Source organism: Schistocerca americana, chromosome 4, assembly GCF_021461395.2.
Source record: "Schistocerca americana isolate TAMUIC-IGC-003095 chromosome 4, iqSchAmer2.1, whole genome shotgun sequence".
In the NCBI taxonomy this organism is placed as follows: domain Eukaryota; kingdom Metazoa; phylum Arthropoda; class Insecta; order Orthoptera; family Acrididae; genus Schistocerca; species Schistocerca americana.
In genome coordinates, this window is record NC_060122.1 from 614,077,824 (window position 1) to 614,149,912 (window position 72,089).

The 72,089-nt window shown below is 41.1% G+C and overlaps 1 protein-coding gene across 1 annotated transcript; it reads left to right on the top strand.

Moving 5' to 3' along the window:
- The first annotated feature begins 4,581 nt into the window (after nt 1-4,581).
- LOC124613157 (venom allergen 5-like) lies at nt 4,582-48,708 on the top strand. The gene is made up of 6 exons (XM_047141785.1): nt 4,582-4,656; nt 17,886-17,997; nt 21,536-21,700; nt 26,336-26,417; nt 34,056-34,194; nt 48,306-48,708. The coding sequence occupies exons 1-6, from the start codon at nt 4,640-4,642 to the stop codon at nt 48,529-48,531; spliced, it is 741 nt and encodes a 246-aa protein (XP_046997741.1). The 5' UTR covers nt 4,582-4,639; the 3' UTR covers nt 48,532-48,708.
- Nucleotides 48,709-72,089: the final 23,381 nt, after the last annotated feature.

Below are 72,089 nucleotides of genomic sequence, written 5' to 3' on the forward strand. Positions count from 1 at the left end.
GTACAAGCAATGATCACACGCACGGCACAGCGGACACACCAGGAACCGCGGTGTTGGCCGTCGAATGGCGCTAGCTGCACAGCATTTGTGCACCGCCGCCGTCAGTGTCAGCCAGTTTGCCGTGGCATACGGAGCTCCATCGCAGTCTTTAACACCGGTAGCATGCCGTGACAGCGTGGACGTGAACCGTATGTGCAGTTGACGGACTTCGAGCGAGGGCGTATAGTGGGCATGCGGGAGGCCGGGTGGACGTACCGCCGAATTGCTCAACACGTGGGGCGTGAGGTCTCCACAGTACATCGATGTTGTCGCCAGTGGTCGGCGGAAGGTGCACGTGCCCGTCGACCTGGGACCGGACCGCAGCGACGCACGGATGCACGCCAAGACCGTAGGATCCTACGCAGTGCCGTAGGGGACCCCACCGCCACTTCCCAGCAAATTAGGGACACTGTTGCTCCTGGGGTATCGGCGAGGACCATTCGCAACCGTCTCCATGAAGCTGGGCTACGGTCCCGCACACCGTTAGGCCGTCTTCCGCTCACGCCCCAACATCGTGCAGCCCGCCTCCAGTGGTGTCGCGACAGGCGTGAATGGAGGGACGAATGGAGACGTGTCGTCTTCAGCGATGAGAGTCGCTTCTGCCTTGGTGCCAATGATGGTCGTATGCGTGTTTGGCGCCGTGCAGGTGAGCGCCACAATCAGGACTGCATACGACCGAGGCACACAGGGCCAACACCCGGCATCATGGTGTGGGGAGCGATCTCCTACACTGCCCGTACACCACTGGTGATCGTCGAGGGGACACTGAATAGTGCACGGTACATCCAAACCGTCATCGAACCCATCGTTCTACCATTCCTAGACCGGCAAGGGAACTTGCTGTTCCAACAGGACAATGCACGTGCGCATGTATCCCGTGCCACCCAACGTGCTCTAGAAGGTGTAAGTCAACTACCCTGGCCAGCAAGATCTCCGGATCTGTCCCTCATTGAGCATGTTTGGGACTGGATGAAGCGTCGTCTCACGCAGTCTGCACGTCCAGCACGAACGCTGGTCCAACTGAGGCGCCAGGTGGAAATGGCATGGCAAGCCGTTCCACAGGACTACATCCAGCATCTCTACGATCGTCTCCATGGGAGAATAGCAGCCTGCATTGCTGCGAAAGGTGGATATACACTGTACTAGTGCCGACATTGTGCATGCTCTGTTGCCTGTGTCTATGTGCCTGTGGTTCTGTCAGTGTGATCATGTGATGTATCTGACCCCAGGAATGTGTCAATAAAGTTTCCCCTTCCAGGAGTGTATTAAGGGGTAATATTATGAAACGACATATACTGGGAAAAAGAAGTGTAATTAGTAGCAAAGAATGCGAATCGTAGATTTGGTTTCATTTAAAGGATTCTAGGAGAGTGTCCCGCATCCGTAAAAGAAACAGCATACAACACGTTAATGTGACTAATTCTTGGCCGATCGAGGTGGCTGAGACAATGGCAAGACGCTAGACACGGATCCGGGAGGGCGTTCGTTCAAATCCTCGTCCAGTCAGCTAGAGTTACGTTTTCTGTGGTTTTCCTATATCGCTTAAGGCACATTGGGGAATGGATCCATCGAAAAGGACGCGGCCGAATTACACCCACATACTTCCCCAGTCAGAGCTTCTGTTCCGTCTCTAAAGACCTAGTCTTCGAAGGGACATTAAACGCTAACCTTCCTTCTTTCTAAAATGTTGCTATAGTGCTCCGAGTCCCAGATTTCGGACGAATTCAGAGATGCGCTGTGCAATCTTAATATATCAGAATAGCCTCTCGTGGTATCCACCACTATTAAATCTCCGCATCCAACAGCGGAGCGCTCCATTACGCGCGGCCACGAAATGCATTGTTGGCCACACCTCCCCGTGCGCAGGCCGCATTCGCGCGCGCGCTTCAAAACACAGCGATTGGTCACTCATTACACTGAGCGACTGGGCGCCCAGAATATACAGCGAACCCAACTGCCCGCTCCATTAACCATGGAACCTTATTTAACGCCGCTCCTGACGTCTGCAAGCTAGTTCTCATCGTGCTATGTTTCTGCTCCACAACTCGGAAGTGCCACGCTGCGGTGGACGTGCTGTTCGACTGTGATTTGGCTGCGCTCTGGGCTTAGAATAGGCTTAGTACATCAACGAAATTATAATTTCCGCCGAATCCTGTATTTCACTTGCACTTCCTGGAAACTGGTATAACCACCATCAATTTATACAATTTGCCATGAAGTGTTCATCTACAACTTGCCGTTTGGTAACAGAATTATTAGTATTGGTGCTGTGTCAACAGATCGAAGAACGGTTGTAGATCAGATTAGATTAGATTTACTTTCATTCCAAGTGATCCGTAGTGAGGAGGTCCTCCAGGAAGTAGAACATGTCAGAAAAACAACAATACATGACAAATATTTACAACTAAAACAAATAAGTTAATGTACCATTCCACAGATCCCAAGTGGAATGATCGTCATTTTTAATTAACACTACATGAAAGAGTCATGTTACAAATACTAATGCACTGAATTTAAGATAAAAAAGTTTATTTATTTATTTATAAGGTAATAAACGTGTAATACAACTACTATAACACTTATTTGCAATGAACACATTACTGCACAGAAATGGTGCAGAAGTTAGATTGTACTTACACACACACACACACACACACACACACACACATATATATATATATATATATATATATATATATATATATATATATATATATATATATATGTGTGTGTGTGTGTGTGTGTGTGTAAGTACAATTTAACTTCATTTTTAATGAACACAAATGAAAGAGTCATTTTACAAATACTAATGCACTGAATTTAAGATAAAAAAGTTTATTTATTTATAAGGTAATAAATGTGTAATACAACTACTATAATACTTATTTACAATGAACACATTACTGCACTGTACAGCATTATATATATAAATCAGTTGGTTTTACTGAGAAATTCATCAATGGAGTAGAAGGAGTTGGCCACCAATAAATCCTTTAGGCTTCTCTTAAACTGAATTTCATTGGTTGTTAAGCTTTTTATGGCTGCTGGCAAGTTATTGAAAATGTGTGTTCCTGAATAATGCACACCTTTTTGTACAAGACTAAGTGACTTTAAATCCTTGTGAAGATTATTCTTATTTCTAGTATTGATTCCATGAATTGAGCTGTTGGTTTGAAAAAGTGATCTATTTTTAATGACAAATTTCATTAAGGAATAAATATATTGGGTAGCAATAGTTAGTATCCCTAGTTCCCTAAACAGGCTTCTGCAGGATTTTCTTGAGTTCACACCACATATAACTCTTATTGCACGTTTTTGTGCCCAGAAAACTTTAGCTTGGCTTGATGAATTACCCCAAAAAATAATCCCATATGACATTATGGAATGAAAGTAAGCATAGTATGCCAGCTTTTTCATTTTTATATTAAGTAGTAAATTTATTGTGTTATTCCGGGTTATAACACTCCAACGAAAATGTAAGGGAGATGTTCAGGCTATTAAAATGGCCATTAAAATTTTGTTCCTGGGAAGATGGACAGCCTATAAACACTTTATAAAAGAAAACATGATTCGCTGTACGCTGTAAATAATGAATTTTTAATTACAGCGCACAATGGACAATGTTTTATTTTATAAAAGTGGAATCTTTGGAAGAAAGTACGTCGTTGTCATTGCGAAACCCCGTTGGGTTTGATTAGAGACCTGGCATTCGAGGAATGCCGCACAATATTTCTGATATCTCCATAGCACATTTCTCATAGAGACATTGAGAATGAAACAAGATACCGAAGAATATAGACAGTCATTTTCCTTGGCTTCGTATGGGAAAGGAATAGAATAGGACGTCGGAATATTGGTACAAAGTACCCTCAAGCGCAGCTTGTGCAGCAGTATGCGAAGCACTTAACGTGAATATAGAGGCTTCGGTACCTTGAATTGCTTACAAAGTGACTCAAGCCGAGTGCTGCAACATTGGTTTATATATTGTAATTTTGTTAAAAACACTTTTGTACCAACATATTTGGCGTTACTTTCAGTTGCTATTGCGTCCCGAGGGATCACCATTTATTACGATTTTTCTTTTGTACATTTGTGAAAATTACTGTAGAAACTCACACGTGGTCTTCAGTGTCCAGCTGTTATACCATCGTCTCAAAACTTAGTACCGCTGTAGCGCTGGCGTGCTGACTGTATTAAACGAATAACTCCATCGAAAACGCCTTGTACTGTGTTATATAATCTGTTTCCTTGTGTTTCACTTCTGTTCTGCACTTTCCAGACGGAAACAAGTTGTATACAGAGTGGCTGACGTCGTGTCGTCGTTTCCGGGTCAATAATTACCTCGGTCATATCGCGTTGAACGCTAGGTATAAAACCGGCAATTGAAGACATGCGTATCTTTGTTTTGCTATATCAGCGCCTTGTCACTAAGTGTCCTAAGCGGAAGTTAGGTATCGACCTTGAAATGCTGCGAGGACAAATGATTTCTTATCACCATGAAGATATGGATATATATATTCGTGCAGCTCCTATACCGAACACAAGGCGGTCACACGTTGTTCAGAAACATATTGTCGAGGATCCGGCGGTCGTCATCAAAATGGGATCCACCATCAGGTGGGTAAGCGCCTACTGTATTCAGAGCATGCAAGCCAACATTTGAACTTTGAAACTTGTAAGGTCTTATGGGACCAAACTGCTAAGGTCATCGGTCCCCAAGCTTACCCACCATTTAATCTAAGTTAAACTAACTTATGCTAAGGACAACAGACACACACACATGCACGAGGGAGGACTCGAACCTCCGATGGGGGGAAGCCACGCGAGCCGTGACAAGACGCCTGAGACCGCACGGCTATCCCGCGGGGCACGCCAACATTATTTTCTGCTTTCTTCAAAGATGGCAATTACGCTGCTTATTAAAGCGATCACCGAGCTGAGTGGCTCAATGATTGAGGCACATGAAGGTACTGGGTTCATACGCCCAACGACCATCCTGGTTCAGGTTTCCGCTGAGTTGTTGGCACTGTGACTGATTTACATTGCTAAAATGTAAAGGGAGAATAGCCGCCTTCAGTGAAAAATAGTTGTTTTTATTACAGAGCATTATGCATTTAGAGCTCTGAAGACCTATCTTCGCGTACTTAACGTATTCTTCATTATTTGTACGAGGCATTTCCTCCTGGTCCAAGATATAAATTCTGTTCAGGTTATGGAGGCATAATTATAACAAAAATGCATGGTTCGCAGGAGAGCTTCTGTAAAGTTTGGAAGGTAGGAAACGAGATACTGGCAGAAGTAAAGCTGTGAGGACCGGGCGTGAGTCGTGCTTCGGTAGCTCAGATGATAGAGCACTTGCCCGCGAAAGGCAAAGGTCCCGAGTTCGAGTCTCGGTCCGGCACACAGTTTTAATCTGCCAGGAAGTTTCATATCAGCGCACACTCCGCTGCAGAGTGAAAATCTCATTCTGGAAACATCCCCCAGGCTGTGGCTAAGCCATGTCTCCGCAATATCCTTTCTTTCAGGAGTGCTAGTTCTGCATGGTTCGCAGGAGAGCTTCTGTAAAGTTTGGAAGGTAGGAGACGAGATACTGGCAGAAGTAAAGCTGTGAGGACCGGGCGTGAGTCGTGCTTCGGTAGCTCAGATGGTAGAGCACTTGCCCGCGAAAGGCAAAGGTCCCGAGTTCGAGTCTCGGTCGGGCACACAGTTTTAATCTGCCAGGAAGTTTCAAAAATGAACGTCTCTACAAATTCGTAACGTCCGGAGGATGGATAAAATACATCGTAAAACGCCGATTTTGTACACAACGCTTTTTTTCACGAGTTAACATTTTGAATACCTTCTTATCTTACAGAAGTGTAAACGCTTCAAACCATACAGAAAAACACTGCATTCTATCGGTTCGAACAAAGAATCATCACCAACCTGAACGGAACGGGGTCGAAAGCCTTCTGGAAATCAAAAAGTATGGAATCAATTTGACATCCCCTGTCGATAGCATATAAAATAAATAAAATAAAATAAAATAAAATGTTAATTATTTTATCTATATGATAGTGATTGGTTGTAATTAATATTTGCTTATCTGGAACGTGGACGTTTAATTATTTGGTATCAGACGCTTGACAATGGCTTTTTCGTAAATGCAATGTTAATCGTAGTTGACCGTGAAATGTGATTCAAATAATCGGACTTCGTATTTAAATCGTTTCCAAAGACTGCTGCGGTAGGTGCGGACTCAAATCTAAATTCTCAATATTAGAGTAATTTTGCCAGCCATGTCAATACGTCGTACAGAGGTGACTGTCTACTAAACATAAAAAGTTTACACAGTTAGTTAAATCAGATATATTCAACCAATAAGCCTACAGTTAAATAATTCTACTTACTTTCATAAATATAAATTCTTTACAGAATCGAGTGCCTAGTAAGATTGCAACTCGCAGTGTTCTTATATAACATCAAATATGGCGGTGTGCCAGTCAATGAAATATACGTGCTTCCCGCACCACTTATCCAAGACCTCTCTCCTCTTAATGAAACATAAAAGTATCGTAATTGTGTTTTTTGTTTTATCAGCGACATAGCGCTGCAGTTCTGTGCCATAGGCTTTATTTATTTGTCAGAGATTAATTATTTAATTAAGATTTCGCGTTTCCGAGGAAACTCACGCACGGCATGCAAATGTGCCTTTATAAGCACTGATTACTTCATGAGTATAAAGAGCTAGTTGTGTTTGACAAGAACGACATTTTGTGAATCAGTGCTGACTATCTGTCAATAAATCGTTTTCTTTGAGGTAATTAATTATATTCGATAAGCATATGTTCCAAAACCCTACTCTAAATCGACGTTAGTGTTCTGGGCCTGTAATTCAGCGGATTATACTATTTCCCTTTTTGGGTATTGGTGTGACTTGAGCAATTTTCCAGTTTTTAGGTACGGATCTTTCTGTGAATTGCTAAATATGGAGCTATTGTATCAGCATACTCTGAAAGGAACCTGACTGGTATGCAATCTGAACCCGAGGCCTTGCATTTATTAAGTGATTTAACCTGCTTTGCAACGCAGAGGATATCTACTTTTGTGTTTCACATCTTGGCAGTTGTTCTTGATTTGAATCCAGGAATATTTACTTCGTCTTCTTTGGTGAAAGAATTTCGGAAAACCGAGTTTAATTACTCTGTTTTAGTGGCACTGTTATCAGTGACTTCACTGTTGTTATCGCACAGTGAAGGTATTGATTGAGTCTTGCCACTGGTATGCTTAATGTACGAGGGTGAGTCAAATGAAAACCTTAAATTTGTAATAACAAATCGAAATTTCGCGCTGTTATCCTGTAAGTTGGTAAGCGTGCTACAAACAGCGTGCAGGATGGCCTGTAGGTGGCAGCATAGTGCAGATGCACACATACCGTCGCAGTATCAGTATAAAGATGGCCGCCCCTCTTGCGACTTGCACCAGGGAAGAACAGCGTTCTGTTATTCGGTTTTTGCGTATTGAAAGTGTGAAACCTATCGAAATTCATCGACGGTGATGCATGTTTGTCACGGCAGCAAGTCTACGAATGGAGTAGGAAGTTCGCAAATGATGTGACTTCAGTGGAAGATGCTCCTCGTCCAGGTCAGGCAGAACTAGTTGTGACTCCACAGAACATTGCAGCAGTTGAAGCTAGATTGAAGGAAAACCGCCGAGTGACACTGAATGACATTACAGCATGTTTACAGATTAGTCATGGGTCAGCACACTAAATTGTGCATAATGTGCTCCAGTTTCACAAAGTGTGTGCAAGGTGGGTGCCACGGCAGCTGACTCCTGAAATGAGAGAACGACGTGTTGATGCTCGTGAAGAACTTCTTCGGCGCTTTGAACGAGAATGTGATGGTTTCCTTGCAAGAATCGTTACTGGGGACGAAGCCTAGGTTCACTTCCACCAACCGGAAACGAAGAGAGCGAGCAAGGAATGGCGCCATTCCTCATCACCAAAACCAAAGAAGTTTCGAACAGAACCATCAGCAGAGAAAGTTATGCTGACTCTCTTTTGGGACGAAAGGAGCGTCCTTTTGGAGCATTACATGCCTAGAGGGACCACTGACACCAGTGCATCACACACGTATCTCCTAAAAAATCATCTGCGGCCTGCAATCAAATCAAAGCAACGTGGATTGCTGATGTTTGGACCACTCATAGACACAATGGGAGGAAAGAAGTTCCGTTCTGATGAAGAGGTACGCCACGTGGTGCATGAGTGGTTGCACGGACTACCAAAAGAATTTTTTTCTAAAGGAATTTATACACTTTGTAAGCGCTGGAGGACTTGCATTGAGTGTGGCGGCGATTATGTTGAAAAGTGATACAGCTTTGTACCACTTCTGCACAAAAAATAATATTTCAAAATATTTAAGGTTTTCATTTGACTCACCCTCGTATGACCAGAATCTCTTTGGGTTTTCTGCTAGATTCCGAGACAGAGTTTCGTTGTGGAAATTATTATAAGCATCTTGCATTGAAGTATGCGCTATCTTTCCAACTTCTGCAAAACTTTGTCAGTCTTGGGGATTTTGCGTTCTTTTAAATCTGTCATGCTTTTTTCCTTGCTGACCCGTTTTGTGTACCATGGGAATCAGCACCATCACTTATTAATTTATATGGTATATATCTCTCAATTGCCGTCGATAATATGTCTTTGAAATCATTCCAATTCTTTTCTATGCTTACATGGTCAGATCGGAAGGAGTAAAGACTGTCTCTTAAAAAGGTGTTAAAGGAATTTTTATCAGCTTTTTTAAACAGATATACTTTGCATTTGTTTATGATGGTTGTAGGTAATATGGTATTCAGCCTAGCAGCAACTGCCTTGTGGTCGCTAATACCTGTATTCGTCACGATACTCCCTATTTGTCCAGGGCTATTTGTTGCTAAGTGGTCAAGCATACTTTAGCAACCATTCACGCTTTGAATGGGCTTATGAATTAATTGCTCAAAATAATTTTCTGAGAAAGCATTCAGCACAATTTTGGATGACGGTTTTTGCCTGCAGCCAGCTTTAAACGTATAATTTTTCCAGCATATCGAGGGTAGATTGAAGTCGACGTCGACTTTTAACACAGGCCAATGATGGAAAAACTTTTTTGCTGAAAATACCTTATTCTTATGTTTTTAAGGTGAAAAATCCAAATATGATACTTAAAAAACTGTATCACCCACCATTTCTTCACATTTTACAGTTAAATTTATTAAATTAAGCGATTTTTTTAAGAATTTAACAGCTTATATATAGTTAAAATAATTTAAAAAGGAGGTGTAATGAATGTAGATGACGTTGGTAGCACTGCTGAAAAGCATATGGTGGCAATAAAATGTCAATTCTACCGTATTTTTGTGTTATTAAACAGATGGTGTTTTGTTTACTGTCAACCTAACCTCACTTTCCCATTTCCTGTACATGTGCTCAGTAGAATGTCTAATTGTGGTTGTAAAAACTCTGCTGACAGTTTTAGTTATATTTTTGGTGAATTTTCGATTACAAAACACCAAAGAAACATTACAGACTTTGTGAAAAAGGTTTATCTATCATACTTTGGATCTAAACTGGTGATCAAGATAAATCTTGCGCACTGCATAAGGTATGTTATGTGTCTGTTGATGATCTGAGAAAATGGTCCAAAAAGGAGAAAAAAGCCTTAAGATTTGCTGTTCCTATGGTATGGAGGGAGCCAAGAAATCATTCCAATGATGGCTACTTTTGCAGTGTTGATATTACTGGTCATAATTCGAAAAACAAGAAGGTAATCTAGAAGGTAATAAGCTACCCTAACCTTCTGGCCTCCATCCAACCAGAAGGGCATGGTGTAAATTTGCCAGTTCCTGTACCACCAGAAGATTTAATTTGTATTCCAACAGAAGTATTTTATGATTACAATGTGATTTACATGAACCAGATGATGATGAATTCCATTTTAATACAGAAAGTCTAGAGCCCAAATTGTTTACTCAGACCATGCTTAACGATTTGGTTAGGAATCTGTCCTTAACGAAAGAAAAAGCTGAATTGTTTGGCTCTAGATTGAAACAAAAGAACTTATTGGCAGTTGGAACCAGCATATACACGTATAGAAAGAGACAGCAGCAATTTTCCAAGTTTTTTCAACAAGAAGGTGATTTAGTGTACTGCTCAGACATTCCCAGTCTAATGAATGAGTTTGGTATTGAATACAAAAAGGAACACTGGAGGCTGTTTATTGATTCATCCAAAACTAGTTCAAAGGCTGTTTTATTATACAATGGTAACATGCATGCATCTGTATCTGTTGGACATTCTGTACACATGAAAGAAAGCTATGAAAACCTGGAAGTAGTGCTGCTCATGGTTGGATGATATGTGGCGATCTAAAAGTAATGTGCATGCTCCTTGGTGACCAAGGTGGCTTTAGCAAATTTCCATGTTTCTTTTGTGAATGGGACAGTAGGGCTAGGGATCAACACTTGTGCAGAAAGAACTGGTCTGTGAGGGAGTCTTTAAAACCTGGTGAGAAGAACATTCTACCCAAAAACCCTGTAGATCCAAAAAACGTACTCCTACCACCTATACATATAAAGTGAGGTCTAATGAAACAGTTTGTAAAGCCTTTGCCTAAAGATGGACCATGTTTAAGTATCTCTGCCAAAAGTTTCCACACCTTTCCAAAGCTAACTGAAAGAAGGCGACTTTGTCGAACACGACATTAGAAAATTGATGTTTGATGTTAACTTTGAATCCACAATGATATTAAATGAGAAAGAAGCATGGGTATCATTCAAGGAGATGAAAAAGGCCCAAAATGCTAAAGAAGTTTAAAACTTTTGGATGTTTATTGAGCCAGAAAGTTCACTTTTTGAACAGTCACCGTGATTACTTCCTGGACAATGTGGGAGATATTAGTGAGGAGCAAGGAGAGCGTTTTCACCAGGACATTTAAGTAATGGAAAAACGCTGCCAAGGCCGCTGGAACACCAACATGGTGGGGGACAATGTTGTCCACTTCACTGAGAAGTTCAACAAGCGACTCATCATAGAAAAAGCTACAAAAGAAGCTTCAAAGAAAAAAGAGAAAGAAAATACAAAGCAATTCCACCTGACAAGTGAAACTTCTATTACACCTATCATTGTTTTAAGTAGCTTACTGTAAATACAAACCATGCTTATGTTGTGTTTCATTAATTTCCCCATTTACCGTATAGCATTGGATTTTTATACTATATAATAAAAAGTATATTGATCTAAAACTATGGGTGATACAAAAACTAGGGCTAGAATTGGATTCAGCTCATAAAAATCTATAAAAATCAACTATCAAAGTAAAAAAAGTTTTTCAAAAAAATTTTTTCGTTGGCCTGTGTAATTGTATGAGTGGGGTACTTATTTGAAATGAGACTCAAGTTTCCTTTGAACTGTTCAGCAACTACATCTTCCGAGTTGGGGCTCACTAAAACGATCCAATTAATAGTTTAGTCCGCTTGTCAAGTATAACACCTACCCATACTATTTCGCAGCATATATGTACTTCAATTTCACTACAAGGTAACCTACTTCTGACAGCAATAAGTACTCCACCACTGAACACTGTAGGTAATTAAGTTAGGCGTTTTTTTAATAATGAAAATGTAACTTATTTCCATAACGAGTAACTCAAAAATAAATTATTGTTGTTTTTTATAGTCCCTGTATACATTCACTAATGTTTGAAATAACGTTAGTATTGTAAAACAAATTTCAACAATACGAAAATACCCTACCAGCGGTGTGCCAAAATTCATTTTTTTATTAATTTAATTTTTAAAATTGGGGTGCGCATTACATTCGATGGCGCTTTAGATTAGCGTAAAGACGGTAGTTAGGCCTACACAGTCTATCCAGACATTCGGCACCGTCGCTATTGGGTAGCTGAAATGATGAGAATTAGAGGATGTGACACGCGGATTTGATTATCAGTCAGTTTTGAATAGTTCCAAAAAAAAGTAATCGATTATAAAATATGTCATACAAAGCTCATCATGTCGAACATAGCGCATAATGGCGACATCAGTACCAGAGTTTCCATTATGACAGAGCATGAATGACAGTCCAAAGTCGTACGACATACGCTTTCTACCACCTGAATGTTTCTTAGCCACACTATGACCAATTTGGCCCACTCTCGTGTTACCTTCAGTACAGAAAAAAGCTTTTGTGGCTCAGGACAGGAATCACAGGCTTCCTACCCTCTATTGATGGACAAAAATTAAGAAGTTAATTTAAATGCACCCGGCCACCCAAAGGTGGTTGCATGAATCATTTCATAACTGCCATAGGCAAACGCCGAGCATACAAAACCCAACTCATGCTCTTCACACTTGATATTCACACACACACACACACACACACCCACACACACACACAGATATATGTGATGATGATCCATTCTTTCAGTGTGGATATACACCAAGCCCGATTTCGTGCGGGAATCTGAAATGGTGATTGATGGGTTCATGTGTAGGTGACGCTACATTAGTTGTAACGGGGTGAGAGTTTGGACTGGATGGGAAATGTGCTAGGATGGTTGAAGTGGCGAAGACAACCACTTGTGTTAAATGGGAGATCCAGGTTCGAGTCCTGGTAGGTACAAATTTTCACCTGTTACCATTGATTCATTGGTTAATGTCACTGAAAACCTTTGATTAGGATATGTAACCAGTTTTGTGTCTGGATCGAAGTTTTCTTGACAGGTAGGACGCAGCACCTTATCCTGGATGGAGAGTCCTGTGCGAGCATTGAGGTTATGCCTGCTGTTGTTCATGTTATATATTAATAATTTAGCTGACAGTATTAGTGGAAATCTCAGACTTTTCACACGTGATGCAGTGAGTTATGAAGAAATTATATTCGGTAGAAATAGCACTAAAACCGTATCCAGTTAAATCACATCAGAATTGTGAAAGGCTGGCAATTAGTTCCTAACGGAGAAAAACGCAAAGTTACACATTTACAAAGCGTAAGTGGTGTGATATCTTTTGATTACTAGATTAATGAGTCACAACCAGAGTTAATTATGCCGCTGAAATATTAGGTTGGTGCTTAAGATTGTATCGGTTTTGTTTTGCATGTTGGTGTCTGAGTTCACATAATTGTAATCATTTCGTCATTTGGAGATAGTGAGTGGAGCTGTGAACGCTAGAAAATCGAATGCCAAGAGAATATATCAGAACATTTCCGACATATTCTGTTTGAATTCAATAGAGGAGTGACAGCAGCGGATGCAGCTAGAAGCATTTGTGCCATGTACAGGGATAATGCCATTGGACAGAGCACAATAAGAAAATGATTTTCTCATTTTAAGGAGGATCGTTTTGACATTAGTGATGCCCACATTCAGGAAGACTCTATGGGTTTGCTGAAGAGTGTTTAAACGCATAAACCTCACAATGATTCATGTTAGTGTAACGAGAATTGGCAAGCATGACGAATTGTGATCATTCCATCATTGTGTGAAATTTGAATGCAATGCGAAAGGTTAAAAAATCTGTTGTATGGGTATCACATGCTCTAAACCGGAATCACAAAAATCAGCATGTGCATCTATGCTTACTCATCATCAATTGGCTTGTGAACACCGGCGACCATTCCTATCCCGTATCGTTACTAGTGATGAGAAACAGTGGATTCATGCTAGCACATGGAAAAGAAAGGAACGGTTGAGCCCAAACTACGCAGCAACTCCGCGTACAACATCCTGTGCACATCCAGAAAGTATAGTGCTACGCATCTTGTGGAACAGCAACTGTGTGTTGTACTACAAAGTGCTTTTCTGAGATATAACCATCACTGCTGACATTTATTGTCAACAGCTGAGACATCTTACAGACACAATCCAAGGACAACCACCGGAAGGACTGCGTGAAGTAATGCTACTCCACAATAATGCCTGCCCACATTCTGCTAGACTGACAAAAATCGTATTGCAGGAGTTGCGTTGGGAAGTCATTCCACATTCACCTTATTCACCTGATGTTACACCCTCAGTTTTTAGACTTTTCTGCTCTCTATGAAACAACCTTCACAAAACTTCCTTTCCAGATGAAAATGTGCTCCGAACATGGTTCAGCGAGTTCTGCACCTTAAAATCACATGATTTTTATAATTGCATAATAGAAGAGTTACGCTAGATTTGTCAGGTTATTGTAAGAAGTGAAGCAGAATATATTATTAATGACTAAAGTCTGTGTTACACGTATGTGTTGTGTTTATTAAACTTATTGAAAAACACTACGAACTTATGCACCAAGCTAATATTTGGGAGTAACAGTGTGGAGATTTGCAGTGGAATGAACACATAGGCTCAGCTGTAAGTAAAGAAAATTGAAGGCTATGATTCGTTTGTAGTGTATCAGGTAACTACAGTTTGTTTGCACAAGAGATTTTATATTAAACCTTTGTACTGCCCTTACCTGTATACTGCTGTAGTGTTAGGGACTCATATTGGGTTGGATTAACCAGGGCATGTAGTGTACACAGTGAAGCAATGTGGGAATGGTCACAGGCTTGTTTGTCTGATGAGAGAGTGTGACAGGAATAGCGAAACATTTTAACTGGTAGATACTTGAATAAAGAGGACATAGATTTCATGATAACCTGTATGGAAACTTCAAGAAGCTTCTTTCAGGCAGAAACTGGAACTATCCTTCAAACCCTTACAGTATCCATGGTATGGGGCTTGTGCAATAAAATCAGGTGAATAACGGATCGCAGATTGGCGTACAAGCTGTCACACATCCTACATTCCATATGTGAATGGAATGGGTAGGAACCTTAATATGCATTGCAATAATAAGTGTCCTCTGCCACAAACTTCAGACTGTGTAGAGACAGCTTGGATTTAGAAGCTGCCGCTGCTGCTGCATTAGCGAGAGTGTTCCATGATCTCAGAGTGGATCTTTCACTCTGCAGCAGAGTGAATACTGATTTGAGACACCCTGGCATATTAAAACTGTGTGCCAGACCAGAAAATGAACCCATATGCCTTTTATGTGCTATACGTTTACTGGCAGGTATCCAGGTACAACTCATCACACAGCAGAGTGAGTTTCTGACAGAAGTAAAGCTGTGACATTGGTTTGTGAGTCATGCCTGGATAGCTCAGTGAGCACAATGTTTTAATATCCCCCATGTTTTCAAAGCCGAAGAATGCCCTACTTGTTCCAAAAATTTCTAGAGACATGGGGGTTGGGTTATTTTGAGGGAAGAGACCAAACTGCGATGTCATCGGTCTTCTGGAGACATGTTTCCTGTTGTTGGTAATGAGATTTTGTTGCTGGAGATGATTTTATGGCAATATTCTTTGCTGTTTCCATACATTCTGAATTCACCTTGATGTGAAATAATTTGCTACAGTAGCCTGAACGAACCCAGCACCAACGTTGTTTCTGCACTACGATGGGTGTTTGAGAAGTCCATGCAAAAATAAAACCTACTTAAATGTTTGGGGTAAACCTTTTTTATTTTTCGATATAGTCTCCTTTTAGACTTATGCAATTTGTCCAACGTTGTTGTAATTTGTTGATCCCTTCTGAATAATATCATTTGTCCAAGTCTGCAAAATAGCTGTTAGTTGCTGCAGTCACCTCCTCATTTGAATCAAATCTTTGTCCCACCAGCCATTTCTTCAAATTGGGGAAGAAATAATAGTCCGAGGGAGCCAAGTCTGGAGAATAGGGGGGGAATCCTGTTTCCATTAATTTTGCGACCACAACTGCTGAGGTGTGTGCTAGTGCTTTGTCATGATGGAAAAGGATTTTTTTGCGGTCCAATCGCAGGCGTTTTTCTTGCAGCTCGGTTTTCAAACGGTCCAATAACGACGAATAACATACACCTGTAATAGTTTTACCCTTTTCCAGATAGTCGATGAGGATTATCCCTTGCGAATCCCAAAAGACACTCGCCATAGCCTTTCCGGCCGAAGGAATGATCTTCGCCTTTTCTAGTGCAGATTCTCTCTTGGTACCGTCTTGTTTAGATTATTGTTTGGTCTCAGGAATATAATAATGTATCCATGTTTCATCCACAACGAAGAAACGACGGTTGAAGTCCTGCAGATTCTTCCTGAACAGCTGCGAATAATCCTTGCAACACCTCACGCGATTCCGTTTTTGGTCAAGCGGTAGCAATCTTGGAGCCCATTGCGGATAGCTTTCTCATGTACGAATGTTTATCCAAAATATTATATACCCATTCATTCGAGATGCCCACAGCACTAGCAATCTCACGCACCTTAACTCTTCTGTCATCCATCACCACATTGTGGATTTTATAAATGGTTTCTGGAGTCGTAACCTCCACAGGGCGTCCAGAATATTCAGCATCACTTGTGCCCATATGGATACTCCAAAAATTTTGAAACCACTTATAAACTGTTGTAATCGAAGGTGCAGAGTCACCGAATGTTTATCAAGCTTCTCTTTAGTCTCCTGAGGCGTTCTGCTTTTCATAAAGTAACGTTTAATTACCACACAAAATTCTTTATCGACCAATTTTTGACAATCACTCGACTTCCTTGATTCACACGAATGCCAAACACAAAGAAATAGACCAATACGACTGACACTTGGTGCGCGTTCTTTCCAAAGATGCAACTAACTAAACACGACCGTGATACGCTCCAGTGGTGCCATCTCTCGGACTTTGCACAGACTTTTCAAACGCCCCTTGTACACTGCCATTTATTAAACTGCTTGATGTTACACTGAATGTCAATAAAAGAAAAGGAAAATGTACAATAGAATAGTCAGCAGCAACAGACAAGTTTGTGCTGTTAAAACAGCACCTGAAATCTGTTTCACAGACTGAGTAGTTACGTAGAATGTACACAAATAATCTGACGAGAGTCCAGTCACTTCATAATGTCATCACTGCAGTTAATATAAGATGATCTGACCAGTAAACATTCAGAGATTGCAGGTTGATGCAGAAATTGAACCAGTGCTTCTGGTGCTAATTACCTAACAAATTCTAAGTTGCCTGTGGAGATGTCCAAGAGACAGAGAATGACTAAAGAAGATGGCAGCCTGCATATGCTTTTTCTACCAAAGGTACCACCTTTACACCATCCCATCTACAGTCTGCAGAATGCAGTGGCAAGATCAGTAGTGGGATGACGCCTTGATCCTTCTCCTCAAATACAAAGTAGCAAGTGTTGCTCTTTGATGGGATTTGATGTCCTTATCACTCCTTAGCTGGACATTGTGATTACTAAATCAGGTGTTAAATGTTACATATTTCAGTCTATCGCAACAAACAAATATAGCTATCTGGCATGCCCTGTCAGTGAACGACCTGCCAGAAATGTGCCAATCACCCTGTAACCCTGGACACCATTATGCCATGTTAATTATTACATCTTCTGCCACACTTACAACACCTACTGACTGTTCTCAAACCAGCATATGTGGACAGAGAACAAGTTGTAAGTTTCTCACTGCTGGTCTGTCTGTGGTAGTATGTTCTGCACTACTGTCACAACACACTTAACTTCCATACCACTTGCTTTAGATTTCCAAAATTATGATCATTTTTTGTGACTTTGGTCTATTTTATGGAAACTATTGGATACGAGACTGTCACTTAGTGCAAAACAAATAGAAAGGCATGTAGTTTGGATGTAGCAAATAAATCAAAATTATATTGCCTCTTCTTATAAATGAAAGTTTGGCAATAATTTTTTGTTATTTAGGGTAGAATGAGGTACTAAGAAAGCCAAGAGATAAACACATTGTGAAAATTTTAAACAGTAAAGTAGACACCCTACATCTATTATATGACATTTCAATGTTGCCAGGTTGAACGCTGTCACCCTAGCAATAGTGGTCATTGCCACCTTGTTAACCAAAACCACAGGGCAGTCTAGTTACTGCAGTCTTTGCAGTGACCACACACTTTGCATTTACCAGGTAAGCTCTTGTTTAATTACATTAAATACACTGTATTTTCACAGTATACTTCACAGAATAATTCTCTGTGCAAAGCCATTTTGTAAGACAGATAAAGTTGTATGCAACAGTTCATTCACTCAATCAATTGTATCAAAAGGAAAATTCTCTTGTGAAAAGTATAAAACTATGAGATGGAATTGCAGGCCAGGATTTACCTTTAGTAGAAATGTCAGTACTGCTGATAGATTCATATAAAAGTACATACACTATCCTAGTTTTCATAACTAATATTTTCACCCACAGGGAGGAGAGGATAGCTTGGGGAAGGGTAAAAAAGAAAGGCATCTCACTCATATTCCAGAATGAGAAGGACACACCTGTACATCAAGAGAATATTTTGATAAAATAAAAAAGTATACCCTTGTCATCTCAGCAAGTGGATCCCTCTCATCCTGATGTCTGAGGTACTTGACCCTCCTTTTTAATCTTCCCCAGTCTACTTCTCTCTCGTTTCTGAGGGTCAGAAACTCATGGTTTTGTTTGATTCACAGCTAGATTAGGAATTTGCTCTGCTTGGTACTAGGTGTGTTTTGGCCTCATCATCATTGAAATGCAAGTCACCAAAGTGGCATCAAATAAAAAGATTTGCACAAGGCAGCCGAACTCCCCAGGAGGTGATTCCCAACCAAATATGCCATATGCACATTTTATTTTTCTTTCCTGAGGATGGAACTATTAATTAGGAAAGTTTATGTACTTTTATATGTGTCTACCATCAGTACTGATGTTTGTCCTGATTGTAGCTACTGGACACTAATTCTGCCTCATAAATTCATTCAGTCATTCACACATCATGTTCTTTAGATCCCACTGTGAATGACAGCCTTTATCTGAAACTTGTACATTATTTCTCTTTGAAGGTGTTGCACTGTAAGAGTGTTTGTACAATAAAAACGAAATGCTATGTGCTAAAAACAAGCTAAAATGTAGTTATGGTAAAAAATAATAAAAAGCTCTTTGACATATTTTGTGCTGAGAAGTATATTTGGTTGTCTTAGCTTGGAAGTCAATGTGCAAAACTTTTTTCATATCTTAACTCCCTTTAGCTTCATGGAACTATCTTTTGGGAAGAGCAACTAAAGCAAAGAAAGTGTTTACTCAGCAAAAGTCTTGTATTAATGTTACATGAAGAAGATAGTCGCTCATTCTGCTGAGGCCTCTTCAACATCTACTGGTCCTCACTCTCACTTCCCGATGCAATTGCATCTTAAAGTTATCTGTTGTAGTAAGACCAAATCAATTTCAGTTGAATTTTGACTAACAGAGCCACAATTAAGATTTGTGCTGTTATTTTGCGGGACTTTGCATTTTGCTGCAAGGATTTCTAGCAACTTTTGTGAATACCTATAACAGAAATCGGTATAAAATAAAAATGAAATTTTTTTATTATTGCTTGTGGTTTCAACAAATTATTGGACTGTCTATGTTCAACTACTGAAGAAATTTGCAGCACTTTTGTTGTTTTTACCACCATCTTAGCCCATGTAAGCAAAAATGATATACTCATATATAGGAGTTCATTGATAGTTAATTATTACAAAAGTTCACATAATTAGTTTATTTTATTCATTAAATTATTTATTTATAGTTCTGCAGATATGTATTACTAAAGCATTTTTAAGTCTGTCATGAAATATGCCATGAGCCATTGATTGATAATGAAGGTAGCATTAGGACAATCATATAAAGTCAGGATATTTTTTTAATATTCTACAGAAAACACAATCATAGCCGGTAGGTTACTAGTTTTTAGTGACCTGATGAATTTCGTTATCTACTTTGTTGATATATTTTTGAAATTAATGTCTGTTGGTGGTCTACCTAGTTTCTGCAGAAGTAAATTATAACCCATCTGTTTTTGGCTCTTTATTGGTGGTGTAATGTTTGCTGCCATTGTGAGAAAGTAATCATTGAATTTATGGCCAATTATTTGCAAGTCTCACCATTTCTACCAAAGCTGTTTTATGGGGGCTCAGCTTTATTTGGATCACTATATTCATTTGTTTCTTGTCTAATAATGTTCCAAATTGTTTTTGGCTTATTTTGGTTGTTCGATTTTCTTAGCATAGTGCATGTGATTCACTTTTTAAAAATATACTTGATGATTTTACAATACTGGTGATAACAAAGTTCCATCTCTTGACCTCAGTTTCTCCTCTGAATTAGGTAGAGTTCTCTCTTATTAGTAGAAGATAGTTTAGTCCCAGGAGCTATCCATCCCTTATTTGCTTCCGTTTGATTTGAGCCTTGCTTCTTCTAAGAGAGAATAAGACTCAAAGTTCTTCAGGAATGTATTTAAGAAAGTGTTAAATTTTTCATCTACATTGTCTGCTTTACACATTTTTCCATAGCTTTCCACCAATAATTTTTTTCTAAATACTGTAGCTGAATCATTGTTTATGATTCTTCTCTTATCTGTACCCATCTGGCCAATATTCAGGGTCTTTATAATTAAACTTTGTGCTTGAGCCAGTATAGATGGAAAACTGTTTACCATATGGGTGCCCAGTTTTATATGAATGGTGTTCAGACTGAGCACTGCAGGATTTGCATTGTGTCATGACTTACTGTAAAGTCCCAGTACTGGTACAGTGGTGTAGGAGGAATTTGGACCCCAAGGACCAAGGACATGCAGCACGAATGGCACACGTTGCAGTGGTCTGATTCACCAACATGCGATACACGCTCTGTGAGAGGGAGTTTCTTTGGACTCAACTGTTTTGATGCATGATGGAACTCCACCACACACTGCATCATGAGGTCACTTGGTGCTCCACGACACATTTGGAGAAAACCAAATCAATGACCAATCTTTCCAAACTGCGTGGCTACCAAGTTCACTGGATTTGAACCCATTTGATTTCTGGCTATGGGTTTCCTGAAGGACATGTTTCATCAACACAACACTAACACATGTGGGAGGTAGCCAACATCGCACCTGTGACGTTTTGGGCAATAGTGGAGCAGTCTCTAGACCAGTTCCTGGCTGTTATGGATGCAGTTGGTTGTCACACTGAACAACATTTGTAACCTGGAAAACATAGTGTGCAATTAACAAATTTTACCCTCTCCTGTGGAAATTGAAATGTGTTTCTTCCAGAGGTTAATTTGTTATTTAATTATAAGCACCCTCATCTTATTGTTAACAGTTGACCACCATAGTCAGAAAAACCTTTGGTTTGGTTAGGTTTTACATCTGAATGGCCAACTGTTATTGCATTTAAAAGTCAACAATTACTGACTGTTGCTAATGGCTGCTTCTCTTTGTGAGAGTTTATCTTGGGTCATTGCTCGTTGGGTTCTCCTTCATAAAAGGAACTGAAAAATTTAATCACTGTATGAAATAATGAGTATATCTATACCTTTTCCAGTTCCACATTGCATGAAATACTGTTGCTTTTAAATCGAAATAATTCATCTATTTGCAGCAAAGATCCAATTTAACATCTTTATTAAGCAGAATAATTTTCATCAATTATTTACATGCCGTTTCCAGGGAATAGGCAGTGCCTGCTCTCAGGTGATGGCCAGGGGGGTGGATGATGCAGCCCAGCAAACCATACTGAAAGAACACAACACACACAGGAACTACGTGGCATCTGGACGAGAGACACAGGGAGCTCCTGGACCTCAGCCTGCTGCATCCAACATGCTTAAGCTGGTGAATATACAGAAGCAGTATACAGGCTGTACTGTCTAACTCCCAGGAAAGATGCTATCATAAAAATAATAAAGCAACAACAATATCAAAAATTTTACTGATAAACAAGCTGAGAACCATTTCATTTTACAGTACCTTCCTGTATCTTAATCCCTTAAAATTTTATGCACACTGTTTTCTGCTGTTGAGAAATCTGACAATTCCTGCATGTTTCTCTTATTTGTTTACTGATGTTAACTTTGAAGGATTTTCCAAGCAATCATCTTTGTATTTCACGGTATAATCAGTGAACTGAACGCACTTAATTAAGATACAGTTAATTAATATAATGTGGCATTTATTTTTTGATGGGCACCATAAAAATAATGATGTCTGAAAGAACATTATTTTCATAGCTACCATGTAGACATGGCTCACACATGTCACAAGTATTCTGAGATATAACACAATACTGAATAAAAGGAGGGCTGCTGAAACGAAAATACATGGAGCAGAGATGACAGGTCTTTAAAGTAATTTCTTGTCAAGTGGTAGAACTAGACATGGATGGAGGCGTAAAAGTGAGAAAGTTAGGATGGGTGGGGGCTGAGTTCTCTGCTCGAGATGAGGGTTGTGGATAGCAGCAGAGGTGAGTCCTGGTGAAGATACAACAACTCCTTACTAGTTGCTTACTAGTTCAGTACTGCTGTCTTGTGCTGCCCAGAGTGTCTTCATAATATTCCGACCTCATAGCTGCAGGCATTGGTATATGGCAAGTGGTGTGCATGCATTGTTCTGAAGGCAGAGCACTGCACTGGCATCTCTAGTGTGTGAGGCGAATTGAGACGGCAGAATGCAGCCATGCTGTGGTTATAGGTGGCCAACAGAACTTCTCTAATGAAGAAGGTCGCACAATCACATTGGCAAGGCAATGGCATTGCCCGGAGTCAAACTCTGGATTGCTGAACAGCAGGGTCTGGTGGCTAAGGCAGTGTCTACTACCTGAACTAGGCAGACATCCATCGTTTGAGTCCCAGTGGTGGCAGAGGTTACAGCAAAGAATCCTGGCTGACAAACAGCAGGTGCCTTGCATGGGCCTGCAGTGTCAAAAACGACACTGAGGTATACCAGGATTTAAATGCTCATTCTCGGTGCTGAATTCTTGGAAGGGCTGTATTTGTGAGCTACCGTGAACCATCTGGAACAGGTCAATGATCAGGGTCTGGTGTAATCGTCAGTGTGTATCGATGGAGTGGAAGTCAGTCAGGCCAGACCGGCTTCTCAGAGGCTGTCCCCAGGGCATTGACACCTAGAATGGTGTCACGGAGCTCTTGCTACTGTTGAGAGATTCTGATCAATTATGGGTGATGACCAGATGTGGCTGATAAGGTGGATTTTGACTTGATTTTGGCATTCGTGGTCTCATGACACAGGAGCTGACATCACCTGCTGTCTGACTGTGGTCTCACTGCAGTGCTGAGCTACAGCTTCTGCTTCAAGTTTCCTCATAGTTTTCTCTGCTAAAGTTTCCTCCTTTCTGCAAAAAAAAAAAAAAAAAAAAAAAAAAAATTCACTCTCGAATTTTTCTGAAATAAAAACACTAGATAAGTTACACTTTGACACCTCATATGTGTTCCTCCACTCATGGTATCACATGGTATATTATTTGTCTGCCTTTACTAGCAGATATCTACACTTTTTCACAACCGCTGAGTGGGTATGTTTTCATTTGCGCATTGGTTACATTAGTTCACCTTTATGATTTAAATATTTTTTGACACTTAGCGCAATGCATTTCAAGAATTTATTCTCATTTTAAACGGAACTTGTGCATTTGTTTACATGAATATGTATCGTGATGTTTCCATCTGTGATTTTCTAACTCTCTTGTGCCTTTTTGAAATTAGACTGCAAATAGGAAATTGGACAAAATGAATCAGTGAGTGTTTTTAAACGATAATGATGGAAATGGCACTTTTGTTTGACTACTTACAGGTATTATGCCTCCTCCACTAAATAGAATATTGCATGCACACAAATCATCACTTACACTGTTTGTTAACAAAACATGTTACAAAGATATTATGACACTATGGCTTCACAAAGAGTTTGTACACAGTCAGAGTTGTTACAATGTTATTGGATTGCATTGTGTACATATGTAGGGTTGTAAATTATTAAGTGTATTTTTGCTACTACTGACTACTAAATTATGGATTACTTTTTTCTCTAATGATGCAGTGTACATATTTATGAAAATTTTACAGGTATCATATGCAGGAGAAACATTTGATGAAATTAACTGATTCATTATCTGGTTTGTCATTGAGAATTTTTTCTCCTTGCTTTTTGTGGTATACAAAAGTTTTGAGCTCCTCCATTAAATTCATTGTGTGAGGTTTGTGGAAGTGGTGAAGCACCTTACAATACTCTTATATGCATCCAAAAGGATGTCCAGTGTTTTTTATGTATGTTGCTGTTGCTGATTTTGTAAATTGGTTATATGTGTAACAGTTGATAAGTTCACTGCATCTAATTTGAAAATTCCTACCAGTTAGCCTTTGTAGTAGCTTGAGCAACTTTTACAAGTATTTTGTATATTCTAGAATCAGAGAATTTATCTGTTTTATTGCTTAGGGTGTGGACATATTAAGTGATTATGTGCTATCTTATACAGAGTGAGTCACTAACTATTGCCACCAAGAATAATTCCGAAAGTATGATAGCAGCTGAAAAGTTTGTGGGACAAAGGTTGCATGGGACAATGGGAGCCATAATATGACGTTGGTTTTTTGTGGCTAGATGGGATGCTATAGTTTGGTACTTATTTTTTGATAGCAGCTATTGAGATGAATCCAATGATGTGTAACAGTAATGTCTATGAAGGTCAACGAAGGTCACAAAGGTGGCATGAATGTCCATTTACAGAAGGTGTTTGAAGTGATGACCATTGGTATCAACGCAGTTTTGCAATCTTCTTATCATGGATTAAGTGGTATTCCGTATCACATCAGCACTTATCGAAGCACATGCTCTGACAATTCTCTCTCACATATCATTAGTTGTAGTTGGAACGTCTTTATAAACAATGTCTTTTACGAATCCCCACAAGAAAAATTCAGAGGCGTCAAGTCTGGTGAATGATCCGCCCATGACACATCTCTGTGTCTAATCCAATGATTTGGTAATTGCCTCTGAAACTCGTTTCTAGCCATCAGTGAAAAATGTGCTGGACACCTATCATGTTGACACTTCATTCTGTTCCCTGTTCTTAAAGGTATTTCTTCCAATAACAGACCTAATGTTTCTTGCAGGAATGTGGTGTGCTTCCTACCATTAAGATTTCCTTTGATGAAATAGGGGCCTATAATTCTGTCCTCCAGAATCCCACACCATACATTCACTAACCATGGGTTTTGATGTTCAGCTTGCCACAGCCAGCATAGATTTTCAGTTACCCAATAATGCATGTTATGCAAATTAACATTTCCGTGGTTTGTGAATGTAGCCTCATCAATAAATAAAATGAAATTCATAAATGTGTCATCCCTCTGAATCTGAGGTTGAGCCCATCAACAAAATTCAATGTGACACATACAATACGTACCAGTTAATTCTTGATGGAGATTGAAATGGTAAGGATGATATTTATGGCGATGCGGAACACGAGCAACACTAGTCTGGCTCATGCCAGATTCCCTTGTGATCTGGCATGAACTAACACAACGATCTCAAACCACAGTGGCAAGAGCACCAATTTCCGTTTCTCGTTAATAAGTGCTTTGCCAGATATGTTTCCAATGCATAAAAGATCCAGTTGTTCTCAATTTATCATACACATATTTAAATATACGACGTGTAGGGTGAGCACGCTCAGGATACCTTTCAGCGTATGTCTCTAGGTCTCACTGAATTTCATTGGCATTCTCCATAAATGAGAAGCATATCGACTTGTTCTTCGAAGGAATACATCATTCACATCCGCTTGATTCGACGATTCTAGTCTTACCGTTCCTATTTGTGTTGTTTTGTGAAACTGTCAAATGGTGTTCACATGTGAATAGCATGTTAGATGGGTACGCCATATTCTGCGAAAACTTACTATTTGCACGATATACGAGAGAGAACTGTCAGACATGTGCTTCGATAAGTGCTGAAGTGATAAGGAATACCACTCAATCCATGATAAGAAGATTGTAGCACTTCATTGATACCTATGATCATCACTTTGAACACCTTCTGTAAATGAACGTTCATGCCAGCTTTCTGACCTTCATTGACCTTCAAAGACCTTACTGTTACACATCATTGGATTCGTCTCGATAGCCGCTATCAGAAAGTAAGTATCAAACTATAGCGTCCCATTTTTTAAAAAAAACAAAGTTGACCTTCATATCTCTGATGCAACCCCACCTAGAAACAAAAAAACCAACGTCATATTATGGCTCTCATTGTCCCTTGCAACATTTGTCACACAAACTTTTCAGCTACTGTCATACTTTCGGAGATATTCTAGGTGTCAATAGTTAGTGACTCACCTTGTATATCATGGCTGTAGCTTCACAATGTTCCTAACAAGCATATTATAGACTATATACATGCAGAGTTTGGCAACAATAGTTAATAGTATACTGTAATTGAAAACCTTACTTTCAGGTATGGGACACTGAACTGGCAACTGTTGCTCAGCGGTGGGCTGATCAGTGTACTTCTGGTCATGATACATGCAGACGTGTGCGTAAGTATAAATATAAGCTCAGGCACTGGAAGGCTGTATATTTAATTTTATTTATTATTATTGGTCTCAAGTATGACGACACACATACATGATTTGTGCAGTATGTTCAACAACGTTGTATGCAATATATGTCTGGTTTGGAATATAAGTCTAGTTATGGAATTAAATTAAAACACAAACCCTATATTTGTTTAACAAATACCAAAATCATAGTCTACAAAGAAATGTGTTATGTGCCAGGAGCAGATTGGCACAAGAGACAAAAATAACAGAGGTCTTAGCCCACTATTTCCTGCATCGAAACTTAATTTATTGAGCAGTTGCACTCACAGTGATTGTAATAAAGCCAACTAGTAACATTAAAGAGTAGTAGAGACTCTTTGCTAGTTCCTTACTAGACAAGATTTCTTCAAAACTTAATAACCCTAATATTCTGTGTCTTTTACCCCCAATGCTTTGCACTAGAAGATTAGGTGTGCCGTGGCTTCATCCCTCTCACCACATAGTCTATGCTTAGGGGCTTCATTCTTTATACCCATTGTGTGTAGGTGTTTCTTAAAGTTCCCATGGCCAGTCATTAATAATAACATGATTTTAATCTGTGTCCTCTTCAGGGTTACAGAACTTCTCTGGAAAGATGGTCTTGGAATTATAAGTTTGCCATTATTTTGTTTTTGGATCTTAGCCCAATATTCTACATACTGCCTACTAAACCAGCTATGTAGTTTTGATTTTAGCATTGTCTTAGTGATGGTTAGGACAGGTTCTGGTCCAATAAATGGAGTCTTCACACCTGTCCTGGTCAGCCTGTTATCTTGTTCATTCTTGCTAGTTATTAAGTGACCACGGTCCCATGGCAGGTTTACCTTGTTGCTATCCATAGTTTCACAAGGACATCATGGCATTCTCCTACAGTCTTTTATCTTGTTGCAGGGGCTGATAAAGGTTTCAGTGCTGCTTGGCTGTCTGAATAAATACAGATGCTATGATCCTCGCAGCACCTACGCAAACTCTCCTCTATGCACTCTCTGATAGGAGGTATCCTCCCCTGGAATACTGTGGTCAGCTTCCCCACAGAAAGTGCTCTTTATAGTCGAGTTTGTTCCGCACGCACCACAGCCTCGCTACCTACGTCTGTTGTTGACCCATCAGTAAACCATCCTACGTCTCCTCAGTGATGTTGTGGTTTGTTCTTCCCCTGCTCTCCACTTCCAACTGTTACCCTGGAGGTTTATTGAAGAAGGTGGAAAGTATTGTGTGATCAGCTGACATTTCCACAACAACCTATATCTATCACATGCACTATACTGGCGTGGGATTCTGGATATCCTAAAGGTATCCAGTTATTTCCAGTTTCTATTCTGTATGCCACTGCTACTTTCTCCATTGTAACCCAAAGGTGTAATGAGGGTGTTGTAATGTCTCTTGCAGCGGTCTCTCCACGATATTTTCAGAAATTTTTATAAATTGTATAACTCAGTACATATCTCGAAATATCTCTTCTTATCTTACCGATTCCTAAACTTTAACATACGATGATTATCAATGCAAAGTAGTTTCAAGCCCTATTATTCCTTGGAGCGTACATTTACTCCATGGAATAGCTTCTCTGCTATCTATGTTTTCTCTTATGAAAAGAAGGATTCATATCTTGTCGATTAGCTGTGATAGAAGGAAGATGTATATATATGTATTGTTGAGCTAGTCGCCATCTTGATGAGATTCTGTATGAGAAGGAATTTAATACATGAACTAAACTAAAGTAAGTGTGTTCGCGTATTATTTAACTGATTATTATTGGCAGTGTCTGCTTATTACGCTGTGTTGCACGGGATCAGTGGGGAACGTCTGATTTACACTGGACGAACCTCAATTTTGTACGCTCAAGATATCCAGTTTATTACTTTCAATAAATGGGCTAACACGGTCTTACCAGCAGATCTCCGGTCTTCCCCATGTGATCACCGAAAGTTAATAATTATTACAAATGTTTTCAGGAGATCGACTGACGATTTTCGTCGCACCGAGACTTCAAAATTGCTTCACTGCCTTATGGAATTTAAGTTAAGCTCAATTTAATCAGGATAGAACAGTACTGAACTGCGTGAATGTGATAAGCCTGCTTTGTGAATGAAAATTCCCTTAATATACGCATGTTTTTTACTATCCTGATCAGTGAAGCTAAATCAGGCCGGTGTGAGAGAGGTTTTTAAATTTCAGATCCCACAAAAAATATTAAAGTGTGTCCAGCATGGTCTCCACCCCAGCAGTGGGCATGCTGCCAATTCCTCTTGTTATGGCTAAGCTGGTCAGTCTCTGCACCTTGCAGAGCCCCTTAGTAGCGTTCTTCTGCTCTACTTTATTCCACCATATTGTAGCCCCACAAATTACAATAGCTCTTATTACAGAGGTGTGTATCCACCACTCATGGGTTTTTGCCCCAGGTTTTACGACCCTTCTAGGGCTCATAAGAGTACCTTTTACCTTGGAGCATATATTCCTTATGCGAGGGGTCTATGATAGTTTCAATCCATGGCTATGTCTACATATTTCATTACTCCTTCTACTGGTAGAATTTTGTCAAGAAGCCTGATAGTCCAGTCTGTGTACTGGATATGCTTCCTTGTAAATGGCTGGCTGCTGTGGCCGAGCAGCTCTAGGCGCTTCAGTCTGGAACCGCGCTGCTGCTACGGTCGTAGGTTCGAATCCTATCTTGGGCATGGATGTGTATGATGTCCTTAGGTTAGTTGGTATACGTAGTTTTAAGTCTAGGGGACGGATGACCTCAAATGTTAAATCCCATAGTGCTCAGAGCCATCTGAACCTTGTAAATGGTACTATAACAGTTTTCTTGGGACTGACTCTTAAATCTTGCTTCCTGCACCAGCTTTGCACATTGTGCTATTGTTCTAACACTACCAACGTAGTTTGAAAAAGCAGTACTAGATTCAACAGTAGTGGGGACTAAATCTCATCTTGCACACTCCCTATGATGGTGTTGATCACCATTTTCTGACTCATTATGGTGGCTTCTATCTTTCTTCTGCTCAGCATGGTCTTCACCTACCTTCATATGGTGGTATCGGTACCATGTTATTCTGCAGCTCTAACCTAGTATTCTTAGGTTGTATAGCCAAAATCCTCCTTGAAATCGAGCAAGATGAAGAGAGCAATTTCCAGAAAGTGTAGTTTTTTCCAGCTTCCAAGCAAATCAGTAAAGTGCTGTATCACATAATTTGTATAGCTGATTGTATGTGTTGCCTTAAATGTAGAAGAACTTCAACTAACACCTTTTCCCTAATGTGTACATGAACCAGTTTTTCTAATGTTGTTAGAAGAAAGAAGGACAGATGATTGGTCTCATATCCTAAGCCACGATATGACCAATTCTCCCTGGCTTCAGAATCATAAAAACTCTCACTGTTCTCCCGGCATTACAAGTAATTCTTTCTATTAGGTTGACCCTAAACTGTCTACACAGGAATCTAGTTAATCCCTTTCCTGCTTGTTACAGAACAGCTGGAAAGATTCAGTCTGGTCTGATGATTTGACATTCACTGGTAGGTGTCCTTTGATTACCTGTAAATCAGTCCCTCCCAGGCATTGACTCTTGGCCAGAGTGCTTTGAGTCCTGTGGAGAACATGCAGCATCTCATTCATTGTCCTTGTAGGTTCACCCTCTTCTTTCTTAGAGTACATCCTACATTAGTTAATTTTGTGTTTTTTCAGGATCCCACTTTCAAGATGTCAAACTTGGACAGTGTCTTGGCTCAGTGTACAAGTGTTCTCAGTACCCCATTTTTCTGTGTCAGGTGGTAGCTACTTTAAGCCTCTAGATATTTGTCGGTGTGTGTTGGTTTCCTATACACACTTTGGCTTAATGTGCCGCCTGTCTTCCTTTTCACCAGGACATCTAGGAATGGGACTTAATGTTGGGGTGTCTCGAGTTCAGATGGTCAAGGACTCACCCAGTCTTTTCCAACCAAACAAGATCAGGGCAGTCCTTGAAATGGTAAAAGTCAATCTGGGGTTAAAAACCTGCTATCTACCATATACCATGTGAATGTGGTATGTCTTGCATCGGTCAGACCACCATAAGAGGTGAAATAAGATGTAAAAAACACCAAAGGCATATCAGGCTACGACAGGCCACTAAATCAGCTGTATCAGAACATTGCCTGTAATTTGAACACGCCAGGCATTATGATAAAACAAGGATCCTGGCTCAGACCCCAGATTTTGGGGTAGTGTGATTACTGAATCTATTGAAATCAAGATGACAGAGAACCGCATCGACTGGGAAGCAGGATATAAGCGCAGTATGGTGTGGAATCCCGCTTTATAATTGCTAAAGAAATAACAGAAAAAAGTTCCCTTCTCTGGCAACTAACCTCAGACAACCAGGGACGTAATTAAAGTGATCGAATCTCTTATGGGGCGCCAGGCGGCTACTACCTCCTTGGGAGACAATTGTGGCGGTCATGGACAAGAGAGGAAACAACATCAGCCACCTGAAACCTCAGGCACCATACATCCTAGAAGCAGACACAGTACAGAACTCCAGACGGCGACCACCACCACAAGAGGTTGCTGCGGCATGCACGGACAGAATATACAATTCCCAAAGCAGCCTGATTCGGCAGGAAGCGCACCTTGTAGGGGCGCACCGAATCTATAAGCCAAGAAGTGACAGGGGCATGATAGAAAGACGGAGCGGTCGCCAACAGCATGAAAAACGCCTGCAGGGTGTCGAAAGTGCTGGGAACACGCCAAGCGGCAGCGCACCTAGAACGGAACGAAGAAGGAACGCCTAGAGATAAATAGCACCGCCAGAAACGGTCGCAGCGGGCACGGACGGCATAGGGAACACCAGACAGATAAATACGGTACACGGTCAGCTTATTGGCCAGTCGCAGGAAACAATTGACGAAGACGCCGAGTTACGACGTCGGAATATTGTGTTGGGAAGACGCAGACCACCGGCAGTACCGGTACGTCCGATTCCATGAGATGCTAACTCAGCGATGTATTACATGGCAGTGAAAAAAATAACATTAAATTAAGCCTGCTGATTATCTTTTAATGTATTGAGCTAAAAAGCTGCTAATTCCCTGTGCAAGTTGAATCAAATACACAAAACGAGATTTCTATTAAGGCAACACAAAAACCTTTGGTAAAAATTAATAGTTTTCTAAAATTTTAGAGTTAATTATATTTGTTAGCAAACACAAAAACAGAGTTAATTTACAATAAAAGTAGATAATATATGGGGCTACTCCTCTTTAAGGGGAAACTAGATGTAATACAATATTATGTTAGAATATCTACTACAGTAACTAAATCACAAAAGCCGATTTACTACAAATTACTCTTATACTATGCAAAGGACAGTGGTAGCTTCCGAAAATTCTCAAATATGTTTATTTGCGGTGACATACGATGGAATTCAGGGGTGACGTATTTTTTGACAGTAGCTGTGAACCACAAAGGTTGATTTGCTACATAGTAAGTTACGTATCCAAAACACTTGTAACGGTAACTCTCGAAAATATAGTTTTTAAGTGTTCGAAAACTATCAAAACCCCTATTTCTCACGTAATTATACAATGAAATTAGAGGAAGATTGGTTTGAACGAGTAAAGGACTACTGTTCTCAAATTTTTAGGAGAGCGCAATTATGTCTGAGCCTACAATTAACAGTACAGGTATATTGCGGCACTCGCAAGTGTTTGAAATTTCATTATACATCACAATACAAAGGGGTATTGATACAGTCAATGAAAGATTTAAAGATTATTCAGAAGCGATGCGTACAGTAAAACATGCGAATATAGAACCTCAGATCGGCACATGAAACATATACAGCACCAACAAGGCACGTCTTCTGCCTGCTGCCGCAAACAAAAGCAATGCATATGTTCTTTGTCCTTACTTTCTTGCAAAGAACTAGTAGACGGAGAAACACACGCACACACCAATGGGTGTCCTTACAGTCCACTACTCAGTTCCTGTTTTATCCATATCGTCATACTAAGCATTTATATGGTTCAAATGGCCCTCAGCACTATGGGACTTAACATCTGAGGTCATTAGTCCCCTAGAACTTAGAACTACTTAAACCTAACTAACCTAAGGACATCACACACATCCATGCCCGAGGCAGGATTCGAAACTGCGACCGTAGCGGTCGCGCTGTTCCAGACTGTAGCGCCTAGAACCGCTCGGCCACACAGGCCGGCAGCATTTATATAACTTTACTGATTTTATGTAAGCTGTTTATATGTAGGAAAATTTAAATACGTGTAGGCCTGTATTAGAATATGTGTTAACCAAATTTTTGCTCTCAGACTACAAACCTTTTTATAGATTGTAGAAGGCTTGACTTATAATAAACCCTTGTACTTTGTTTTTGAATGTCTGGGAATTTCTAGTTTCCTGCTTGATAGTATATGGTTCTATTTTTCATTAAAAAGTATGTAGCAAAGATAAAATAAAGTAACATTGTCAGATTGTTTATTATTCAAATATTTAAAAAAATGCTGATATCAACCCAGTAGCTACATTGCATTAACATTCAACTCAAAAACATTTTTAATGGTAATTTTATAAGAAAAGCTACAGTTTTGAGATACAATTGCATGATAAATTCCTGCAAGTTTTTTCATGTCAGATGCTACATTTGCAAAAATATTACCAAGAAAATTTCATTTTCCACATAACTGCCAACTATTTCATCTCAGCACTGTTTTGTATGACAAAGTCCTTTAACTAGAAGAATATTGTAATTGAATGGCAATTTTTTTCTAATTGAAGACAGTAATACATCCTGTAAATTAGGCTTTTGGACTTTTATAGTTGTTACCTTCTTGAATTCCATTTGTTACAAATCCAGCTAGTCGAGTATGCATCGCATATGTCCCGTCTTCTATCAATGCCTTTCTACAGATTTCTCCATGCACTGCCTACCCCCAATCCCTCCTCTCTCGCTCACACACATGAACTCATCCACACTCCACTCCCCCTCGCCCTCCCTGTATCCCCTCCCCAACACATACACACATGTTTTTTTCCATGTGTCAGATGCTACCACTGTTACTTTCAAAGAATGTCTGCATCTCTGGCTGTTGGTACACGTTCATTAAATTATCAATGTTGTAAGGCAAGATTTCTCCTTGTTCAGGGCAGAGCTGTGAATGAATAAACTCATTGTCATCATAGAGTGTCATCTGTAATTTTTTTAATGGGCAACACAAGATTTTGCTCATTACTTACATTTCTAAAATACGAATTAAGTCATAATAAAACTGAAAGAGAAGACGATAATCAATAATAAAGTTAGTAACATGCTGTATTGCTTGAACACCAAGTCTGTTTAGCAGTAGCAAACAAAAATGTTAACTGACACCTGAAACACCTGAGAATGAATCAAGTTGCATTAAAAAATGATAAAATAAAGGACATTAGAAACACTGACTGTTGAGTAAAATATGGTCTTTATGTTTTTCCACTAAACTGCAGTAATAAAATTATGTTGTTAATCCTGTTTCTCATGTCAGATAGTAGCTCGTCTGTTGTTTATGTTCTTGCCCCAGTTGCACCATATGACTTCTGTAATAATAACCTTTTATATTGTTTCAGCACGATTTTCTGCTGTAGGCCAAAATGCACATCAGTCTTGGACTACAGGACCACTACAAGGAGCTCAGTGGAATAATACTGTACAGTCTTGGTATAATGAAGTTAACGACTTCAACAAAAATAATGTCAACAATTATACGTAAGTGTGTTAATCCACACTGGTATAATATATACATTGATAAGGCATGTTTGATATATGTATTTCCTAGAAGATCATTTACACACTGAGGTCAGAAGAGTAAAAGCAGCATGGATTCATATCCTGATTAGCATAATTCTATTCCTTTTTCTTCAAAGTTATGTCTACTTTTTGCCTCATTAACATACATGGAATCTCTTAACCTTATGTTTCATATTGATTTTGAATTGTTGTTTCTATCAAGGATGTCTAAATATCTAATTCTAAACGTTTATCAAATTCACTTTTTGCAGTGACTGAGCTATGACAATCCAGGAAAGTTGTCAAGGTCAATTTGTACTCAGAACCATGAGTTTAGTGAAGCTCAAAACACAAAGTGTGGAATGTATATTGAAAAGATGGGTTAGACTCCTTAGGAGAGTGGGATATTCATTGCAATGGACAAAAATATTGTGTCTATCAAGGATGTTGACCCAATTGTCACCAAAGGCCAGTTACACACTTCCGTCCACATTAAACCTACCAACAAACAGCACATTTTGATAGTTGCCATTCTTTCCACGTCAAACATTCCCCGCCATACAGCCTTTGCATTTGAGGCAAAGATATTTGTTTGGATGCAGATTCTTTACAGCAATACACCACCATTCTCACCTCAGCCTCACTGTGCATATTTATCCCAGCAGTCTAACTCAAAAGCAGATATCCAGGGCCATCACATCCAATCCTGGTAATGCTGATCCCTCCAAAAAACAGCTTCAGAGCACACCACTGGCGACTCAGTATTATCCAGGTCTGGAATGTATTAATCGGTCAGCACTGTAATTGGCAAAGCATATACTATCAAAGGCAGAGCCACTTGTGAAACAACCCGTGTCATATACCAGCTGTTATGTAAACACCATTCAGCCTTTTACATCGGCATGACTACCACCAAATTATCAATTAGGATGAATGAGCATAGGCAGAGGATGTGTACTGGCAACATGCAATGTCCTGATGCAGAGCATGCTCTACAACATGACAATTGTGACCTCAGTGCCTGCCTTACCACACGCACCATCTGGATTCATTCCCCAGACACCAGTTTCTCAGAATTCTGCAGGTGAGAACTAGTGCTACAACATTTCCTTGGTTCTCACCACCCACCTGTCCTTAATTTACGTTAATGTCTTCTGCCTCAGCATTTCTTCACAGTAACTACTCTTTTCTTCACTCCATTTTATTTTTCTACATCTTTAATTGTCTTACCCATCAATTTTTCACTAACACCCTTTCCACCTCTGTTATGTACAATGCACCTAGCTTTTTAGTCTTATTAACTCATGCACGATGTTTAAGCAGTAATCTCTGTCTTGCATATTACCCTATCATCCACCTTTAAGCTCTCAGGTTTTTAAGTCTCATCCAATGCAGTTCCCAACAATCAGTCTTTCCTTCTCATCCTGTGCAGTAAGCCTCCCCTGACCTGTAGTTCTGGGTGACTTTCCTGAAATCCACCCCTTTTCCTAGACCTCTCCAGTCCATTTCCTTCACCCCTCTTTCTTTCCCTTCAACCGTTCTGCCTAAAGAAGGAGCCACTGGCTCCAGAAGCTTGCCTAATTACAACCCTCTTTTATATGCATGTTGTGCCACTGCATGCTGAGTAAATTTTTTGTCTATCCAATTTAAATATTTTGTCAAAAATGGCTCAAATTGAGTCTGACTGCAAAGTAATATGTACAAAACTAACAGGTCTAGGTGAATTCTAGTTAATAATCCAATTATTTTACTGGCCACCTCATTCTGCTGTAACAGTTGCAGAAACATTTTAAAAAAGTTTGCTCTCAGTAACACAGAAGTACCCTAATTATGCAATAGTGGCTGGATGCAACTTTAACCTACAAGTTATAACCTGGGACATCTATGGGTTCATTGCAAGTGCTATAGACAGACAGTCTTGTGACATAGTACCGAATACATTTTCCAAAATCTATCTTAAGCAGGTAGTTATACAAGCCCCATACAATGGAAATATTTTAGACCTGGAGCTATGGACAGACCTGACTGACCTTATCAACAGTGTCTGTGTAGAGACAGGGATTAGTGATCAAAATGTTATCATAGTGGCAATGGTTTCTAAGGTTAATAAATCCCTCAAGAAGGCTAGGAGAGCTTTTTTGTTGGAAAGGGCAGATAAGCAGTTGTTAGTATCCTACTTAGACAATAAGCAGACATCATTTAGTTGCTGTGTTAAGGATGAAGAGGGATTATGGGCAAAGTTTAATTTGTTTGTAAATCATGATCTGGAGAAGTAAATTATGAGTAAGTGTATTAAGGATGAAAAAGACCACCTGTGCTTTCATAAAAGAATTCAGAAAATGCTGAGAAAACAGAGATTGTCACATTCTCTGTTGAAGAGTGAATGCCTATAGAAAGAATGATGCACGAAGCATACAACTTCCAGTATCATACCTATGTGAAACATCTTGCCAAGAACGCAAGAAAATTCTGGTCCTCCCCAAAACCACGAAGTGACTCTAAGGCTTCTGTTCAGTCAGTCCTCAACAAATATGGTGTGGCAGTAGAAAGCAGCAAAACGAAATCTGAAGTTGTAAATTTTTCATTTAAAAAAATTAGTCACGTAGGACCCTCATACTGACATCCAATCATTTGACCCTCACACAGAGTCCAGTGTGGAGGACATAGAGATAAGCATCCCTGGTGTTGAGAAACAAGTGAGAGATTTGAAAATAAAGTCACCAGATGTGGATGGAATCCAAGTTCGATTTCATGGGGAGCACATCATTGGCCTCTTACTTAGCTTGCATTTATAGTGAATCTCTCACCCAGTGCAAATGTAAAAATACAGATGAAAAAACAATCCTGTAATGTTCAAATACAGTATTAGTGAGGCACTGCCTGGCATAGTCGCTTTGACTAAATATCTAGGAGTAACAGCAATATGAAATGGAATGAGCATGTAAGGTCATTATTAGGGCAGGCAAGTGATCAGCTTAGTTGGGAGAGTTTTAGGCAACTGTTGTTCATCTACACAGGAGATCGCATGCAGAACAAGTAGTGCAATCCATTCCCGGGTGCTGCTTGAATATTTCGGATCCTTACAAGGCCAGATTAAAGGAACACATCAAAGCAATTCAGAGTTGTGCTGCTAAATTTGTTACTGGTAGGTTTGATCAGTATTACAGAGGTGCTTTGTGATCTCAGATGGAAGAAAGATGACATTCTTTTCATGACTCACTATTGACAATATTTAGAGATCCAGCCTTTGTGGCTGACTGTAGAATGATTCTGCTGCTGGCAATGTACATTTTGCATAAGGACTATAAGAGAGAAATTAAGGTTCATACAGAGGCATATAGACATTCGTTTTGGCCTTGCTCCATTAACAAGTGGAACAGGAAAGGGAATGACTTGCAGTGGTACAAGCTACCCTCCACCATGCACTATATGGTGGCTTGTGAAGTAACATGTGTAGGCATAAATTTCGTTTGTGTCTTGTGACACTCCTGCCCATTACTGTAAAATTGTACGTATGAGCTACAAAATTGACGGTATTTGTTCTAGAAGGCCATATTGACAACTGGGGCAGAATTTCTTAAAATTTAGTAACTGATATCTATAATTTTGTCCTGCTGTCTCATTCTTAAACTGGTTTATAAGTGATCTGGATGTAACTGAAACTCAAATTCTAAATAGTCTTATTCAGCTAAACCATTTCTTGAAATAGATAAGAACCTCTCATTCTGAAAACCAGACTGTGTGAATTTCTGTTTGTTTGGCAGCTACTACACAATTCATAGAACTTTTTTTAAATATTCTGATTCTAGTTCTTATTGGAGTTCTCTGTCCCATTAGGACACATGTAAATTTTGTATCATTTTCATTCAATTATTTATTTGTATGCCTGACTGCCCAGGATTGTTTTAATCAAAGAGTCATAGTTAAGTGACAATGGAATATTAAGTGATGTTCACAAAGACTAAAAAAGTAAAATTCTGAACTTTAGAAAAATTGAGAGAGAATTCTGATTTAGAGCTGAGTGTATTCACAGATTTACTTGCTTAAAAACAAGTTAGGGAGAAATATTGTTTATTAGTTCACTTATTCACTTTGCTCCATAGCTCTCATCATGGTGGTCATCAACTAACAAGTGAAGGAAGACATAAACACAAATAATGAAAGGTCCGTGATGGAATAGCAACATGGAAAGACCAGACTGCTATTCACCACAAAGGGAAGGCAATGAGTCACTGACAGGCACCATGAAAAAGAAGGCTACAAATATTTAAGCATTCAGACACTGCTCCACTGTGTAAGACCTCTCTTGTTCTTTATGTATACAAATAATCTGATGGACAGGGTGAGCAGGAGGCTGCTACACTTTGCTGATGACACTGTGGTGTATGGGGAAGTGTCACTGTTGACAGACTGTAGGAGGATGCAGGATGACAGATGGAATTTGTATTTTGTATGATAAATGGCAGCTTGCTATAGGGAAATGTAAGTTAATACGGTTGGAAAAAAAGAAGAGTCCTCTAAAGCTCAAATACAGTATTAGTGGTGTGCTGCTTGATAGAGCCACATCAATTAAATATCTAGGCGTAACAATGCAGAGCAGTAAGAAATAGAATGACCACATAAGGTCAGTAGTAGGGAAGATGAAGTTTCAGCTAAGGTTTATTAGGAGAATTTTAGGAAACTGTAGCTAATGTATGAAAGACCACTTAAAGAACGTTAGTGCAACCCATTCTTGAATACTGATTGAGTGTTTTGGATCCCCCCCCAGGTCAGATTAAACGTAGACATTGAAGCAATTTGTAGGTATGGCGACAGATTTGTTTCCGGTAGATTCGATCTACATGAGAGTATTACAAAGATGCTTTATGGTCTCAAATAGGGATCTCTGGAGAGAAGAAAATGTTCTTTCCACAAAACAGTACTGAGAAAATTTAGAGAACTGACATTGGTGTCTGACTGCCGAATGATTTTACTGCCACCAATGTACATTTTGCATAAGGACTGTGAGGAGAAGATAATCATATGGAGGCATATAACAGTCATTTTTCCCTCATTCAATTCTTGAGTGGAACAGGAAAAAGAATGGCTAGTAGTGGTACGAGGTACCCACCTCCACATGTGGTGTGGTGGCTTATGGAGTAATATGCAGATGTAAATGAAGATGTGGATGTAGTTTGTATCTTGTGAGACTCCTGCCCATTACTATTAAACTGTACATATGAGCTACAGAGCTGACAGTATCTGTTCTAAGTGACCATATTGGCAACTGTGGCAGAATTTATTAATATTTAACGATTGATGTGTTCCATTTTGTCCTGCTGTCTGTTCCTTAAGCTGGATTATAAGCAATCTTGGCGAAATTTAAACTTAATTTCTGAATAGTCTTGCGCACTTGAACCTTTTGTTTAGAGAGAGTATTAATCTCTCAGTCTGAAAGCTAGAAAATGTGAATTTCTGTTTGGTTACCAGTTGCTACACTATTCACAGAATTTTTTTGTTATTCTGTTTGACAGGAGTCCCTATTGGAGATCCTTGTCCAAGTATGCATTTTTAGACCCCTAAGACCTTCCCACAAATTTTCAACTTCTCCAGTATGCATTCATTCTCAATTTGTTAGTCTTGTATTGTCTTCATTCAGTAATTTATTTTTATATCCAACTATGCAGCATTTTTTGAATCAGAGTATTATTGATCTGGAACAAGGCAACATGAGGCAATGTTAATAAAGAATGAAAAGTAAATTATATTGTAGTAACAAAACCATTGCATAAAATGGAGTATTGTCTATAGTACAGACATAAACGTAACAAAATCTGGAATAAAATTATGATTGAGAACTGAATGCATTCAAAGATTTATTTGCTTCAAAGAAACAAGTTATCAGAAACTATTGTTCATTACTTCACTGATTTAGTATGTTACATAGATACCACTATGGAAGTGATTCCCTAGCAAGTGAAGGAAATTATTAACACAGAAAAACAGGAGCTACAATCTAATTCTCTACACTGTATTAACTATAATGTCTCATAACACTGCTTTACATCATATACACACAGGATGAATGTAACGTAGTAAAATTATCAAAAAAACTGCTAAGTGCAAAAGAGAGTTGCTATTTGCATCCTATTTATTGCTTAATATTTACATGAGTAAATTGATATTCCTAAAAAAAGAAATAGTTATCTATTTTTCATGAGAATAGAGATCTATTTGTCTTGTAAATAACAGAAATCTTTGGTCTTTATTCCATACAAACATATAGTATGTAGGAGTGGTAAATACAATACGTTTTAAATTTTCTTTTGAATTTTTTGCTGTAGTTTTACACATATACAGCATACTGCAGGGTAGGGGATAATTTGCTGTGGAGGAATTTCTGAAGAAAGTATAAGTCTGGCACCATAAAAACATTGTTGAAAATTTAGTTGTGGTACAGAACATCAAATATGGTCAAAACTGATGTAGATTATCAGTTGTCGGATTGTAGTTAACTATTAAAAATTTAGCTGCATGTTTTTTGTCATCAGACTTCCTCAACAGCCAAAGAAGCAGACTGCTCCAGAGAGAACCTTGGGAATGCAGTTTAACTTCCTTTCATATGCCACCCTTATAGACCCCCCAGGGGGCCCACCACTCTTTGACAGGTTCATGATTGGCTACCACGGGGTCTCAGTCTTTGCAGGATCATTTCCCTCCCTTGCTGCATGTCTATCCTCTTGCTATTCTTTTTTCCCCTCCCTTGGGGAACCTGTCTGGGATGTTTTTGGGTATGTGTTCAGCATTTTCAGTAGCCTGATGTCAAAACAGTGTCTCCACTGTTTTCCATTCCTCTTCTCTTTCTTCGCTCCCCTTCTCCTAGTCTTCCTCCACTTCAGTGTTTGAGGTTCCTCCTTTTCTTCTTACTCCCTGTGTGCTCCTGAAGGTCGGTCCACATGGAGCAGGTGACTGGGTAATGCATAATTACCAGCCCCAGGTCAACAAGTAGGGTTTACATGTACCACCACCCCCTCCCCCGTTCCCCCCCCCCCCCCCCCCCCCCTGGTACAGGCCAGGCCCAGGAAGGGGTGACTGCTGAGCTGTTACCTTCCAAAATTGCCAATTGATCCCTCTGCCAGGTGTTTGGATGGTGTGACCTGAGGTATGAACAATCACCTAAGCCAAGTGTTGGTTGGTTGTTTTTGGGGAAGAGACCAAATAGCGAGGTCATCAGTCTCATCCGGTTAGGGAAGGATGGGGAAGGAAGTCGGCCATGCCCTTACAAAGGAACCATCCCGGCATTTGCCTGGAGAGATTTAGGGAAATCACGAAAAACCTAAATCAGGATGGCCGGACGCGGGATTGAACCGTCGTCCTCCCGAATGCGAGCCCAGTGTCTAATCACTGCGCCACCTCGCTCGGTAAAGCCAAGTGTCCCCCTCTGAGAGGACCCCCAGTTGGAAAGAGTGCACCATTGGAGATGCTGACAATCATGGAGGATTCTCTCACAATGAGCCAATCCTCTTCTTTGCAGTCTACATCTACCGTCTACTAAATGGAAACTAAATGAGGCTAACGATTCAAAGACCATCCCAGTTGCACCATGATTCCTCATGGTTTCGTGTACTGAAGACATTTAGTCCTTTGCAAAGGGGTAAATCTATTTGCTATTCACAAAAGGTGTTGATACAGTTGCAGGCCCAGTGAAATCCTGCTCTCGTTTGTGCAATGGCACTTTACTTTTGGAGGTTACCTCTGATTTTCAAGTACAACAACTGCTTGCAGCTTTGCTCCTCCACAGTTATCTTGTTCGTGTTGAGGACCATCATGTGCTGAATTCTTCACATGGTGTTATTTACACTAGTCTGATCGTTGGGTCTGACTGAGCAGAAATCAAAATGTATGTCTCTTATCATGGCATCGTTGCAATCCATTGGGTGGTGAAAAAGGTAGATGCATCCTTAGTGCCCACACATACTCTTTTCCTACGTTCTCAGTAGAGAAAGTAGTGCTTCTATCCAAGTCCAAATGTACATTCTGAACCCGATGCACTGCTACCAGTGTCATCACTACAATCACAGTTGAATGTCCTGTTGGCATCTGCCCAAACGTGTAACCTGTTGTAGGAATGCTGGGTGACTGTCTGCCTCTTTCTTTCCACTGCATCAATTGAAATGGCGACCATGCAGCCTCTACCTGAAACCAGAACAGGCCATCCAGGAGATCCAGATGAAGAAAAAGGTGCCTTACCCTGTTGCTTGAAGGCTGTTGGCTAGTCCAAAACCCTGCATTTTACCATCTGACACTTACAGTACTGTTCTTGCTACATTTCGCTCCATGAAGGGCATGGCCACGCAGACAAGCGATCTCAAAGCATCCCTGTCTCCTCCTCCTTGCTGGCTGGTGTGGCCGAGTGGTTCTAGGCGCTTCAGTCTGGAACCGCGCGACCACTACGGTCGCAGGTTCGAATACTGCCTCAGGCATGGATGTGCATGATGTCCTTAGGTTAGTTAGGTTTAAGTAGTTCTAAGTTCTGGGGGACTGATGACCTCAGATGTTAAGTCCCCTAGTGCTCAGAGCCAGTCTCCTCCTCCAGCTGATCAACAAGCCACCAACTTTAGCCTCATGGGGCAAAGTTACCTGCTACACCACCAGTTGGCCGGAAAGGTCAGAAGGAATATGCCCACAATGGCTTCTTATGTCCCTCCAGCCAACAAACATCTGAACTGTCATCTGCCACCTGTAAAGGCTCCAAGAAATCAAATAGAGGCAAATGGTGTTCTCCTTCATTGACTCAGAGATGTTCTTCATTGGTGTCACCATGTGATACCCTCACCTGAACAACCTCCATGTCGCCAGTGCGCACCACCAACCATTTTTCTGTCTTGGACTCTGCAGATTGACAGAGGCAGAATGCTGATGCCTTTGGAGATCTCAGAGAGCAGGATCCTCCACCTTCTGTGCTACCAGAAGCAGTGAGTCTTCGAAGGATGGTGTTCTGCAGCTGCTGAGGTGACACTCCTTCATTTTTTGCCTCCTCCCCTTTCCTCATCATGACTTTACTCCAAAGGAACATTTGTGGTCTTAAATCCAAAAAAGAAAATCCACCTTCTGTGCTACCAGAAGCAGTGAGTCTTCGAAGGATGGTGTTCTGCAGCTGCTGAGGTGACACTCCTTCAGTTTTTGCCTCCTCCCCTTTCCTCATCATGACTTTCCTCCAAAGGAACATTTGTGGTCTTAAATCCAAAAAAGAAGAACTACAGCTGCTCTTGGAATCACAGCATCTACATGTTCTCTGCCTCTAGGAAACAAAATTGCATCGTCACGGCAGCTTTGATCTCTGGCATTTCTTTCCAGTCTGCTTTGATCTTCCTCATGAGGATGACATTCCATCTCATGGGGGAGTCATGCTGCTCATCCAGGATGACGTTCATAGTCAACCCATCTCCCTGACTACCCAACTTCAAGCTGTAGCAGTCTGCAATTTCCTTCCTCACTTCACCTTTTCCCTTTGTACCGTTCACATCCCTCTGTCATTAGGTGTCACCAGGGCAGGCTTCCTCTAGCTTATTAGGCAACTCCCTCACCCCTTTCTGCTGCTCGGTGACTTTAATGCACACCATCCCATTAGGGGTTCTTCCACAACCTGTTCAAGAGGAGCCCTCTAGGCTGACCTTCTCAATTAACTTAACCTCATCTGCCTTAACAGAGGAGAACCCACATTCTTTTCAGACTCCACCCACACCTGTTCACACTGGGACCTCTCCTTATGCACTGCCCAGCTTGTCCATTGTCTCGAGTGGTTCATTCTCTCTGACACGTACTTGAGTGACCATTTCCCGTGTGCTGTTCGTTTGCTGACTCCTACCCTCCTATGTGCACACCTAAAACGCAGGTTTCCAAGGTCGACTGGAGGGTTTACACCTCCCTGGTAACCTTCAACAAATGACATTTCCCAATTGTGACGACCAGGTAGACCACATTACCAATATTATCCTTACTTCTGCAGAATGTTCCATTCCTTGCACTTCATCTTTACTCCACCGTGTCCTGGTCCCTTGGTGGACTAAGGCATGATGTGACATAATGCACACATGGAAATGTGCATTGTGCATTTTAACCATCATCATACGATGGCAACCTGCATTCGTTATAAACAGTTGTATGTGCAGTGTCATGGTGTTCTTTGGGATAGCAAGAGAACTAGCTGGATTTCATTTACTCGTTCTTTTAACAGTTCCACTTTCTCTTCCAGCATGTGGGCTAACCTTCGATGGCTCTCTGCGGCAGAGGTCCATTCCCCAATTTCCAGCCTGACCATAGCAGGTGATGTCATCGTGGACCCTATTGCTATCTTCAACACCTTGGGCCGCTATTTTGTGGAGATTTTGAGCTCCTCCCATTATCACCCTGCCTTTTTCCATCGCAAATGAGTGGAGGAGACTTCGGTGATAACTTTCTCTCCTCAGAATCGTGAGTGCTACAATGCCACCTTTACTATGAGGGACCAGATCATGCTTTCACTTCATCCTGAGCCTCCGCCTCAGGGTCAGACAGTGTTCACATTCAGATCTTGCTGACATGGACAAACACTTTCTCTTTCATATGTGCTATCGCATTTGGGCAGAAGGCACATTTACCAGACGCTGGCGTGAAACCACTGTCATACCCATACCTAAGCCCAGTGAGGACAAACACCTTCCTTCTAGCTACTGCCCCATTTCTCTCACCAGCTATGTGTGAAAGGTAATGGAACACGTGATTCATACAAGGCTAGTATGGTGGTTCGAGTCTTGCAATTTACTAACCACTGCACAATGTGGTTCAAATGGTTCAAATGGCTCTGAGCACTATGGGACTCAACTGCTGAGGTCATTAGTCCCCTAGAACTTAGAACTAGTTAAACCTAACTAACCTAAGGGCATCACAAACATCCATGCCCGAGGCAGGATTCGAACCTGCGACCGTAGCGGTCTTGCGGTTCCAGACTGCAGCGCCTTTAACCGCACGGCCACTTCGGCCGGCACTGCACAATGTGGATTTTGAACACGCTGTCCTGCAGTTAACCATCTTGTCACTTTGTCAACCCGTGTCATGAATGGTCTTCTGTGGAAATACCAGACTGTGCCCATGTTTTTGGATTTGGAGGAAGCCTACAACACTTGCTGGAGGCCTGATATCCTCTGTACTCTCTACACATGTGGCTCCCAAGGCTGTGTGCTCCATATCCTTCAGGAATTTTTAAAAGACTGAGTTTTCAAGGTACGTCTGGGTTCTGCCTTATTGGACACCTTTATCCAGGAAAACAGTGTGCCTGGGGGTTCTGTCCTGAATGTCATCCTCTGCTATCACCATTAGCCCAATTATGGCCTGTCTCCCACCAGGCATCTCCAGCTCCCTTTTCGTTGACGATTTTGCCATCTTTTGCAGTCCTCCACGGACTTGTCTCCTTGAGTGGCGTCTGCAGCATTGTCTCGATCATCTTTGCTCATGGAGCATCTGTAATGGCCTTTGCTTTTACACTGACCAAACCATTTGTATGAATTTCCGGTGGCGCAATTGGTTTCTTCCACCATTTTTAATCTTGGGCCTGTTAATCTTCCATTTGTTGAAACTACAAAATTCCTAGGGCTCATTCGCGATAGAAAACTTTCTTGGTCTTCCTACATGTCTTACCTGACTGTCCACTGCACCAGCCCCTCAATGTCCTAGATGTCCTCAGCGGTACTTCCTTGTGAGTGGATTGGTCCACCCTCTTCCATTTGTACTGGTCCTTTGACTATGAGTGCTCCGTTTATGCATCTGGACATCTGTCCATCTTACCCCACCTCAGTACAATCCACCATCGTGCCATCCGTTTGGCCACTGGTGTGTTTTACACTATCCTGGTTGAGAGTCTGTATGCAGAAGCTGCCGAACAAACGCTGTCACACCGCCATGATTTTCTCCTCAGCAAATATGCATGCCATTTGTCTGCCTTGCCTGGCCACCCATCCTATGCCTCCTTCTTTGATGCCACCTTTGATTGCCAGTTTGGGGCGTGTCCATTCTCTCTGTTACCTCCTGGAGTTCATTTTTGGCTACTATTCCAGGGGTTTAATTTCACGTTAATTTACACTTTCCCAAAGGTTGAACCCTCACCACCTTGGCTTCGTGCATCAGCCTGTGTTCACATTGGACTTCACTCAGTTCCTAAGGACACTACTTGAGGTCCACTCTATTATTGTAAGTTTCTCGACCTTCACATGGAACTTTTTGATAGTGTTTCTGTGTACACTGATGGCTCCCAGACTAACCATGGTGTTGGGTGTGCCTTTGTCATTGGCACTGATGCTTTTAGTATCAGGTTCCAGAACACTGCTCAGTACTTAAAGCGGAGCTCTTCACCCTGTATCAGGACATACACAGGATTTTAAACTGTGCCATTTACTCTGACTCTCTCAGTGCCCTTTAGAGCCTATGTGTACTGTACACTGTCCATCCCTTAATGCAGTGGCTCCAAGAAAGCTTTCACTTGCTCACTCTTGATGGAAACACTGATATTTATGTGGATCCCTGGTCACGCTGGTCTGATGGGCAATGAGGCCACTGACGTTGCTGTCACAGCTGCAATTCTTGAACCTCTGTCACTAGTTCTTCTATTCCCTCAGATGATCTCTGTGTTGCCCCCTGTCAGCAGATGGTGTCACTCTGGCATCACCGCTGGTCTTCCCTTCAAGGAAACAAGCTTTGGGGAATTAAACCTCTCCCAGTGGCTTCGTCGACCTTCTCTTGGCCCTCTCACCATGAGGAGATCACTTGGCTAAAGTGCATATTGGGCACTGATTTATAGCCATCGCCATTTGTTAAGTGGTGATCCCCCACCACTTTGTGCACACTGTCCTCAGCTGTTGACAGTTCGCCATTTCCTGATAGAATGCCCTTTTTTTAACCACTTACATTCTCATTTATGTCTGCCGTCTGAGTTATTGGCCTTTTAACGAACGACATCTGGGCTGTCGACCATGTTTTACTTATTATCCGTTGTAGCAATATGGTGAAGGACATTTAATCTTTAGTGCAGCACCTCTGCTGTCTCTATGGAATATTTTATGGGCCTTTCTCCAAGTCTATGTTTCTTGCTCTCTTTCCTTCCATCAACTGGGCTTAATGTGTAGTCATTTTTAACTCCTTTTTCATCTTCGGATGCATGGTTCTGACATGGGCATGTATGACCCTAGTTGTTTGTGCATCCTACAGCAAAACAAGCAACAAACTACAGTTGTAGAGGATATTCTCAGTTTGTGAGGGTGAATGAAATATTTAATCACTTGACAGCAGTGCAGAGCACTGGATGGCCTCACTTTGAGTGCTGCATTGTTCTCTCACTTGCTGTTCATGGTGTGATGAATACTTGTAATGCAATCAGTGTTTCACCCCACTTTTTGCTACTTACAACATTTTAGTAGACAATATAAGACAATGAAATATTATACACACTTCAGTAAAAAACATTATATACCTACTGTCAGGCGAGTCCCTCTTATCTTGTAATATGTATCTCACGCCCTTCTATCCAACCTCTCCTTTCTAAAAAAAGCAGTGAATAGTTTTAAAAGAAACAATAGCTTGTTGTACTTTGAAATGCACTTTTTGAAGGTAAGTACTGGCCAACAGTTTTGAAGTTTTCTCAAGTGAAATTACCTTTTGATAGAATAAATGGTAATTTGGATAGTGTAATTTGACCAGCAATCACTTTTTCAATGATGTTATATTTACTGTTTATATGATAAGGCTATTATTATAACACTTAAACAAAAACGTGGAGGAAACATCTGCACATTTCTTTACAGGAGCAATATTAGCTGTGCAGTAGTTTAACACATGGACACAGCAGGAACTATATTTGCTCCAAGATCTACAGAAATATCCTCTCTCTCTCTCTCTCTCTCTCTCTCTCTCTCTCTCTCTCTCTCTCTCTCTCTCCCTCTCTCTCTCTCTCTCTCTCTCTCTCTCTCTCTCTCTCTCTCTCTCTCTCTCTCTCTCTCTGTGTGTGTGTGTGTTTTACACATCATATGTTTACATACTTCCATCTATTTGGTATAAGAATATCCTGTTCTATTTACTTGCAGATTTGGTACCAGTCATGGCCACTACAGCCAAGTAGTGTGGGGTAATACACATACTATTGGGTGTGGCTACACTGCTATTAGGAGAAGTGACAGGAATTATCAGTATTATGTCTGTAACTATGGCCCATCTGGAAACTATGGCGGCCAGCAGGTCTATAGCAATGGCACAAGCTGCTCAGCTTGTACATCTGGATGCGATACTACCTACAACTCACTTTGTGCTTAGCTGATCTCCTCCAGATATACACACAAATTAGTTACCATGTGGTATGATGTGTGTTACAGTTGTTAAATACATGCTAGTTTTCATAATTAATTCTGTAATGAAATGGATGTGGATCTGTCAGTGTGAACAGTTCAATAAATGTATAATTTTGCAAGCAAAAAATAAAAAAAACTTTCTCTCCTTATGACACTGGAAGAAAAGAGGATATCTCTTCTGAATTAAATGATTCATTATCTACATCAACACCTATATACATACTATGTAAACTACCTTGAATCACACAGCAGACGATACTTAGTGCGGTAAAACATATTAGGGTTTCTTCCCATTCCAGTCATATTTGGGTCATCGGAAGGAAATAACTGCTTAAATGCCCCTGTGCATGCTGTAATTTCTCTAATCTTGTCATCATGGTCTTCACAGGAATGATATGTAGGGGAATAAATAATATCTCTAGATTCTTCTCTTGATATTGATTCTCAAAATTTTGTATGTAGGCTTTTGTGGGATAATTGCTGTCTATATAGAATGCTTGCTAACTCTCATTGTTGTTATTTCTGTGACATTCTTAGGTGGTTCAAGCAGATCTATTGCCATTTGTAGGTCACTTCCTTGTATACATCAAATATCCCCTATTAGTCATCTGCATTTGATCAACTTTCGAAGATGGGATGCACAAGTGACTTCTAAGCATTTTTTTAGACTGCATTTTCCCAGTTCTGTTTGTTGTAGTCTCCAGTTTGAAGACTGGTTTGATGGGGTTCTTCATAGTGCTCTATCATGTCCAAGCCTCTTCATCTTTGAATAACTACTGCAACTTACATAATTCTGAATCTGCTTACTGTTTTCATCTTTTCTCTCCCTCTATGATTTTCACCCCCCCCCCCCCCACCCCCTCCACACACACTTTGCTCCAATGTCTTTGAATATATCCTCTCAACCAATCCATTCCTATAATCAGGTTGTGGCACAAATTTCTTTTCTCCTTCAATTCTACTCAGTACTTCCTCATTAGTTATGTGATCTACTCATCTAATTTTCAGCGGTCTTTAGCACTGCATTTCAAAAGCTTCTATTCTCTTCTTGCCGTAACTGTTTATCACCTATGTTTCACCTCCATATATGGCTACAGACCAGGTTTTCCCAGTATCTTTCCATTAACTGAAATCTGCTATGTGCCTTTCCTACGACTGAGCCAATGTGATCATTCCTCTTCATTTCACTACAAATTGCTACACCCAGGTATTTTTATGAGTTAATTGATTTCAGTTGTTATTTACTAATGTCTTAGTTATGGGATACTCTTCTTCTGTGTTTTTTGAAGTGCACAGTTTTACACTACTCTACATTTAAAGGAAGTCACCAATCTCAGTAAAACTTTGAAATCTTATCCCTAACTGACTGGATCTTGTGCAGCTTTTTTCATAAAATACTTCTTTGCAAATAACTGCTTGTTCTGCAAAAAGTTTCAGATCATGGTACTATTAATATTGTTTGCAATGTCATTAACTTACAACATGAACAACAAGCATCCCAAAAAACTTGGCTGGGGCATGTCTGAAGGTATTTTTACTTTTGCTGAAGACTCTCCATTCAAGATAACATGTTGCATTCTCCCTACCAAGTAATCCTGAATCCAGTCACCCCATGTAATCTTACTTCTGTTAATTAACGTTTGTGTTGTACCAAGTCAAATGTTTTTGGCAATCAGGGAACATTTCATCCATCTGACTTCCTTTATCCACTGCTTGTAGGATGCCATGTGAGAAAAATGATAGTTGGGTTTGACTTCATTAATGTTTTCTGAATCTATGCTGGTTGGCACTGAGGGGGTCATTCTCTCTGAGATACCTAATTAGGTTTGTGCTCATAATATGCTTTAGAATTCTACTACAAATGAATGTCAGTAATACTGAACAATAGTTTTATGGAACACATCGGCTAGCTCTCTTGTCGATGTTGTTGTTTTCAAGTCACTTCACACTGTTTTTGTTGAAGGGATCTATGAAATGGGAGCTGATGAGTCACGAATTCTGTATAGAACCTGACATGGACTCCATTGGACCCAGGAGTCATGTTTCATTTGAGCAGTTTTAGCTATTTCTCAAACACTAATATCTATATCGCTCATCTTTGCAGAGGTATGAGAAGTAAACTGGGACAGTTTAGTAGAAGAACTTTCGGGAAAGGATTTCAGAGTTTCTGCTTTTGCTTTGCTACCCTCAGTTTCAGTTCCTGTTTCATCCTCGAGAGAATGGGCATTAATTTTGGTGCTACCAGCCATCTTTATATAAGACAATGCGATTTTCTTTGGATTTTGTGAGAGACCATTTGATAAATTGCAGTCTCTGAAGGTTTTCTGTGTTTCCCTTTTGAAAGTAAAATTTCATTCAGCATCTTTCTATCTATCATGGGTGTCCACAGGAATTTTTCCAAGAGGTGGGAAACTTCCAGTTTTGGTATAACTGATCTGGTGAGTTCAAAAACGTGACTTACTCCAAAAACTAAATTTAAGAATAAATAAGCAAAAATTATTGTACCTCAAAAAAGTGGTAGTTATCTACTTAGTATTTTAAAGGTAGATTACTTTGATATCTAAATAGTAAGTATATTTCAATAGTACATGCAAAGTACACCATTATGTTATTAATACAAATATGGCGCTACTTATTGATTCACCCATCTGAAATTATATCCCTTGATTAAATCTACAGTACTGAATGAATTGTGGAATGAAACTCGAAAATATTCACTAGTAAATTCTCCCGTAAATGTTTGAAGGGATCTGGGTGGCTAAATCATTTGCTAGAATATTTTATACACAATGTTCTGATGTAGTGCATTGTCATCCATAAAAATTCCGTAGTTCTTTGCGAAGTCCGTGAATGGCTGCAAATGGTCTCCAAGTAGCCAAACACAGCCATTTCCAGAGTGAAATTTTCACTCTACAGCGGAGTGTGCGCTGATATGAAAATTCCTGGTAGATTAAAACTGTGTGCCGGACCGAGGCTCGAACTCGGGACCTTTGCCTTTCGCGGGCAAGTGCTCTACCAATTGAGCTACCCAAGCATGACTCACGCCCCGGCCTCATAGCTTTAATTCCGCCAGTACCTCGCCTCCTACCTTCCAAACTTCACAGAAGCTCTCCTGCGAACCTTGAAGAGCTCGAGTCTCGGTCCGGCACACAGTTTCAATCTTCCAGGAAGTTTCACAGCCATTTCCAGTCAACGATCAGTTCAGTTGGACCAGAGGACTCAGTTCATTCCACGTAAACACAGCTCACACCATTATGGAGCCACCACCAGTTTGTACAGCACCTTTAGACAACTGGAGTGCATGGTTTCGTGGGGCCGCACTCGAACCCTACCCTCAGCTCTTACCAACTGAAATCGGTAGTCATCTGACCAGGGCATAGTTTTACAGTCGTGTAGGGTCCTCTAGAGTCCAATAGATATGGTCACGAGTGCAGGAGAGGCACTGCAGTCGATATCGTGCCGTTAGCAAAGGCACTCGCCTCCGTTGTCTGCTGCTACAGCTCATTAACGCCAAATTTCGACGCACTGTCCTAAGGATACGTTCGCCCTAGGTCCCACATTGATTTCTGGGGTTGTCTTACGCAGTGCTGTTTGTCTGTTAGCACTGACAAATCTACAGTAACACTGTTGCTCTTTTTCTCGTTAAGTGAAGGCCATCGGCCACTGCGTCGTCTGTAGTCAGGGGTAATGCTTGAAATTTTATATTTTCAGCACATTCATGACTCTGTGGATCTCGGAGTACTGAATTCACTAACGATATAAGAAATGGAATATCCCATGGGTTTAGCACCAGCTACCATGCTGCGCTGAACATCTACACTCCTGGAAATTGAAATAAGAACACCATGAATTCATTGTCCCAGGAAGGGGAAACTTTATTGACACATTCCTGGGGTCAGATACATCACATGATCACACTGACAGAACCACAGGCACATAGACACAGGCAACAGAGCATGCACAATGTCGGCACTAGTACAGTGTATATCCACCTTTCGCAGCAATGCAGGCTGCTATTCTCCCATGGAGACGATCGTAGAGATGCTGGATGTAGTCCTATGGAACGGCTTGCCATGCCATTTCCACCTGGCGCCTCAGTTGGACCAGCGTTCGTGCTGGACGTGCAGACCGCGTGAGACGACGCTTCATCCAGTCCCAAACATGCTCAATGGGGGACAGATCCGGAGATCTTGCTGGCCAGGGTAGTTGACTTACACCTTCTAGAGCACGTTGGGTGGCACGGGATACATGCGGACGTGCATTGTCCTGTTGGAACAGCAAGTTCCCTTGCCGGTCTAGGAATGGTAGAACGATGGGTTCGATGACGGTTTGGATGTACCGTGCACTATTCAGTGTCCCTTCGACGATCACCAGTGGTGTACGGCCAGTGTAGGAGATCGCTCCCCACACCATGATGCCGGGTGTTGGCCCTGTGTGCCTCGGTCGTATGCAGTCCTGATTGTGGCGCTCACCTGCACGGCGCCAAACACGCATACGACCATCATTGGCACCAAGGCAGAACCGACTCTCATCGCTGAAGACGACACGTCTCCATTCGTCCCTCCATTCACGCCTGTCGCGACACCACTGGAGGCGGGCTGCACGATGTTGGGGCGTGAGCGGAAGACGGCCTTACGGTGTGCGGGACCGTAGCCCAGCTTCATGGAGACGGTTGCGAATGGTCCTCGCCGATACCCCAGGAGCAACAGTGTCCCTAATTTGCTGGGAAGAGGCGGTGCGGTCCCCTACGGCACTGCGTAGGATCCTACGGTCTTGGCGTGCATCCGTGCGTCGCTGCGGTCCGGTCCCAGGTCGACGGGCACGTGCACCTTCCGCCGACCACTGGCGACAACATCGATGTACTGTGGAGACCTCACGCCCCACGTGTTGAGCAATTCGGCGGTACGTCCACCTGGCATGCTGCATGCCCACTATACGCCCTCGCTCAAAGTCCGTCAACTGCACATACGGTTCACGTCCACGCTGTCGCGGCATGCTACCAGTGTTAAAGACTGCGATGGAGCTCCGTATGCCACGGCAAACTGGCTGACACTGACGGCGGCGGTGCACAAATGCTGCGCAGCTAGCGCCATTCGACGGCCAACACCGCGGTTCCTGGTGTGTCCGCTGTGCCGTGCGTGTGATCATTGCTTGTACAGCCCTCTCGCAGTGTCCGGAGCAAGTATGGTGGGTCTGACACACCGGTGTCAATGTGTTCTTTTTTCCATTTCCAGGAGTGTAGTAATTCCCATCGTGCGGCCATGAGACGGGAGTACAAATGACAGCTTCGTCAATGCACTTCCCTTTCATACATTGTGTACGTGATTTACCTTCACCATTACATGTGCATATCGTTATCTCATGACGTTTGTCACCTCACTATATCTGCCGCAACATTTTTTTTTATTTTTTTATTTTTTTATTGAGTCATGAGTCTTCTGACTGGTTTGATGCGGCCCGCCGGTAATCCTTGTCCTGTGCTAGTCTTTCCATTGCAGAGTGGCAATTGCACCCTGCGTCCAAACTTTATCAAATGCTGTCTCGATGCCAACGAAGACTGCTCCTGTGCTATGTTTCCTGTTTCTCGTTCTGTATACACGTTCCACCAAATGCAGGGACTGAATGATTGTGCTGTATTCTGGATGGAAACCAGACTGCTCAGGGGTGATAATGTAGTTGTCTTTGAGGAACTGGGCGAGCGCTCTGTAGGTTAGATACTACAGCACTTTCCCAAGAAAGGACAGGAGTCAAATGAGTCTGTGGCTTTGGGAAAGAATGGTGTTATTAGGTTCTAGTATGGTTATAGCACGGTCAGTTTTCCAAGTGGTTGGGAAGTAGGTTAAGGAAAGCCACCGGTTAGAAATAGTGGTAGGATAAGTGATACTGGAATGAGCTCGGTGCATTAGGTATGGGACACGGACGTTGTCAGGACCTGGGGATTTCTTGCTCCCTAAACATCTGATGTAGGCGTCTGGAAACCAGCGTGAACTCTTATTTCTGGCCTATTTCCTCTCGCCTCTCAGTTTAGTCACGTGTTCGACAACTTCCCTCTACTGGCTGTGAATCTCATCGCCTACGAAGATGCAAGTCTTGAAATGTGACTCTAATGATGTCATAACTTCTCCTTTCTCCGCATCTTCGTATACTAGCCATTTTCTCTTCAGAGTGCCCTGTCTACCTGGGAATAGCTTTCTCTGGTGTACTGTTGGTTCCTATATTTCTGCGATCATACACGGGCGAGTATTTGCAATTACTCGATTAATAGTAATTGTTTTGTTAATTTATTATGGATGTATGACATTTCTTTCACGGCAGTTAATTTTACATCATCAGTTATACTTACGATTAATTATTTCAATTTTTCCTTTCTTGTTTTAGATACTGTTGAATGTTGACTACAGCTTGATTCGGTAAGTCATCATACTTTTGCAGCCATTACACCAAGTATCCGAAGAAATCAGTGGTGACAATTACGTAACAGGAAAGAAAGTAATACGATTTGTTTATTTGTTTTCAAGAAAGTTAATGGACACAAATATTGCGACACCAGAATGATAACGGGCTATCAAAGACGCTTTCAGAACGTTGAGAAGACCCAATTATAGGAGATGATTTGGTATTGATTACAGGTTCTAGGCACTTCAGCCTGGAACCGCGCGACCGCTACGGTCGCAGGTTGGAATCCTGCCTTGGGCATGGATGTGTGTGATGTCCTTAGGTTAGTTAGGTTTAAGTAGTTACAAGTTCTAGGGGACTGATGACTTCAGATGTTAAGTCCCTTAGTGCTCAGAGCCATTTGAACTATTTGTAGGCAATGTGCACGATTATAGATCCTTGTTTCAAGCGGCTGTTTTCCGAAGATCCCCTGGCAATAAGAACAGTTATTAGCATGTTAAATGCCATTGTTCAAAAGAAGTAGACACCGAAAGTAGCTGAAATCGAAGAATGACAAGTATACTTAACCGACTGCTGCACACTATGATTTGTGGAGGTTTCATGAGACATTAGTTTCAATACAGCAGGAGCAGACGTGTATCGTAGAAAAAGTAAATACCTAGGATTTAGTCTCTGCAGTTCGACTCAATTGCGCCTGTGGTATCGATAGCTACGATCCCACGGCGTAGGTGCAAGTTCTTCGATGCCAAGCAGACGACGAAGCCGGCCGGAGTGGCCGAGCGGTTAAAGGCGCTGCAGTCTGGAACCGCACGACCGCTACGGTCGCAGGTTCGAATCCTGCCTCGGGCATGGATGTGTGTGATGTCCTTAGGTTAGTTCGGTTTAAGTAGTTCTAAGTTCTAGGGGACTTATGACCACAGCAGGTGAGTCCCATAGTGCTCAGAGCCATTTGAACCATTGCCAGACGACGAAGCAACATTGTTTCTATCTCATAGTGGGCGAGCCTCTACTTGTAACTTGATGTACGGCTTCGCACCTAAGTGCTCATCTCAGCCAAAGTTAAGTACATCGTAAAACAACTTTTAATTGCAGTACCAAGTGTTCTACCTCACCTGCTCCTCCTAGCTTCCTACATTTGGCCTACCCTTCAGTTTACAGGAGCAGATCCACACGCCACCTACCAGGCGGGATACAGAAGCACCAACCTGTAATCAATCGCATATCATCTCCTCTGCAATGAGTCAGTGTATCCGGAACTGTGCAGAGTGGCTCGTCAATATGTTGCAACAGAAAATTTCTCTGGTCCTTCCGAAAGACTGTTTTCTAAAGCAATGAATACAGCAACAAAGTGCTATTCAAGACTCAGTGGAAAAAGATAAGTACATAAAGTACTTAGGTTTCCTTAGTTAGCTTTCTAAAAAATGTTGATCCTTGTAAGCATATTCACTACAGAATCTGTATTAAAAACAACAACATTAATTAGCATTACTAATAAATGTTAAATTGGTATATATTTCTGCCAAAAATAAAAATGGAAAATTGAGCAACTGCTGTTAGTTTCAAAAAGAGAAATATAAGTGTGATAGATCTTTTAATTTTTTGTAGAACAAACCTTTGTAATAAAACCGACGGCAAAAAATCTCACCACCAAGAAGGAGTTGTGCGACATGAAGGAAAGTTGGTAGTCGCGTTTCTACATCTGAAGGATTATGTCTATTCAAATTTTGCGCCAGCCGCATAAGTGTGGCGATAGTAGTGCCACTGCGTCCATACAAATCAGATTTGCTTTAAGTCCGCGTGCTTAGCTGGGTGGTAAAGTGCTCGCCTCCCATGCAAGCGGGCCCGGGTTCGATTTCTGGCCAGGTCGGAGATTTTCTCAGCTCGGGGACTTTGTGTTGTGTTGTCCTCATCACGATTTCCTTCTCATCACCGGCGCGCAAGTCCCCAAATGTGGTGTCGAATGAAATAAGACTTGCGCTTGGCGGCCGAATTTCCCCGAATAGGGGCCTCCCGACCAACGATGCTAAACGCCATTTCATTTTTTTGTCTTTAAGTACACCCTGTAATGGTCGTGAGCGTTAGTTACCGTTGAGGATGGACGTGATGAGTTGATGTCAGTCAAGAATGTCTTGAAGGCAACAAAGCTGCAATTATCAGCACCTCACTGATTTGAGCGAGATCATGTAATAGGGCTACGAGAAACTGGACGTTCCTTCTGCGATATTGCAGAAAGATTTGGCAGGAATGTAGCCACTGTACGTGACTGCTGGCAGCGGTGGTCACGAGAATGTACAATCGCAAGAAGACCAGGTTCCGGACGGCCACGTGGCACTACCAAGAGGGAAGACCACTGAGTTCGGCGTATGGCTCTGGCGCATCATACTGCATCTGCAGCAGCAACCTGAGCAGCAGTTGGTACCACAGTGACACAATGAACTGTTACAAATCGGTTACTTCAAAGACAGCTCCGAGCTAGACGCCCTGTAGTGTGCGTTCCACTGACCACAAACTCCGCCATTTTTGCGACTTCAGTGGTGTTAAGCGAGAGCTCTCTGGACGGCTGGGAGGAGATCTGTCGTGTTTTCTAATGGAAACTGGCTCTGCCTCGGTAGCAGTGATGGCCATGTGGTGGTTAAAAGGACGCTAGTTGACTCTATACAACCAATGTGTCTGTGGACTTACACCTGGAGCTATGGCCTGGGGTGCGATTTTGCGATTTCGTTTGACAGAAGGAGCACTCTCGTGGTTATCCTACGCACCCTGATTGCAAATTTGTTCGTCAGTCTGGTAATTCGACCTGTTGCGCTGCCAATCATGAACAGTATTCCAGGGGGTGTTTTCCAACAGGATAATGCTCGCCCACTGTTGTAACACAACACGCTGTACAGAGTTTCGACAAGCCTTGGCCTACTCGATCACTAGATTTGTCTCCAATGGAGCACATAAAGGGACGTAATACGATGACAACTCCGATGTCATTCACAAACAGCATTAACTGTCCCTGTATTGATCGACCAGGTGCAACAGGCGTGGAACTCTGTACCACAAATTGACATCCAGCACCTGTGCAACACAATGCATGCACGTTTGCATTCTTACATTCAACATTCTGACGGTTATACTGCTTATTAATCTACCAGCAGTTTTCATTTGCAATGGCTTATCTTGCGCTTACATTAATCTGTAACTTGCAATGTTAAGCACTTAAATGTGTTACCTAGACAAATGCATTCCGGAAATTTCATTACTCCACGTTAATTACTTTTTGGTGTTTTTTCCCATCAGGGTATGTGTTGCCACTTTGGTATGGAATTTGGTTCAAATGGGTCAAATGGCTCTGAGCACTATGGGACTTAACTTCTGAGGTCATCAGTCCCCTAGAACTCAGAACTACTTAAACCTAACTAACCTAAGGACATCACACACATCCATGCCCGATGCAGGATTCGAACCTGCGACCGTAGCGGTCGCGTGGTTCCAGACTGGGGCGCCTAGAACCGCTCGGCCACCCCGACCAGCTGGAATTTGGTATACCCGGTCATTGCGTAAATCGAGGTCGACCTTACCAGTTCCCAATAAACCCTGTCTATTATTAGACGGGCAAAAGATAGTTTCTACTTGGTGCTTTTCCAGTAAGCGGCACATTTTCCCCGATATGCGCCGGTGTACGGTAAAAAGGCAGCCGCTTCCTCTTTTTCCATGACTTTGTCCATCTCCATAGGTTGTACTGTAGCGGAGGGCTGCGGAGCGCTCCTAATCTGCCATTCCGAGTACGGAACACAGTTCTGAGGTGTTGCAGTTCCTGGGGATGACTCGCTGCATCTGACGTGGGTTTTGCTTTGTGTACTAGAGTTTTTAGTACCCTACTCCTCTGCACAGGGCGGTGACAGCTGTTTGCATGCAAGCACAGGTCACTGTGCGTTTTCTTCCGGTACACACCGCGGTCTAGGTTGCCATCATGCCATGCTTGACCATGATGTCCAGGGATGGTAGTCTTCCTTCTACCTCGATCTCCATAGTGATTTTGAGAGGAATCGAGTTCAGACGTGCGAGGAAGTCATGGAGTTTGTCCTTTCCATGGTGCCAGACGACGAACGAATCGTCCCCATAACGGAAAAAGCAACTCGGTTTCCATTTAGATGACTTTAGGGCTTCTTTCTCGAAGTATTCCGTATACAAATTCGCGATAACAGCCGAGAGTGGGCTGCCCATTGCGATTCCCTCCGTTTCTTCATACTGTTCTCCATCAAACAGAAAGTATGTGGAGTTCAGGATGTGCCTGAAAAGTTCGGTTGTCCGCCCATAAAATCTCTGACCAATGAATTCATGTGACTTCCGTGAAGGCATCCAGATGAAAAGCGAAACGACGCCAAAGCTCAGCAGAATATCTGACTCTTTGAAACCGAAGTTGTTGAGGCGCTTCACAAATGTCACAGAACTGCGCAGATGAAGCGGGCATTTCCCCATTTAACGGCTTAGTAGGTCTTTTATGTATTTTGCCAGCAAATGTCTAAGAGCCCTTATGTTGCTGAAAATGGGGCGTAACGCGACCCCACCTTTGTGGAACTCAGGGAATCCATACAGTCTTGGTGGTACAAGTCCTAGTGATAACAATTTCTTGATGACTGTCTCTGGTAAATTCGAGACCTTGGGAAGCACCTGATCCTAATCTTCACCTTCTTTGAGAGACAACATTGATCTTCCTATGGGAGTCGTCATCTAGCAGGCTCTGTATCTTCTGAGTTTTGTCCTTGTGGGAGAGAACAACAGTGTTGTCGCCTTTGTCAGCAGGTAATACAGCAATTTCAGGGCACTCTCTTAGGTACTGAGTGGTGCCCTCTCTCTGCTGGTGATGTCTGACTTGTTACGCACAATCCTCGTCAAAGCACGACAAGTTTTGCGAAGTACTTCTTCGGTTGCTTCAGGTGGTAGTTGCGCAGTGACCTGTTAAACTGCACTGATAATGTCTGTGACCGGTGTAAACTTAGGGGAGGCGGGAGGGGGGGGGGGGGGAGCAAAGTAAAGTCCCTTCTCCAGAACTGAAATCGCATCGCCCCTCAGCTGCATGTCAGTCAGATTGATGAAAGTCTTGCAGGAGATCTCCAGTGATGGATTGTCAATGAGGAGCAAAAATTGTGATTTTTAACTTTCTGTAGCGTTCCTATATGCAGACTCGGCTGCCACCCATGTAATACCATCAGTCCAGTCCCAGGCCCAAGAATTAAAATGATAGGCCACGTATAAACGTAGTTTAAATAGTTCCTGAGGGTTGTTCTCCAGCTCTGGTGGGTAACGAGTACCAATGTAAGGCTAGCCACTTCTTGACTCTCCTGGGTGCCGCTCAATCGATGTGATGCACCATCTTTACAGAGTTCAGGATAACATGCTCGGCACGGCATCTTTTCAGAAATGTAAGCAAACAGCATTTTCGATGACCCAGCTTGCCGGATTTCTTCATGCTGCGATACATCTCCTCCTCATTAAGGTATGTGATTTGATTTTTCAGTTTCCCTCAGCGTATTTGATGACTGAACACTCCACGGTGTACCGCTGGTTTATAGTATCCAACAGACACAATATTTCGGCGATCAGACATCTCGCCATCGTCTGGTGCCCTGACGAACTGACCTGAGGGCGCACGGCCGACTTGTATCCCTCCCCCCGAACCATTTTTTGTGCAGCCTGTGCATGAGGACACTTGATGGCGGCCAAGGAAATGACATTGTCAGCATCTGCGATTGGCGACACCAGGCAGGGTGCCCCGGTTGCGGTACTGGGGGTCTTGTTGACCCATCCGCCACAGCCGCCAGAACGTAGTGTTTGCTGGGAGTCTTCTTAATTAAACCCAGTACTGGTTCCCTAGCCTTGCTGAGATACATCTGCAGTTCCTCTTGATGGTACGTATTTGGATGGCCTCTCTAATGATGCTCTCCTAGTATCTCGAACTTTGTGCTAAGCTCTTGGTATATTCGTATTCCATTGCCTGAGGCTTGGACAAACAGTGCTCTGCGACCGTAGACTTCAGGTACATTAGTCGAGTACCCCCTTGTGTTCTCGGCATTGATCTTCGATGGTGCACACTGTTTTACCAATATATGTCTTACCATGTTGTTGTTGTTGTTGTCTTCAGTCCTGAGACTGGTTTGATGCGGCTCTCCATGGTACTCTATCCTGTGCAAGCCTCTTCACCTCCCAGTACTTAATGCAACCTACATTCTTCTGAATCTGCTTAGTGTATTCATCTCTTGGTCTCCCTCTACGATTTTTACTCTCCACGCTGCCCTCCAATGCTAAATTTGTGACCCCTTGATGCCTCAGAACATGTCCTACCAACCGGTCCCTTCTTCATGTCAAGTTGTGCCAGAAACTCCTCTTCTCCCCAATTCTATTCAATATCTCCTCATTAGTTATGTGATCTACCCATCTAGTCTTCAGCATTCTTCTGTAGCACTACATTTCGAAAGCTTCTATTCTCTTCTTGTCCAAATTATTTATCGTCCATGTTTCATTTCCATACATGGCTACACTCCATACAAATACTTTCAGAAACGACTTCCTGACACTTAAATCTATACTCGATGTTAACAAATTTCTCTTCTTCAGAAACGCTTTCCTTGCCATTGCCAGTCTACATTTGATATCCTCTCTACTTCGACCATCATCAGTTATTTTGCTCCCCAAATAGCACAACTCCTTTACTACTTTAAGTGCCTCATTTCCTAATCTAATTCCCTCAGCATCACCCGATTTAATTCGACTACATTCCATTATCCTCGTTTTGCTTTTGTTGATGTTCATCTTATATCCTCCTTTCAAGACACTGTCCATTCCGTTCAACTGCTCTTCCAAGTCCTTTGCTGTCTCTGACAGAATTACAATGTTTTTATTTCTTCTCCATGGACTTTAATACCCACTCCGAACTTTTCTTTTCTTTCCTTTACTGCTTGCTCAATACACAGATTGAATAACATCGGGGACAGGCTACAACCCTGTCTCACCCCCTTCCCAACCGCTGCCACCCTTTCGTGCCCCTCGACTCTTATAACTGCCATCTGGTTTCTGTACAAATTGTAAATAGCCTTTCGCTCCCTGTATTTTACCCCTGCCACCTTTAGAATTTGAAAGAGAGTATTCCAGTCAACATTGTCAAAAGCCTTCTCTAAGTCCAAAAAAGCTAGAAATGTAGGTTTGCCTTTCCTTAATCTATTTTCTAAGATAAGTCGTAGGGTCAGTATTGCCTCACATGTTCCAACATTTCTGCGGAATCCAAACTGATCTTCGCCAAGGTCGGCTTCTACCAGTTTTTCCATTCGTCTGCAAAGAATTCGCGTTAGTATTTTGCAGCTGTGACTTATTAAACTGATAGTTCGGTAATTTTCACATCTGTCAACACCTGCTTTCTTTGGGATTGGAATTATTATATTCTTCTTGAAGTCTGAGGGTATTTCGCCTGTCTCATACATCTTGCTCACCAGATGGTAGAGTTTTGTCAGGACTGGCTCTCCCAAGGCCGTCAGTAGTTCCAGTGGAATGTTGTCTACTCCCGGGGCCTTGTTTCGACTCAGGGCTTTCAGTGCTCTATCAAACTCTTCACGCAGTATCGTATCTCCCATTTCATCTTCATCTACATCCTCTTCCATTTCTATAATATTGTCGTCAAGTATATCGCCCTTGTATAGACCTTCTATATACTCCTTCCACCTTTCTGCTTTCCCTTCTTTGCTTAGAACTGGATTTCCATCTGAGCTCTTGATATCCATACAAGTGGCTCTCTTTTCTGCAAAGGTCTCTTTAACTTTCCTGTAGGCAGTATCTATCTTACCCCCAGTGAGATAAGCCTCTACATCCTTACATTTGTCCTCTAGCCATCCCTGCTTAGCCATTTTGCACTTCCTGTCGATCTCATTTTTGAGACGTTTGTATTCCCTTCTGCCTGCTTCATTTACTGCGTTTTTATATTTTCTCCTTTCATCAATTAAATTCAATATTTCTTCTGTTACCTAAGGATTTCTACTAGCTCTAGTCTTTTTACATACTTGTTCCTCTGCTGCCTTCACTACTTCATCCCTCAGAGCTACCCATTCTTCTTCTACTGTATTTCTTTCCTCCATTCCTGTCAATTGTTCCCTTTTGCTCTCCCTGAAACTGTGTACAACCTCTGGTTTAGTCAGTTTATCCAGGTCTCATCTCCTTAAATTCCCACCTTTTTGTAGTTTCTTCAGTTTTAATCTACAGTTCATAACCAATAGATTGTGGTCAGAGTCCACATCTGCGCCTGGAAATGTCTTACAATTTAAAACCTGGTTCCTAAGTCTTACCATTATATAATCTATCTGAAACCTATCAGTATCTCCAGGATTCTTCCATGTATACAACCTTCTTTAATGATTCTTGAACCAAGTGTTAGCTATGATTAAGTTATGCTCTGTGCAGAATTCTAACACACGGCTTCCTCTTTCATTTCTCTCCCCCAATCCATATTCATCCACTATGTTTCCTTCTCTCCCTTTTCCTACTATCGAATTCCAGTCACCCATGACTATTAAATTTTCGTCTCCGTTCACTACCTGAATAATTTCTTTTATCTCATCATACATTTCATCAATTTCTTCATCATCTGCAGAGCTAGTTGGCATATAAACTTGTACTACTGTGGTAGGCATGGGCTTCGGGTCTATCTTGGCCACAATAATGCGTTCACTATGCTGTTGGTAGTAGCTTACCCGCACTCTTATTTATTTATTCATTATTAAACCTACTCCTGCATTACCACTATTTGATTTTGTATTTATAACCCTGTATTCACCTGACCAAAAGTCTTGTTCCTCCTGCCAACGAACTTCACTAATTCCCACTATATCTAACGTCAACCCATCCATTTCCCTTTTTAAATTTTCTAACCTACCTGCCCGATTAAGGGATCTGACATTCCACGCTCTGATCCGTAGAACGCCAGTTTTCTTTCTCCTGATAACGATGTCCTCCTGAGTAGTCCCCGCCCTGAGATCGGAATGGGGGACTATTTTATCTCCGGAATATTTTACCCAAGAGGACGCCATCATCATTTAACCATACAGTAAAGCTGCATGCCCTCGGGAAAAATTTCGGCTGTAGTTTCCCCTTGTTTTCAGCTGTTCGCAATACCAGCACAGCAAGGCCGTTTTGGTTAGTGTTGCAAGGCCAGATCAGTCAATCATCCAGACTGTTGCCCCTGCAACTACTGAAAAGGCTGCTGCCCCTCTTCAGGAACCACACGTTTGTCTGGCCTCTCAACAGACACCCCTCCATTGTGGTTGCACCTACGGTACGGCCATCTGTATCGCTGAGGCACCCAAGGCACCCCACCAACGGCAAGGTCCATGGTTCATGGGGGTAGGATGTCTTACCATACTGATGTAGAATTCTATATACTCGACCTTGCGTAAGCTCTGGTCACCTGGGATGCTCCCCAATAATGCCCTGTGTCATTGGGCGGGCGAAAGACCTTTCTTACTCAGTGCTTTTCAGTATGCTGTAGCCTACTACCAGGATGGATGTGATACTCTAGCGACTCACGTAAGCGTGCGTTAGTACAGCTGTGACCATTACAGGCTTGCACGAAAACGCAAGGTTCCAGGCTGCTGGGGTCCGCATATGGTGTCGGCCACCCAGCCCGGTGAGTAGACAGATCAGATGTGAACGTAGAGCAGCTAACTATCAGAGTGTGAGACTTTTGCAATCTTTGTTGGAGTTTGGATTAACATGTCATGATATAACGGTTCGTTAAAGTATATGCAATACAAGTTCTTGCAAAAAAAAAAAAAAAAAAAAAAAAAAAAAAAAAAAAAAAAAAAAAAAAAAAGACGGAAAATGAGATCATGTGCCGTCAAAGCCAACAGTTCTCACATCTGCTCTGTTCTAGAGTAAACATCCACTAAACGCATTCTCTGAAAATTATTTCGAGTAGTTAGTTCATGAGCCCACGCGAATAGTAAACGGTTGTGAAAACACACTTGACTTCTTAGCAACAAATAATCCTGAGTTAATAACGAGCATCAAAAACGATTCAGGGATTAGTGAACACAGAGTTGTCGTAGCGAGATTGAACATCGTTATTCCCAAATCCTCGAAAAATAAGCGAAAAATACACCTATTCAAAAAAGCAGATAAAAAATTCACTTGACGCCTTCCTAAGAGACAATCTTCACTCATTCCAAATTAATAATATAAGTGTAGACCAGTCTGGAACCGCGCGACCGCTACGGTCGCAGGTTCGAATCATGCCTCGGGCATGGATGTGTGTGATGTCCTTAGGTTGGTTAGGTTTAAGTAGTTCTAAGTTCTAGGGGACTGATGACTTCAGATGTTTAGACCCATAGTTGTCAGAGCCATTTGAGTCATCTGACGTCCGCGATAAATTTCGAGATTCTGGCTTAAATTCAAAGAAATAGTATAGGTAGAAATTGAGAGATTTATACCAAATAAATTAACAAACGAGGGAGCTGATCCTCCTTGGTACACAAAACGGGTTAGAACACTGTTGCAGAGACAACGAAACAAACATGCCGAATTTAAACAGACGCAAAATCCCCAAGATTGGTGATCTTTTACAGAATCTCGAAATTTAACGCGGACTTCAAATGGTTCAAATGGCTATGAGCACTATGGGACTTAACATCTGAGGTCATCAATCCTCTAGAACTTAGAACTACTTAAACCTAACAAACCTAAGGACATCACACACATCCATACCCGAGGCAGGATTCGAACCTGCGACCGTAGCGGCCGCGCGGTTCCAGACTGAAGAGCCTAGAACCGCTCGGCCACACCAGCCGGCAACGCGAACTTCAATGCAAGTTGCTTATAACAGTTTCCACAACGAAACTTTGTCTCGAAATGTGGCAAGAAACAATCAATGCCTTCTCTGCGCGATAGCAATGGAGATACTAGCGAAGACAGTGCTGCCAAAGCAGAGTTACTAAACACAGCCTTCCGAAATGCCTTCACAAAAGAAGACGAAGTAAATATTCCAGAATTCGAATCGAGAACAGCTGTCAACATGAGTAATGTAGAAGTAAATATCCTCCGAGTAGTGAAGCAATTTAAATCATTTAATAAAACCAAATCTTCTGGTCCAGACTGTATACCAGTAAGGTTCCTTTCAGAGTATGCTGATACATTAGCTTCATACTTAACAATCATATACAACCGTTCGCTTGACGAAAGATCCGCACCCAAAGACTGGAAAGTTGCACAGGTCACACCAATATTCAAGAAAGGTAGTAGGAGTAATCCACTAAATTACAGGCCCATATCGTTAACGTCGATATGCAGCAGGATTTTAGAAATATGTTGTGTTCGAACGTTATGAATTACCTCGAAGAAAACGGTCTATTGACATACGGTCAACATGGGTTTAGAAAACATCGTTCCTGTGAAACACAACTAGCTCTTTATTCACATGAAGTGCTGAGTGCTATTGACAAGGGATTTCAGATCTATTCCGTATTTCTGAATTTCCGGAAGGCTTTTGACACTGTACCACCCAAGCGGCTCGTAGTGAAATTGCGTGCTTATGGAAAATCGTCTCAGTTATGTGACTGGATTTTTGATTTCCCGTCAGAGAGGTCACAGTTCGTAGTAATTGACGGAAAGTCGTAGAGTGAAACAAAATGGCTCTGAGCACTATGGGACTTAACATCTGAGGTCATCAGTCCCCCAGAACATAGAACTACTTAAACCTAACTAACCTAAGGACAACACACACATCCATACCCGAGGCAGGACGCGAACCTGCGACCGTAGCGGTCGCGCAGTTCCAGACTGAAGCGCCTAGAACCGCTCGGCCACTCTGGCCGACACAGAGTAAAACAGGAGTGATTTCTGGTGTTCCCCAAGGTAGTGTTATAGGCCCTTTGCTGTATATCTGAATGATGCGAAAAGTGGCAGTTGACCCTAAATAACGAAAAGTGTGAGGTCATCCACATGAGTTTTAAAAAGAAGTCGTTAAACTTCGGTTACACGATAAATCAGTCTAATCTAAAAGACGTAAATTCAATTAAATACCTAGGTATTACAATTACGAACAACTGAAATTGGAAGGAACACATAGACATTGTTGTGGGGAAGGCTAACCAAAGACTGCGTTTTATTGGCAGGACACTTTGAAAATGTAACAGACCTACTAAGGAGACTGCATACACTACGCTTATCCGTCCTCTTTTTAGAATACTGCTGCGCGGTATAGGATCCTTACCAGATAGGACTGACGGTGTACATCGAAAAAGTTCAAATAAAGGCAGCACGTTTTGTATTATCGCGAAATATGGGAGAGAGTGTCACAGAAATGATACAGTATTTGGGCTGGAAATCATTAAAAGAATGGCGTTTTTCGTTGCGACGGAATCTTCTCACGAAATTCCAATCACCAACTTTCTCCTACGAATTCGAAAATATTTTGTTGACACCGACCTACATAGCGAGGAACGATCAACACGATAAAACAAGGGAAATCAGAGCTCGTACGGAAAGATATAGGTGTTCATTACTTCCGCGCGCTGAACGAGATTGGAATACTAGAGAATTGTGAAGGTGGTTCGATGAACCCTCTGCCAGGCATTTGAATGTGATTTGCAGATTATCCATGTAGATGTAGGTGTAGATTATCAAGTAGGCATGATAACATTTATCGAACGAATTTAAAGACAGTCTTCTAGGATCGTAACATGTCAATAAACCTACATAAAAGTGTAATAGATATGATCTGAGAACACAAATTAGGAAGTCTGAAAAGAAGGGAAACGTCTGTGGCCCCATGGAACTGTTATCAAAAGACGTAACCGTATACGGAGAAGAGCTATCATTAGAAACCTCTAGTGACACAGCAATTTTTTTTTAGCGCAACGCAATCTGACTTTCAATAGTCCCTACAAAAGAATGTCCCTGACTAACAATAACCTACTATACCTTTCATGAATCACTTACCTCACAAAAATCTTCGTTACTCAAACTACTGCAATACAGCGAGCGCCAGTACTGCCATGTGAAATTTAAAATTATCCCGGCGAACTAAATATTCAAAAAGATTTCGGGCTTACAGCCGGTCGTCGTTAGCTTCCATCCACGATATTTTGACTGGATAGAAGCTAACGACGACAGGCTGCAAGCCCGAAATCTTTTTGAATATGTCAATACTGCCAGCTAAATAAAATATTCTAACTAATGAAGGCACTAACTACTGATAGGCATAGTTAGCAAATGAAAGATTTTGCTAGTGAACAAACAATGTACTTACCTTAATAGCGTTCAAAAATCATCATATATATATATCTATCAGTTCATGACATCCATTTTTACAAATTTCGTTTTTGTGGCGGACACACGTCCTGACTGTCCGCTTATAGTAACTTCTCAAAACTGTGGCATCTCTCTCTCTCCACATCCACCACTGCTGGCGGCTCACCTCCAACTGTCCAAAGCTATGTGCTGTTCACATCCAACTGCCCAACACTACACAAGCGAATATTCCAACAATGAGTCCAACCAGCCACAGACTGCACACAGCGCAGTCAGCGATTTTCATACAGAGCACTACGTGGCGTTGCCAACATAAAAACCTAAACAGCCTACTTACATAGCCCCTATGCTCCCCACAAACAATTTTACAAATTGTTTTGGGCAGTGGACAATACTTATCAGCAAAAATTTTCTTATATTAACGATAACAAATACATCAAATGCACACGGAAGTAGTGGATTTCCATGCAGTCTTGGAGAAGTAGTGTTGTCCTTCCAATGGAAAGATAGTGTTGACACTTGACTTGCAGACATATAATGGGCCACAACAAAGGGAACCCACAGCAGAGTCAGTCGATGTTTTGAAGAATATTGGTAGGTAGGTCATCACAGAGCAGACCCACTGTAGTCCTGGTGGTATTGGTGCGCCACCAAAGGTGCAGACCCACTGTAGTCCTTGTAGAGATGGGCAGCAGCCATCCATTGCGACTGTGCGGTTGTACAATCACCAATGACGAATCTTGCAGATAATATAGCAAGTCCATAAACAACCACTTGTGCACTCACAAACTTTTTGGAATGTCCTTAGAACCAGCAATGCTGTTAACCTGTCCCTTGCGGAATTATCAACACATGTGCGAGCGCCAACAGTCCCTTTTTTTCTGACATATTGTGCATATACTATGACCAACAGAAACGTGTGCAGGAACCCTACTATATACTTAATTTGAAGAATTGATGTCTGTACAATTTTATGACATGAGAATACAGCTACAATGGTACAGAAAACATAATTAAAGAACATAATAATACAGATAACATTTGTAGTGATACAGGCTTTACAAAAGAATAGAAATAATCATACATACCAGTGTTACAGGAACTATGACATAAGTAAATATATATAAAAAATTTGAATATCTATCGAAACATTAACATCACACTTGAGCATTAAAACATAACAGAATAAATAATGTCTAAACATCTTTACTAAGTAAATAATATACTATTAATGCAAATTATATTTGAGCATAACAGTATTCCTCATCATAGTGAATATAGCTTAGCACTAGAAGAGAAAAAAATTCTATGAAACAGCACACAGAGACAGGAAGAACACAAATACACAAGGGTATACAAACACTTAGCGGAGTAACACAAAAGGAAAGGACAGGGTTTGTTTTCAGTATAACATTTGGTACTGCAGTCCAACCCAAAACTTCATTCCAGAGATCTTTCCTCCTATTTCAACATTTGTTCCCACAAAAAAAAAATCCTATCTAAGCATGCTTTCTGTATTTATATATTCACATATTTCTTACCTTATTATTTATTTTCAATTATCTTACCTCATTATTTGTTTCCAAGAAAATGATACCTATACCTGTTGTCCCTAAACCCTACTTTTTTGTTCATATCCTCTTTCAAAATAATTATACTTTTTTGGCCAAACATTTTTCTCATAGCTTCCCAGTGCATTTCTTCCAATTCATCGAAACTCATTCTCTTATATGCCCTATCCCCTCTGAAGCTATCTTAAATCTACTGAGGTCACATATATATACTAGAGAATGAGGCAATGCAACAGTATAAAACAGTTAACACAAATAAGAACGAGAAAAAATGCAAACTGGCAAAGCAAGCAGAAATAAATATAAATTAGCATAGCAAATGCAACATTGCAACTAATATGAGCTAATGTGCACCAAAAAGAAAAATAAATCAGTAGTAAAACTGGCTTAGCAGCGTAATACAAACTGCAATAGAGTAGGACAATGCCTGACAAACAGCAGCAGCAAATGCAATAACTTACACCTAAACATGACAAAGCTCAAGCAGAAAAAATGTTACAGTAAAGATAGGAAATGTCTAATACCTATGTCACATCTTAACACTAGAGTGATGCATCACAATAACTTTCTCTACCAAACAAGTTACTAAGTTGTTAAAAAATTATGTAGTAATTTCTGTGAGGGGAAATGTCTATTTGTGCTCCCTTTTTGAGAAAGTAGATCATAAAATTATTATTTAATGCATCTGTAGACAGAAAACATTTCTATTAGTACATCTATTAAATTTTATTTTAACCAATGCTGCAGTGCAGCTAGAAACTAGATATTAAACAAAATAGGCAAATATATACATAAAGCAAAGCATGAAACATCATTCACTAGCCATATGGCATTTCATAAGGCAGTAAAAAAATCTCTCAACTAGACAGACATTAGTTATAATCAGGTGTATAGACATAAAATATTTCTCATCATTTCATTAGGCAATTCAGTAAATATCAGACATTATGAGCTCCAAATTGTAATCATATGTCTTCAGGTATGAGCGTCTCGTATTTGTGATGCTTTCTGCAAAGAAATGTCAATAGTGAGGTTAATGGCCTCGTTCCCTTTTTTTCTCTGTGCCTCTGAAGGGCACACACTAATGGCTTTCTTTTCCAGGCGACTGTCGCGCAGCTGGGGGCCCATAGAGCATTACGTCAAGGTCACCTACCTTCTTTACTGAAATATTTAGGACAGCAGTTTCCGCTACAGTGACAGTCTCATATAAAATAAAAAATTTCACAGGTCGAAAAATTATGGTAGAAATGTGTAGAAACGAAATCCCATAAATATCAGTGTCTAAAAATTTCTGTCAGCGTAGTTGTGCTCACATTCACACATGCACACACATTCCATAAATCTTAAAGTACGATTCTTGGTTTTCAACACCCTTTTCACAAACCAGAGTCCCTAATCCCTACTACTTATTCATATACATATAAACACGTTATCACATTCCTCATATAGCATCATCTTGTTGATCATAAACATACCTCAATAGCAAAATAGACATTGTCGTCATAATAGTAACATCATAACACCTCAGTCAAATCTCAAAATCGTCGTAGATTCTTTCAATAATCTCAAAACCTTTTAAAAAATGCTTTCTGCTCGTTTCAATAAAGTCATTTACTTCAAACCTACTTAAAAAAACATGATCACTTATCAAATACACCATTCAAATCTCTTGTAGTATCACAATGGTTCCAAAAAAATATGAACAGTTCACAAAGTACAGACAAAACACAGTTTCATAAGTCTGAATTAATTTAACCATGTAATGACATAAATAGTAAAAAAATGTTTGTTTCTCTGTTAAATAATCAGATATCTGTGTAATTATACAAATATGTGTCACTGACATATTAAAAAAAAGTTTGTTTCTCTGTTAAATAATCAGATAGCTGTGTAATTCTGTGTTAAAGAAATATGGTACTGATGTGTAAAGTTGTATAAGCAAATACCATATTAGCTAGAGCTCCTAGCGCTTGCCACACGCTTAGTATACAACGTAAAAGTGTACCCCCTGAGAATTAATGTAATTATACCCTCAGGTGTTACAGATTACAACAATCTAATGAAATGTATCGCCGAAAACCTTGTTTGTATCTTTGTAATTCGAAAATCTTTTTTAAAAAAGTTCCAAGTACAAAAATTAATCACTCAAATGCTTTTCCTGTAGCCCTAAACTTTTCATCTTGCTGTAAGATAATTTCTGTCATCACTTAACAGTAAAAATGTGTCAAATGTCGTAATTATTGTCCTCTGTAAGCAAAGTTCTGTAGAAGTCAATGTACTT

Coding starts and splice junctions, on each gene's coding strand:
- LOC124613157 (XM_047141785.1), top strand. Junction 17,998..21,535: donor ACACACTTTGCATTTACCAG/GTAAGCTCTTGT, acceptor TGCCGTTTCCAG/GGAATAGGCAGTGCCTGCTC. Junction 21,701..26,335: donor CATCCAACATGCTTAAGCTG/GTGAATATACAG, acceptor CCTTACTTTCAG/GTATGGGACACTGAACTGGC.